Source organism: Microcaecilia unicolor, chromosome 7, assembly GCF_901765095.1.
Source record: "Microcaecilia unicolor chromosome 7, aMicUni1.1, whole genome shotgun sequence".
NCBI lineage: Eukaryota > Metazoa > Chordata > Amphibia > Gymnophiona > Siphonopidae > Microcaecilia > Microcaecilia unicolor.
The window spans coordinates 66,833,300-66,894,247 of NC_044037.1; the positions used below are offsets into that span (position 1 = coordinate 66,833,300).

At 42.1% G+C, this 60,948-nt stretch overlaps 1 protein-coding gene across 6 annotated transcripts; it reads left to right on the plus strand.

The window, feature by feature from the left end:
• Positions 1-14,419: 14,419 nt before the first annotated feature.
• TMLHE (trimethyllysine hydroxylase, epsilon) lies at positions 14,420-56,921 on the plus strand. 6 transcript variants are annotated; one of them, XM_030209444.1, is made up of 9 exons: positions 14,477-14,557; positions 23,638-23,644; positions 27,373-27,553; positions 31,197-31,373; positions 32,392-32,671; positions 36,155-36,274; positions 45,982-46,218; positions 54,719-54,857; positions 55,514-56,921. In XM_030209444.1, the coding sequence occupies exons 3-9, from the start codon at positions 27,379-27,381 to the stop codon at positions 55,643-55,645; spliced, it is 1,260 nt and encodes a 419-aa protein (XP_030065304.1). In that variant the 5' UTR covers positions 14,477-14,557; positions 23,638-23,644; positions 27,373-27,378; the 3' UTR covers positions 55,646-56,921. The 6 variants fall into 6 exon arrangements, with proteins under 6 accessions (XP_030065307.1, XP_030065308.1, XP_030065304.1 ...); XM_030209447.1 differs by lacking the exon at positions 23,638-23,644 and having other exon boundaries at positions 14,420-14,487; XM_030209448.1 differs by lacking the exon at positions 23,638-23,644 and having other exon boundaries at positions 14,472-14,494.
• The last annotated feature ends 4,027 nt before the right edge of the window (positions 56,922-60,948 follow it).

A 60,948-nucleotide genomic window follows, 5' to 3' on the forward strand; every position in this document is an offset into this window, starting at 1 on the left:
TCACAAATTCTAGTAGCTCCACACCTGAATAGTTAGGCGCATTGATTCTGTCGCTCCCTCTTGTAATGTGCTCTCAACCAGCCAATCGTCTAGATAGGGAAACACATATACTCCCAATCTGCACAAACATACTGCAACTACCGCTAGACATTTGGTGAATACCCCAGGAGCTGACAAATGGTAGAACATGATACTGGTAGTGCTGTTTCCCTATTTGGAATCTGAGAAATTTCCTGTGACCGGGAAGTATCAAAATGTGGGTACAGGCAACCTTTAAGTCCAGAGAGCATAGTCAATCTTTTTCCTGAATCATGGGAAGGTCCTTCATACCTAAACTGGCCGCCCAAAACCTCCCCTCCTTTTTCTTGCATCTCTCTCTCCCTCTCCTCCACTCCCAGATCCGGCATCTGCCTCCCACCCATGGCCCTACAACTCCCTCCTTTCTGAACCCCACCTTCCACACTCTACCTCAGAATCCTTGCCACCAGCAGCAGCAGCAATGTATATCTGCTGCCTACACCGGCCCTGCAGGCATTCCTCTATGGTGTCCCACCAGAAGAAACAAGAAGTGATGTCAGCAAGGGAAGGATGCAACAGAGGGAAGCCTGTGGGGCCAGCCCATTGTCCTCATAAATGAACAAAAATTCCTATCACTTTTAACACAAAAGCCCATCTGTATATGGGTCAGATAACTGAGTGTGTCCAATCCAGGCTAAGTTATCTTCAAAGAACCCATTAATAAGCAGAGCCAGATACAATGGGACGTGTACGAATACTGGTAACAAGTGGTTTGTTTTTCTGAGTGAAGAGAAACAGAGATCCACAGCAAAGTATTACAATTACATAATTTGGTAATGATGTGATCATTACATGGATGACTCTGCTATCAGTGTATGGCAAACTTTCTCTGTGAGGTATAACAGACCAAGTAACAGATAAACAGAGGCTTTATTTAGATTTGATCTTCCAATATCTGGCAGTGGAAGTGCTTTTGTTTCCTGTTTGTTTTTTTCTCCCTGATTTTTACCATTTATCAGGTAGCTGATGTGGTATGAAGGGGAGACATTTGATGAAAAGTAGGGCTGTTCACTGATTAAAATTTTTAATCGCATGACTAGTAGTGACTGAAATGTTTAATCTCACGATTAATCGCATGTGGAGGGGCATAATCGAACGGGGCGCCCATGTTTTCCTGAGGGCATCCTCGCAGGACATCCCCGGAAGGGCCAGGAGAAACCCATATTATTGAAACAAGATGGGTGTCCATCTTTTGTTTCGATAATACAGTCGGGGACGCCCAAATCTCAACATTTAGGTCGACCTTAGAGATGGTCGGCCCCAGTTTTCGGCAATAATGGAAACCAGGACGCCCATCTCAAAACGACCAAATCCAAGTCATTTGGTTGTGGGAGGAGCCAGCATTCATAGTGCACTGGTCCCCCTGACATGCCAGGACACCAACCGGGCACCCTAGGGGGCACTGCAGTGGACTGATGCACTAACTGAACGGAAAAAGGCATGCAGTGGTCACTAACCACCTCCCACCCCGAAAAAAAAACAACTTTAAAAGCTTTTGTCTTTTTTTTTTTAGAGTATGGGTGAAGGATGTCCTTCGCTATGCCTCTGTCCTGGCAGTTGAGGATGTCCTTTGCTATGCCTCCATTCTGGCAGTTGAGGATGTCCAAAATGTGGCTGGTTGTGAGAAGGATGTCCATGCCTGCTATGCCTGTGACACCCCCTTTATTGGATTTTGGATCCTCCACTCCCTTGAAATTTGGCTGTCCCTGTGGGGGGGGGGGGGGGGCAGTTGAGGACGTCCAAAATGTTTGAAAGAAAGACATCCACTCCTTCAGCCAAATTTCAAGAGCGTGGAGGAGTGGCCTAGTGGCTTGAGCACTGGTCTTGCAATCCAGAGGTGGCTGGTTCAAATCCCACTGCTACTACTTGTGATCCAAAATCCAAATAAATAAATAAAGGGTGTCAGAGGCATAGCAAAGGCATGGACATCCTTCTCACAGAAACATCCACATTTTGGACGTCCTCAACTGCAGTCACAGGGATGGAGGCATAGCAAAGGACATCCTTCATCCATACTCTTAAAAAAAAGACAAAAGTTGTTTTTTTTCGGGGTGGGAGGTGGTTAGTGACCACTGGGGGAGTCAGGGGAGATCATCTCCAATTCCCTTCGGTGGTCATCTGGTCATTTAGGGCACATTTTTGTGGCTTGGTTGTAAAAAACTAAAGGACCAAGTCAGCCAAGTGTTCGTCAGGGACGCCCTTCTTTTTTCCATTATCGCTTGAGGACGCCCATCTGTTAGGCACACCCCAGTTTCACCTTTGCTACGCCTCCAACACATCCCTGGGAACTTTGGTCATCCCCGCGACGGGAAGCAATTGGGGACGCCCAAAATTGGCTTTCAATTATGCCGATTTGGGCGACCCTGAGAGAAGGACGCCTATCTCCCGATTTGTGTCAAAAGATGGGCGCCCTTCTCTTTCGAAAATAAGCCTGGAAGTGTCCTCCTCACATTTTCACCTGTATAGTGCAAAATATAGATTAACTGACATATTGTACTTCAGTTACTAAACTTAAATAAAATAATTTCTCTTACCTTTATTGTGATTTTATTTTTCTAATCATCTTATTCCTCATCTCTGGTTCTGTTCCTTTGTCTGTGCTCTGAACTCTATTTTCAGGGCCTCCTCTCTCCTATTTCTTTTCTCTCTTCCTCTCTTCACTTCTTCCCCTATAACATCTTTCACATTCAACTTTCTGCCATTTTTCTTCCTCCTTATATCTGTCTGGTTTCTATCCCTTCCCTTCCCCTTCATCCATAGGCATCATCTCCTCTCTCCTTCTGTCTGTCCTGTCCTCCCCTCTATGGGCACCATCTCCTCCGGTCTCTCCTCCTACCCTGTGGGCACCATTCTCCTCTCTTTCCCTTCCTCTCTGTGGGCACCATCTCATCCATCTCTCTTCTCTTCCAATGGGCACCATCTCTCTTCTCTTCAGGCAGCATCTCATCTCATTCCTTCCTTTCTTCTCCTGTGGCACAATCTCATTCCCCCCCTCCCCGGGGAGCTCCTGCAGCTTTTTCTCTCCAGCTGCCCCGCATTGTCTCCTACCCCCCCCCCCCCCAACACACACACACCGACAGCCTTTTCTTTTCTTTCCTACCACTCCATGACTCTCTGACTCTTCCTCTGCCCTCGCGCATATTTTCTCTCCTACCGCTGTCCCCCTCCCTCCCTGATGTTCCTGCACCTTGTTCACTCCTGTCTGCTGCACACCCACCCACCGGCAGCCTTTTCTCTGCTGCCACTGCACTCTCTGGCATCTCATACCATCCCCACTGCACATGGCCCTCCAAACTTGCCTTGTACACATGGCGGCATTAACCACACACAGCTCCACTCCTTTCTGTAACCAGAGCCCTCCTTCTCTAGTGTCCGACTCCTGCAGCAGGAAACAGGAAGTTCCATCGGAGAAGGCGGGACACTAGAGAGGGAGGACTCCAGTTACATAGAGAAGTGGAGCAGTGTGTTCTTAATGCTGCCGTATGTACTAGGCAAGTTCAGAGGGTGGCAGGCAGGATGAGATTCCAGAAAGCGGGGTGGCAGGAGAGGAAAGGCTGCCAGTGTACAGAAACAGGTAGGAGAGAACAAGCTTCAGGAGCACCGGGAAGGGTGGGGGCAGCGGTAGGAAAGAGCAGCATGATGCAATTAATCACATTAAAATTATTAGCGCAAGTTTAAAATTTTAATGAATTGCGTTAAATGAATAGCCCTAATCAAAAGCCTTTGAACACAGAGGGTAAGGGGTAATGCATTTAATATACCACTTTTCTGTGGTACAACTGAAGTGGTTTATGTGAGATGTGCATAATTTGCTTGAAAATACCTACCCTCCCTATGGGTAAAAAGAATACGAGTGGTTCTTTGGTGTGAATAGTAGGACCTATTGCTTTACTGTAACAGCTTGAAAACAGAGACTGATAAACACATATTACCCATATGGTTTCAAATGAGCAATGTACTTCTTTTAGATGTCCTTGCAGGGATTTCAATCACTCATTTGCAAGAATTATTGTCTGGTGCTCTGGAAGAAAAGGATGTAGCAGGTTTTCCCACCGTGGCATTGGCCTTCCCATAAAGCCTTCATAGGGTGCAAAACCTGTGGATTTACAGATATTAGCTCTGATATGCATAAGGATGAAGGGAAGCACCTGATCCCAGTTTTTCCCAGTCAGATTCAGCAAAGGGCTGATATAGGCTTTGATCATCTGATTCATTCTTTCTACCTGCCCTACCGCCTATGGATGGTAAGAAATGTGCCATTTGCTGTTCTATGCCTAGAAAAGCAAACAATTCCTTGATCAGCTGAGAAATAAAAACAGGACCATTGTCAGAATCAATAGTCTTAGGAATTCCCCAACGTGTAAAAAATTGCATAGTTAGGACTTGTGGGTCTGGCAGCTTGATCTGCTACCGGAAACGCTTCTACCCAATGAAAAAAGAAATCCACAACAGTGAGCAAAAATCTAGTTTCTCTAGCTGTGAAAGGAAGAAGGTCCACATGATCTATCTGTAATCTCTCAAATGGGCCATGTGGAGGTGCTCTCATTAACTGTCCCCTTCCCTTTCTAAGTTGTCTCCCAAATGAGACACATGATTACACAGGAGGAAACATGATCCTGTATGTCATGTTTCATTTCTGTCCACCATACCAACACCTTTAGATTGTAAGCTCCTTAGAGCAGGGACTGTCCTTCTTTGTTAAACTGTACAGCGCTGCATAACCCTAGTAGCACTTTAGAAATTTTAAGTAGTAGTATATTCAGGATAGACATCATTTAATCGGTTTTAGGGTGTCCCATAGGGCCTGCACCATGAATTCAATGCATCCAATCTTTACCTTGAGATCTGGGAATAGCTATAACTAAGCCTTCCTCCCTCTTTACAAACAGCATGTCTTTCTGTATAGAGAGTGTCAGAAAGGGTGTGTGCTGGTATATATGTTGGTATATGTTATCTGGGGTGTCTTGCAATAGTTGCCTCAGATTGGAAAGCTCAGGGTCATTTTTCTGCAGTGTGATGAAGCAGTCTGGTGGTACCACATGATCATAATCTGTGGAACATGTGGCAATGGCCACTAACTATGCTATGGCTGTGTTCATTTGTGCACATATGAGCTCACAGAAACTGTTTTGGTAATCCACTTGGATACCATACACCACCATATGAGTCTGCTCATACCAGGGCCATATAGGGCCTGCATGGCATGCCTCTTTGACTAGTGAGTCAGCTAATGTGTTTCCTTTTACTAAAAGGGCCTTTCTGTGCACTTTCACTTTAACTAAGTGCACTCTCTGAAACTGCTCACTTCATTCTTGTGCCATAGCCCACAGTGATGAATTTTTCACAGTGGAACCATCTGTGGATTTAAAATTATTGTCTAACCACCAGGACAGTAATGCAATGGAACCTCTAAACACATAATCAGAATCTAAAATTATCTGTATCTCGGGGTGAGAATTCTGATATTGCTGCACACAGGCCACAAATGCAGACAGCTCACAGTACTGTACTGAATCTGATCCACAGGAGCATCGTCACTGCAGAATCACCTGGTTATCTGAGTCTAGTTGTACAATTGCAAAACCTGCTAATCGCCTGCCTCCCTTCACACCAGTGGCGTAGCTACGTGGGGCCTGAGGGGGCCTGGGCCCCCCATAGATTTCAGCCTGGACCCCCCTCCCCGCAAACCCATCCCCACCTACCTTCGCTTTTGCTGGCAGGGGACCCCCAATCCCCGCCAGCCGACGTCCTCTCCGTCCTGCTGCAGTCAAAAAAGTCTTCTTCCTTCTGTTGCATACTGACGTAACGTGCAGGATGTCAGCATGCAACAGAAGGAAGAAGACTTTTTTGGCTGCAGCAGGATGGAGAGGACGTCGGCTGGCTGGGATTGGGGTCCCCCGCCAGCAAAAGCAAAGGTAGGCAGCGGCGGGAGAGGGTTCGCGGTGGGAGGGGGGGTCGGCAAAGACGGGGGGCTAAAATGTGCCCCCTCCCCTCGGGCTGTGGACCCCCCTCCCACCGAAGTCTGGCTACGCCCCTGCTTCACACAGGCTACTGCCATCAATATATATTGTAGGAAAAAAAAGGGGATATTTTGTCCAGTGCCAGTTCTTTAAAGATGATGTGATCGGGGGCACTGGGTGGTTGCCCCTCCAGTAAGATTCCTGCAACCTATACTTTAGGCTCTTTTAGTAATTCAAACTTTACATTCTGTGCCTGCAACATCAGGGTCCAGTGGACTTTTTTCTCAGTCCTAATCTTACTACAGGCCAGCCCTCCACAATGAATTTAAGTGGGGTGTGGTGAATGCATATGGATATGGTTTGCACCCCGATGATGTATGCAAATTTTTGCATAGCCGCATAAGCAGCCAGTACATGTTTTTCACAGGTTCCCATTTTCAGTTCAGGAGAAGTGAGAACTCTGGAAAAGAAAGCAATTGGGCAATCTGCACCTCCTAGACGCTGTGTCAGGGCTGCACCTACACTGTTCTTCCCAAATACTCGGTATACGAAAAAATTCTGTGTGTGATCTGGGGGGGTCAGGACAGGGGCAGAAATCAAAGTGTGTTTTAGTTTAGTCACAGCCTCTGTGTGTTCCTGCTCCCAATCATAACCTTTACTTTTCAGCAGGGAGTACAGTGGAGCTGCCACTTCAGCATAATTGTGCATAAATTCCCTGCAGATCCTGGAGAGTCCTAAGGATTGGCATGATTTCTGATCTGTAGGAAGTGGTAGTTTTTGTATCAGCTCTACTTTCTGAGAATCTACAAACTTACCATTCTGGCCAATGGTTACCCCTAAAAAGGAAACTTGTGGCTTACACGGCTGGGCTTTGGCAGGATTCACTTTAAGACCAGCTTCTAAGAGAGCTTTTAAAATCTTTCTTACATGAGCCCAGTGTGCAGCTTCATTCTCGGAGTAATGCTGACAAGATGGTCTCACAGATAAAGGACCACTGCTTACTAGCCTTCTTCTCTCTGCTGGCCCCCAACAATTACTTTACAGGAAGCAGTACAATCACAGTACTTTCAGCAGCCCTACCCCTCACAAGCAGTACTACACCCACCTGCCTTCCCAACAACAGCCAATTCACTCCTTTTCACAAAGACTGCAGAGACCATGAGAAAGAAATAAACGGATGGGATTAACCACCACCAGTATCATATCAATGTCTAGTTTTAGATGATCTGCCAGTTAGTGAGAGGTTCCTCTTCAGAGAAGCCTTGCGATTCACACAATAATGGCGTAACTCTGTTAAATCTGTTTGCTCCATAAATTAAGTGTGCGGCTGTATTTTGGACAATTCAAAGCTTCCTAATTGTCTTTTTTAAACATCCAGTGAAAAGAGAATTGCAATAATCTAGCTGTGATATAAACTATTTGGAATTGAATCCTGTTAAAGTAATTTTGAATTTGCTTCAGTCTGCACAATTTCCAAAAACCACTTTGAACTATAACATAACGGTCCATAGTTAGTGAAGAATCAAATATAATGCCTTTATTCCCCTTCTGTCCACAAACAACCCCCTCATTGGTAAGCAAATCTGCTATTCTTGCTACTGTGGTGGCTGAAAAAAAAAGGATAATTGTAAGTTAAAATCTGAAAGAAAAAAATGGAACACACAATAATATGTGAGAACTATTTAATATAATGATAGATGTTCATCAGTGGTTAAAAATGTTGGGCCTGATTTCCCAAAACTTCTCTCATATTGCATCAATGGAAAAAAAGGCTAAGTAAATCCAGACCTATATGAGCTAAAACAAACAATGATGATTTCAATTATTTCAGATTCTTTTGAATTAATTAGATTAGGACACTCATGGAGGATGGACACCCTGGAGGGAGTAGACATGAAAAGAGACCTATAAAAATGAGAAGAATGATCTAATGTTTGGCGGTTAAAATTTAATGCAAAAAAAGTGCAGAGTGGTGCACTTGGGGAGTAGAAATCTAAAGGAGCTGTATGTGCTATGGGGCAAGAGGCTGATAAGCACAGAACGAGAGAGGGACCTTGAGGTTTTTGGAGGATCTTAACACAACAAAACAATGTGACAAGGCAATGGCTATTGCCAGAAGGATGCTGGGCTGCACAGAGGCATAACCAACAGAAGCAAGGAGGTGTTATGCCCCTGAACAAGTAGTTGTTGAGGCCCCATTTGTAGCATAAGAAACAAGATGGCAAGCGATCCGCAAAATCCAACGTGGAGACAAACAAAGCAGATCAGTGATATGGTTCAAAACTTTATTTTCAGAGATTCGCCCGACACAGACTGTGTTTCGCCCACAAGGGCTGTGTCAGGGGCTCTACAAAAGCAAATAAAATCAAATACAATTAAAAACATATATATTTGTATAATACTATATCATAAAACATTAATAATGAAAAAGAAACCATATCAGATATATAAAATCAATCAAACACTTGGAAGGAGAAATCAAATATCGTCGAGGAAATAAACATAAATACTTGCATAAACCTATGTTTACAAACATACAAATTTAAATAACAAAAATAAGACATAACCTTAAATTCTCTGTTATGCATATGATAATAATCTGAAATAGAGATAACTGATTTAGATAGCATAAAAACAATAGTCCAAACAATAATTAGCATAATGAAATATCATTTATACTTACATATATAAAGAATCAGACTCACAACAATTATAACAAAATACCTCATACAATTTTATCACTCAATAAAACTCACAAAAAAAAATATATATATATGGCGATATATATTTATAATATATTTAAAATGTCAATTATAATTATATATATACAAAAAAGGTAAAATAAAATATTAAAAGGACCAAAATAAATCATATGATTCAACAAGACAACGGCCACACAGAAAAGATTCTATGGCAGTACTTATTTAAAATGTCATTTGTTATCAGTTATCTCTTTCAGAAAGGAATGGCATATATGTTGGATGAATACCTTAATATGAGAAGTCTATTACTATAATGTTACTTGAAAACATACATAATCAAAATAATAAAAACACAGATAATAAATAACGGAGGAGTTAAGATGGCGCCGACACGCCGAGTGTAGCAAGACGCTCGAAGAGATCTTCTGCTGCCGTTTCTCCTTTTTCCTTTACTAGAGATGCCACATTCATAAAGAAAGGGGATTGTTAAAGCCTCGCTCTCCCAGGCTCGTACATCGTCCCCTGGGCAGCGAACAATCGACAGTTTTGCAACTCGGCGCCTACCTGAACAAACCGGAGGAGGAGTTCCACTAGACACAGGTGCAGGGAACCTGGCGTCGCTGGAGTTTGAGATCTCGTTATCCCCTCCGGATTCTGGTAATCCGCCCTGCCCTGCTCAAACACGCGAGGGGAGTGCTGCACCATACAACCCGGAAGTCGGGGAAGTTGCGGGCAGTAGAGAGGGCCCCCCCTCGGAGATGAAGACGGCAGTGGAAGGTGATTTAACATCGGAAAGAGGGTCTGTCCCGCCCAGGGTAGTAACCCTTGACACTCTTTGGACTGCGATGGAAAAGATGCAAGCCCTGATTATAAATTCAACGCAAGAAACTAAAAATCTAGTAACTATTGTTGACCAACTTTCTAAATCAGTTGATAAGCTGAAACAGGACTTTAAAGATCAAGAGAAGAAGTCTCAAGATGAGATCCAAAGGATTAAAGAAAATGTTACAGTAATAATGAAAGATAACACAAATATTCATCAGAAGATAGAACAATTTGAAAATTATAATAGAAGATTAAATATGCGAATCCTGAATTTTCCAAAGCCAATAGGAGTCTCGCCATTGGACATGTTTAAAAATTTCTTGTTGAAAATCTAAAATTCTCCAATCAAAATATACCTCCAATAAATAAGATTTTTTTTCTTCCGGTTAAGAAAACCCAAGAAGAGATTCCTGGACCTTTAGATCAAGAAAATTCTGGGGAACTGAAAGACATCTCATTTATTTTAGAGGACTCATTGACTGAGGTAACTAATAGAGCTACTCTATTAATCTCGTTTGTATTCGAGCAAGACTTTAACTCTGTATTAAGATTATACTTTAAAAATACTCAACAAAAGTTCTGTGGTCAGAAATTGTGGATCTTTCCAGATGTTACAAGAACAACACAGGAAAGAAGGAAACAATTCCTGGTATTGAGGGAAGAAACGAGGTCATTGGGTGCAACCTTTTTGCTTGCATACCCATGTAAATGTATAGTAAAATACTTGGGCGTAAAATATGTTTTCTTTGTACCGAATCATTTAAGAGAATTCATAGGTATGAAAAAGATTGTCAAGTCTTGATACCAGATTTAAAGGAAGAAGGTGAATGTTAGGGCCAATGCCTTTCTATGTTTATCATTATTCAATTATTAGATTCCCTGAATCTGTATTTCCTCCTCCTCCAGAATTCAAATTGAGGTCTAAGGTAGTGACATTGTGATTTATTTTGAATTCCTTGTATTTTGCTTTAAGTATATATATACTATATGTTTCACAAATGTACCTAATGTTACATGTAACAAGATACTTTCTTGTGAAATTTAAAATTGCATAAATAAAAAAAAAAAAAAAAACACAGATAACTCACAATAGTCCAAGCAGGACATGAGATTGAAACCCTGCTGTTTTTTTACGTTTCAATCTCATGTCCTGCTTGGAATATTAAGGTATTCATCCAACATATATGCCATTCCTTTCTGAAAGAGATAACTGATAACAAATGACATTTTAAATAAGTACTGCCATAGAATCTTTTCTGTGTGGCCATTGTCTTGTTGAATCATATGATTTATTTTGGTCCTTTTAATATTTTATTTTACCTTTTTTGTATATATATAATTATAATTGACATTTTAAATATATTATAAATATATATCGCCATATATATATATATATTTTTTTTTTTGTGAGTTTTATTGAGCGATAAAATTGTATGAGGTATTTTGTTATAATTGTTGTGAGTCTGATTCTTTATATATGTAAGTATAAATGATATTTCATTATGCTAATTATTGTTTGGACTATTGTTTTTATGCTATCTAAATCAGTTATCTCTATTTCAGATTATTATCATATGCATAACAGAGAATTTATGGTTATGTCTTATTTGTGTTACTCAAATTTGTATGTTTGTAAACATAGGTTTATGCAAGTATTTATGTTTATTTCCTCGACGATATTTGATTTCTCCTTCCAAGTGTTTGATTGATTTTATATATCTGATATGGTTTCTTTTTCATTATCAACGTTTTATGATATAGTATTATACAAATATATATGTTTTTAATTGTATTTGATTTTATTTGCTTTTGTAGAGCCCCTGACGCAGCCCTTGTGGGCGAAACACAGTCTGTGTCGGTCGAATCTCTGAAAATAAAGTTTTGAACCATATCACTGATTGATCTGCTTTGTTTGTCTCCCCATTTGTAGCATTACACTGTTTTGGACACCGTATCATGCTAAAGACATAAAAATACTTGAAGCAGTTCAGAGGAAGATGACAAAAATGGTATGACATGTACACCTTAAAAAGGAAGGAGGGATAGGGGAGATATGATACAGATGTTTAAATACTTGAAAGGTGTTAATATTGTAAAAGGGGGGGGGGGGTCCGCTTCCTCTTCTTGGGTGGAGCAAGCAAGTTTGCGGGGCTCCCAGGGTTCCAGGACAGAATGCTGCTGATACTGGGACTCAGGGCCAAAGTATTTTATTATCAAGGCAATTTCATACCAAAATTCATAATATATTCTTCAAAACAAAAAGGTACAGCCCTCTTAATATTAATATAGTCTTCAAAAGAAAAAGGTACAGTCCTCAAAAGATAATCTTCAAAAGAAAAAAAATGTACAGTTCAGGTCCCAAAATCCCTCAGCAAACGTTCAGCTCATCAAGACCTCAGGTCTTCTATTAGGGCATTAGCTTTCCTTTCCCCCTCCCTCAGAAAGGTTTAGTAAGAGTTCAGCACACTTCCAATATAGCACAACAGTTCAGAACAAATCTTCATGGACAGTCTTTGCACACCAAACCAATACCACAAATCACCTGCCTTTTCACAGCACAGAGGAAACCCTGTAAGGAGCAGGGTTGGCAGTTTCTCCCACCTCTCAGCACCACACCCTGTGTAGCCTCCTCCACTGCCTTCAAGTTGCTGGGCAGAGCAACCTTCAAATTCTTCCACTCCATGGTAGCTGGCTCCTCTCCATTAGGCAGCTCTAGTGGCAGGCTACTTCCTACCTCCACATACTCCATGGAATCTCTCTCTCCATTCATTTCCCCTCTCTCCTAGTGACTGAGAGCCTACAGGAAATCTGCTCTCCCCTTCTCACAGCTGGGGGGAATTATATACTGAATGATGAAGCCAGGGAAACTGAGCTTCATCCTTCCCTCGCCCTCTAGTGGGGAAGGGAGTAGCAGGCTCACCCTGCCTCGAGCCATTGCTCCCCCTGCTGGGACTGGGAATCCATTCCATCTTTTTAGGACTACTCTCCTCACTCATTCTTGCAATACCTATTCTTGATACCTATTTTCTTCCTTCTCATGTACAGCATCTTGCCTGTCTCTCTACTGCCACCCCATCATTGCCTCTCTTTCTACTCCCCCACAGGGTCCAGCATCCCCCTTGGTGTCCCTATTCACATCTTCTCCATCCAACATCTCCTCTATTTCCCTCCCTCCCTCCCCATTATCTCCCTTCTGTCACCCTACTGCCAGGGCCTTGTCCAGCATCCAAGTGGAGGAGTAACCTAATGGTTAGTGCAGTGGACTTTAATCCTGGGGGACTGGGTTTGATTCCCACTGCAGCTCCTTGTGACTGTGGGTAAGTCACTTAACCCTCCATTGCCCCAGGTACAAAATAAGTACCTGTATATATGTAAACCACTTTGAATGTAGTTGCAAAAAAACTCAGAACAGCAGTATATCAAGTCCCCTTTCCCTTTCCCCAACCCTACAAAACAAGCATATCTGATTTCTCTCTTCTCTCCCCTAATCCAGCATCACCATCTTTCTCCCCTGGACCCCAACCCCCCACCCAAATCCAATTATCCCACCTCCCTTCTCTCCACTGCCTCCTGCGGTGTGCAACAGCAATATTAAAGGAGAGAGAAGCCATGGGGCTTTCTGCACACTCTGCCATCCAGCCCCATGGATGCCATCATGCCCCCTCCCTAAAGTCACTTCCTCTTTTGATGGGCAGGGCCCAAGGAGGTTAGAGAAAGAACAGGAGACAGTGTGATGTCACAAATCTGTAGCTGGTCCACCCATGGAGGTTTTCATTCTCCCCAATGTACTATCTTGGTACACCCAAAACAATGTAATTGTTAGATGACAAGCTTGGTGGAACCGGAACCGGCAGAGCATGCAGCAGCGCATATGAGGTGGAAAGGCCCTGTGGCTTCACTCTCCTTTAATATCGTGTTGCACATCGCAGAACGCAGAAACAGCAGAGGAACCATAATCCATATAAGCAGTAACTTTGTCACCACTCATGCATATTTATTAGCATTTATTTATATAAGGTCCACCTGTTATTTAGCTGGCCTAAATTATACTCATAGCAGCTTAATTTCATACTTTACCTATAACCTATGCTGGCCCCCAGTCTGCCCTTAACTCTGCCCCCAAGTCTATGCATATGTTTTATGCACAGAATTATTATTTGTAGAACCAGCATGAATTAAAAAAAAATAAAGATGAAGAAGACAACTTATACAATTAGCATCGGGTACCGATGTTATAACTCCTGTGTATTATTTAACACTTCCCGCTTTGGTGGTAAACCACGGCTAAATAGCACTGTGGAACAAGTCCTCCGAGTCTTAGCTCTCTGCCGTGGCTGCAGCTGACACATGCACGGGCAAGCGACATCAAAAACCATTGCCTGATCTGCCGGCGTGTGGGTGTGGCAGCCTCCACGTGTGAGGAGGTCGCAAGATGGCCCGTGCATGTGTCAGTGTGAACGTTGCTGCATCAACCTGAAAAGCGAGCAAGTGCAGGTGCACGGAATTATTCAAGGAGGCTTGATGAACAGGAGATGGCAAGCCGGTCCATCCAAGGAGGTTGTCATTCCTCAGTGCAGCCACAGCCATTTTAGTACACCCAAAACAATTTTGACAGGGCGACAAGCTCCGCTTACTAGCTTCACAAGCACGCTCCTGCCGTCTCCTGTTCATCAAACCTCTTTAGAATTAATAAAGGGAGCAGTCGGCGGCATTTGGGCGTCTTGGAGAACCCTAGGTAGGTAGATAGTCAGCTCGTACACTCCCGCGGGAATTATTTCTACCCCCTCCCCCATTCCCTCCGTGCTCCAGCGTCCCGCCTTTCTCAGACGCAACTTCCTGTTTCCGGCAAAGGCGGGACGGACCGCCGGCAATCAGCTGCGCTGCCGATTTGCCCAGGAAGGACTCATAAGGGGGACGGAGAGGTAAGGAGTAAGTGGTGGAGTAGACGGAGTGCTGGAAAAAAAGGAAAGCTGTGAGATTGGTGGTGGGTAATTTCAGGTATGAGTTGGATGGTAGGCTGTGATGGGTTTGAGGGTGATGATGTGCCGGAGTGTGGACAAGAAGGGGTGGAAGACAGAGGTAGCAGATCACTGTAAGGGGAAACCGGTCCCCTTATGCTTGTGAAGAGGGGTGCTTGCAGTGTGAGAGTAGCCGAACGCGTGCGACTTGGTATTTCTGAGAACGTAATGTTTTATGTTGGAGTGATTATTTTTGTACACTAGCATAATCGAAAGCAAAAAAAAAAAAAAAAAAAACTACGAGACTACTAACTTTTGAATCAATTTAGTGGGTTTGCCCTTTCTCTGCTTTAACTAGCATAATCTACATCTTTTAGTTTTAATACCTTTATTGGGAAATATAGGCCTTACAAGGTGGAGGAGAAAATACATAATTGCATATCATCACTAAAAAGCTTCCAAAATTATTGCAACTGGTAGACTATAACCAAAAAAAGTACCGTGTCCCTGATCAGTAAGGGTAAATGAAGATGAGTCAAACGTAGTTAATATTTGTCTTGTAATCCTAAAACTAACTGGTGTCTTGTTGTACTTTAAACAGTACTTCTCAGGTTTTGCTTCTTAGTAGATTAAATCAGACTTGGCATGATCTGTGCTCCTCCTACCACTTGGAGAACAGCGCATTTTTGACCTCTGTGCACCTCATTCTGAGTTCTGAATATGCAGGTCTGGTGAAATTACAGGGCTAAAAGCCAAAGCATTTGGCCATCAAACTGAAACCTGCAGAAAACTTGCAAGAAGGTAGGAAGTGCTGTTTTCCTTCTGTCAGTGGGAAAGAGGGAAAGTGAATTTGGAACTCTTCTTTTCAATGCTACTGCTAACTGAGTAGGGCTTTTTTTGAGGGAAGATGTGATCTATTTCTTCAGCCATTCTTTAAATTACCACTCCTTTATTTAAATTACCACAAACTATTTATTTTTGGACCAAATATAAAAGTGGCAGTGCTGCACACAATGGAATTATGCACCAGAATATATTTGGATTTGGCTTGAACCTTTTTTAGTTGCAGCTTTAAGGGAGTTTGAGGTAAAGGTTTGTCCCTGGAGGGCTCACATTCTAGCTATGCAACTGAGGTAATGGAGGGTTAAATGACTTGCATAAGTCCCCAAGGTGCCATAGTGGAATTTGAACTGGGCTTTCCTAGTTCTCAGCCTTTTACTGTAATCATGAGGTTACTCTTCCACTCCAACAAATCACAAATTAATAAACAAAATCCAAGTATTAGTAATCTAAATTTTGTGTGAGCTGTTGAACAGGATCCTAAGATATTTTATTGGGCTGTAGGGATATATGTTTAAACCTTTGGTATATCTGACTTGGCATCTTCTTTGTTTTGTTTTTGTTTTTTTTTAATTCTGTTTTGTTCCTTTTCTCTGTATTGTATCTCTAGGCTAGACACTTTTCAGAACTGCCAAGTTATGTGGTTCTAGGAGGTCTTTTCTCCTTCCTCATACACCAGCATTTACCAACATTCTTAGAGGCATAATTAGCTAGTCAGGTTTTCAAAACTTCTAGTGAATATGCATGAGATCTACATACAGTGGAGATGGTGTATGAACAGATCTTCTTATGCATATTCAATGTGGAATGGGTTGTAGCCCTGAAGCACAGTTTAGACCTGCTAAGTTAAGGTCTGGGGCAGTGTAGGAATTCTAAATTAGGTCTCACCCAAGATCACCACCTTTTTTCCTGCTTCCTGGTTGTTGTATGGGGAGGACAGGCAGTAGATCTTGACTACAGCTTCAGTAGTCTGGGCATGGGCCTTGAGTGGATCAACTCGTGCTAGGGCTGCTAGCACTGCATCACAGGATTCTTCCAGGGCACCACTTGAGATCATCACAGCTCAGCTCTATCAGTAATGATTTCATGGAGACTTATTTAAAATTTGATTTTTGCTGATGTAAATCACTTTTGCAGTAGAAGTCGCTTTTTATGATCCTTGATTAGTTTATAGAGATTATCAAAATATAGTGCCTTGCAAGAGTTCTCACACCATTGTACACTTTTTCAATATTCTGTCTAAAGTACAAAAGCCTTAAAAGTAGATGTTTAACTGATCTACAAAACATACCTTGCTTTCAAGATGAAAGACTTGGACATATTCAATGAGTGGGGAAAGCATGTGGAGCATGGCTTAGAATTTTTTCTAACCACTCCATGAGCATCTGTGTGTAGCCCTGTTCTCTGTGGTTTTGCTTGCAGGAATTGGGAATTGGTCCCTCGCCAGTCTCCATTGTCAGATCCTCCTGTACTTCTCCCATAATTCATTGGACCATTTTGTGGGGGAGCTTATTTCAGTAGAACAGTCTGATGTGGCCCAAATTTGATCCCATTCAACTATATTTTCAGTTATTTTTGCTGACACACATATCTATTACAATTATACTCTTGTGCTATTTATCAATTTTATTATCTAATTGTTTTTTACTGTACTGGTTGTGTATATTTTTGTATATTTCTGATACTATCTGGGATTTAGTTTTTCATTGGTTGTATACATGGTTTTTAAAAATATATATTTTAAATTTTAAATGTGGAATACAACAAACATCTATAAATGTGACTATCATAATGTTAAAGTGTAAGCAGTACAGAAACAACCATGTAATACCATTCGTGCTGGGCAAACTTCTACGCTCTGTGCCCTGAAAATGGCAGATACAAATCAAGGTCAGGTATACACAAGTAGCACACAAGTAGCACACAAGTTTATCTTGTTGGGCAGACTGGATGGACTGTGCAGGTCTTTTTCTGCCGTCATCCTCTGTTATGATGTATCTGCAAGTTAGTTATTAAGGCTGAATATTTCTCTATTGAGTGCTTTAAAGATCATGGCTCATGAAGTTTAAAGATTTGAGTTACTACTACTACAAATCAATTCCAAATGCATGACCAAAATAAATTGAGATAGTTATGGTTCCAATTGTTGATTTGTAGAACTAGAGTAGATGTAAAGAGGTGGATCCATGAAGTTTAGTTTCTGGGTGATGGATGAAAACAGTGAGGCCTGTGGGCCTTCTGACTAAACCATTTTTCAAAGGTCATGAGACAAATTATCTCAAATATCAGTTTCCCATAGTTTTTGCATGTGACTAGTATAGCTCTTTTTCATACATAAGGATTTATAAAATACCTGATGCATTGTAACTAAATGTTTGGAAATAAAATAAATTTATTGCAGTAATTTGAGCAAATCTTATTAAAGTTCCATGTGATAATTGAGCCAATTGAAGAAATTGGGATTTGGGAAAACGAGTCTTTCTGCAATTGAATGAGAAGTTTTAAGAGCACCATTATGAATGAGTTGGTTTAGAGACCAAATACGTTACTGCCATTTCAGCCAGTTTATTGGGTGTGCTGTTTTTGTTTTTCTTTTAATCTAGTTGGAATATCAAGATTATTCCAGAGTATTTCATCAAAACACATTCCTCCTAATTTGTTGGAAGTTTGTTTAAAGGAGGAAATTGTGGCTGAAATAACTGGGATATATGATACTATTGGTATTTGATAAGAGTCGTATAAGGTTCCTTTTCAATCAAAAACTTGTAGAATTGTGAGTGGAAGAATTTGAAGTAAACCAATTAACTTTTTTAAGATAAAAGGCTGAGTGATGTATGAAGTCCAGGAAGTTAAACACCTCCAGAAGCTTTTAAGTAATTTGAGAATTTGTAAAGCAATATGAGGTGATTTAGATTTCCATAATTGTGATAATGTTCTGTCAATGCGTTTGATCAAAGACTGAAGGAAAGCAATAGGAAGCATACTAAGCATGTAACTAAGAGTTAATCTGTTTCTAGTCTTCCTCACCAACTTGAGACAAACCAGAAATTCTTAATATTTTCTATAGTGTGATTTATAGATAAAAATACCAGTTTCTTGAATGGTGGTTCTATGTTTATTCCCAGATATTTAATAAATTTGTATTTTGAAAGGAAGAAAATTGGGTAGTTCTTGTTGTTTGATGCCCTTGATGTGAAGGGGGTATTCTGTTTTATAACACAAATGTTTAAGAAGGACTCAATAGTAGAAAAAACATGAGGGATTGAGGAGGTGGAAATTGTAAAGCAGAAGGTCGTTTTTTTTTTGTTTTTTTTTTTGTTACATTTGTACCCCGCGCTTTCCCACTCATGGCAGGCTCAATGCGGCTTACATGGGGCAATGGAGGGTTAAGTGACTTGCCCAGAGTCACGAGGAACTGCCTGTGCCTGAAGTGGGAATTGAACTCAGTTCCCCAGGACCAAAGTCCACCACCCTAACCACTAGGCCACTCCTCAATTTCAAGATCATGAATTTTCAGACCAGTAATTGTTTTCTTCGATGGACATGGCTAAAGGTTCAATAGCTAGATTAAAAGGGGCGAGAGGGCATCCCTGTCTGATGTCATGAGAAACAGAAAATAAAATTGACAGATTTTAGCTTTGAGATTGAGATATTCATTTCAGGTTCTAACTTGGTTTGGTTTCTGCCCCAATTTCGTACAAATGAAAATACTATTTCCATTCCACCCACCCTGTCGATTGTATGCATGTTTATTCTGTGGTTCACATACATATTGGGTTTTTGCTCGTGGAGGAGGAGGAAGTAACCTGAGAACAGCAATTCAAGTCTGCTCCTCCTCCTGTCATGTGATGGAGGGGGAGCAAATAGCTAAAGCTGAGTGTACCTGTGAGAATAATAGCTGGGGAGAGGAGGAGAAAGATTGAGAGGTAGTATTCCTGGGGGGGGGGGGGAAGGAAAAATGAGGTGGGGATAGTGCATGCATGAGACTTTGTGGGCACAATTGGGGGTTTTGGTGGGAGTTAGAGAACTGCAGTTGGGGTGACAAATGGAACTAGGGAGACTGGAGCCAGGTGAGGGAGCTTCAGGCCTTTGATGGGAACATTGTGCAAAAACACTTCCAAAAATAATGCAGAATGTTGCAGAACTTTTGAAAACTTTGCACAGAATTTCCTCCAGGTTTAAATGTTTTAAAAAGAAGCAATAATAACAAACCTGACAGTGCCCTCCCTCTTCCCCATTATAATTAACCTGCATCTGGTTCCTGAACTGCACCACTAAGATTGGTGAAGACAACTTTATAATCAAAGTAAGGACCAGGACAAGAGTACATGTGTACATACAGCAGTAATCATTTTATTTATTTATTTAGTTGCATTTGTATCCCACATTTTCCCACCTATTTGCGGGCTCAGTGTGGCTTACAATACATTGTAAATGATGGAAATACAGTTTCTTACATTACATTGCATTACGATTATGGGTTACATTGTGAACAGATAAAGGAAGACAAGGTCAGATCAGTCGCCTTTGGGGCGTGGAAACTAAAGGATACGGTGTAAGGGATTTAATACGCTGATCGAATAATAGCAAGTGAGCGATGGGGTAGACAGTTTTTATCTGTGGGTAGATATTGAATGGGAGAGTATCATCCCTAGGCAGCCTTCTTTCTCCACCCCCCACCCCCCCTTCACTTGGGCCCTGCCAGCTTTTTCTTTTTTTAAGGGATTTCTGTGTGTTTTGCCTGTATGTAGATAAACTGGAATCAAGCTGATGGAGCTTACCTGGTGTAGGAAACCATTGTTCTTTTTAACACACTATCCAGTCAAAGAAAAAACATTTTTGGGTTTTTTTTCCACATTCCAAGCTACACAAATAGAGCCAAACTGCTAGTTTCTGGTCTTCAGCAGCATAGAAGATGAGTGCCTGATTATCTGCTGTGGACCTTAATCCATCCAATATAAGTGAGTTCAAAGTAAGGTTTGGTTTCTTTTTTTTTTTAAATCCTAAAGTTACTTTCAATTTGTAAGATTGAGGTAGAGCTGAAAGTTACCAAAGTCAGCTAGAGCATGGGTGGGCACTAGGTAATTTGAGATTCCATGGGAAAACCATAAATTTTCTTTTCAAAGCAGTTGTCAATCTGTTGTAAACACTACCACAGGGCACAACATCAAAAGGCAACAAAACAACTATAAAGCTACTTCATTTCAGATGGAATCAGCTTGAGAGAGGAAGCAATAACATTTTCCCAGGGTACTTAACATACACCAGGGAGTCTCATGAGTACTAATACTAAATGTTAGCAAAGGGGTTTCTTTGCTACTGTGGTGGAGGTTATCAATCCTCTGCTCATCCTAAGGGATAACAATCGCAGCTAGATGTCAAGTTGTCTTCATTCCCGTTTTGAGACAAGCATAGAGGCTCACTTTCAAAAGCACATAGACCTACAAAGTTACATAGAGGCATATTGTCAAAGCACTTAGACTTGCATGTTACATAGTAACCTATGGAACTCTAAGTCTATATGATTTAGAAAATGAGCACCATAATGTAACAAACAGGTTCTGGCTTGATAGGTTTGATGGGTCTCTGGTTTTTCACACCTAAATCAGATAGATGCGGTCAAGTTCTCAGATATCGGAGAATCAAGTACACAAATGATGGCAAAAACAAACAAATCTTTTGTACTAACCTTTTAGCTTCATTTTGGTAAGAATGTTTTGGATCTAAAACACATTGTTTCCTATTAATTTTGCAGCAGGAGGTTTGCCGTATCATGCAAGTGTAATTGCTAATCATGCAAAGACTTTTAGGTGGTGGTAGCTCAAACTTACTCTAGGTCTCTGAATGGGAGACATTACAAAGCAATACATTCTGAAGAACCTCACTAATACATATACAAGTTTTGGGTTTAAAAAAAGGTTTAGATAATTTTCCTAAAAGAAAAATCTGTAAGCCATTAAGATGAACTTGGGGAAAATCCACTGCTTATTTGTAGGATAGCCAATGTGTTTTACTGCTGGGATCTTGCCAGGTACTTGTGACCTGGATTGGCCACTGTTGGAAACAGGATATTGGGCTTGATGCTCGTATTTTTATATACATGTAGGATTTTACTGTAACAAGGCTTCTCTGCTTGATGTGGTTCTTAACTTCAGTGTAGGGTAATACTGCTGTGGCTGACGGTACCTCTTGCTATTCCCCACATTCATCCTTCTGTGCTCACAACTTGCAGAAGTTTGTTTGCTACCAGACACCGGTACCTGGAGATCCTGGCCCTATTTTGATTCTTTCGATGCAGGCTACAGACAAGACTTGCTGTGGTACTGAATAGGCACAGTATATAATATAATTTTTTGTTGCACTTTTCCTTCACCCCTTGGCCCACTGCAGACTGCTGCTTGGGATTCCATAAACTCTTTGGGGACACATCTTGTATAGTGGGGAAAAAATCTGGAAGCTTCTGGTCCAAATGCTTAAAACATTCAATTATACTACTATCATGCTTTATCATTATAATGTTACCCCAAATCCTTCTGTAATACTAAATGTTTATTCTCTTATATAATTCCACTATTCATGATGTATTGTAAGCCACATTGAGCCTGCAAAGAGGTGGGAAAATGTGGGATACAAATGCAATAAATAAAATTGACTGCTTTAGTCAGGTGTGCGTTCTCATGAGGGACTGTTACTAGGGCTTTGAAGTCTGTATACCAAAACTTAAACTTTGACTCCAACACCTAGTTTTCTTCTGCCTGATCCTGACTCTGCCTTTTATTGCATATAACACATCTAAGAAATTGGGCTAATTACAGAAACATAAGGGATTTCTTTATATACAAAATTAGGATTAATTGACAAGTTATATATAGCTGAAGCTTGAACAAAAAATGCTTCTGCTTTTTTTTACTTTGAAGCCGGAGAGGATCCCCCCCCCCCCCCCCCCACATCCCTGGTACATTCTTGGAATATTGTGCTGGTTTCTCCTGCAGAGGCTCACAGGAGGAGCTTTCAGCAGCTGTACATCCCCCATTCACCTTGAGTAAACAAAGGTGGAAGAAATACATGCAACAAGTGCATCAGGAGCAAGTGTGTCAGTTAACACTTGTGGGAAGTAGGGCTGTGGAGTCAGTTGATAAAAATGTACGGACTCCAGCTTCAAAATAGAAAAACCCTTTGATATAGGGTATACTTATTGTTGAGCTTTTTTTTTTTTTTTTTTTTTTTTTCTGTAAGAAAGCAGAAGCAGGACACCCTATGTAAAATGTCAGAGGAACAACACGGGAGCAGAGGGTGACAAACTGACTTTCAGCCTAGCAGGAAATGTTCAGAAGGTCTTTATTTGAAAAGAACCAGTGTGTGTTAAGAGCTGTTTCAGAAGACTGTATATCCAGTACAGTCTGTTAACTTGAAGCTTCTGTTCAAACAGTGTTGTAACCCCTGAGGCAGGCAGCTGTTCTGCTGAAACAGGACCTGTCTAGCCATTCCACTGGTGCTTTTCTAGTTAAGAACTTATAAACATCTCCTACTAGGCTGGAAGTCGGTTTGTCACCCTCTGCTCCTGTGTTCTCCTTACTTTTTTTTTTTTTTGGTGTTTTTTGTTCAAACTTATTTTGTGGTTTTTGTACATTAAAAAAAAAAAACACCCCTATGTCTAATCAAATTTCTTAGATTTACTAGACATAGGAGTCGGGGGTGGATAGTAGAAAAATAGAGGAGTTGGAGTCGAAGGCTTGGTTTACTGAAGAAACTCTTCTAGCCTGGATTTGTATCAGTTAAGAGGCCTACCATGGTAAAATTGGAGTTGCTCTGTAACACTATCCCAAGGTTTGAATTCTTCTTTTCTCAGTGGTTGGCAGTGTTACTGAGACAGTTAACATGCAGATGCAGGACGTGTAGCAGCGTGGTTTTTTCCAAGTATGTCTGTAAACTATGTGCTAAGAATTTCATGAAGCTTTAACATGAACATGAAGTTCCATGGCATCCCACAGGTCAATCCAGGGACTTGTGGGTTGTCCCTCTACCAGCAGGTGGAGAGAGAGAGAATCTCCGAGGTTTGCTATATGTGGACCTGTGCAGCCAACTGAACCTCAGTATTCTCTATCTAGCAGGTGGAGGGACATCTCTGTGCAGCTCTGGTTTGATCTGGCTACTGGTGTCCTTTGGGCCTAGTTTAGTACAGACGGGGGGGGGGGGGCGGAGAGCAGCATCGGGGGACTGTGAGTCCTGCTGCCGTCAGCCCATAGCGGGTGTTCAGCGCGACAGAGGGGTTCCCCCTCAGGTGTCTGGTGAGTCGGAAGTGCAGGGGATAGTTTCAGCGGTTTCCTCAGGGCAGTTAGTGCAGCGTGCATTGGTGGGCGCCACTTTTTCCCCTCAGACACGACCCGATCCACACATGGCGGTTGAGAGACGAGAGGCGCAGCAAGTTTCTGTGGCATAGGCTCCGATGGAGGGAAGCGCTGTATAGGGAGCAGAGGAGTCCCTTGCAGTTCCTTTTTTCCCCGGATTTTGTTTTATTAATGCACAATGCCTTTCTTTTGAAGAAGTCAGGAGCTTCTCTTCAGGCAGCCCTGTCTCTTCCTCAGCAAACTTCGGTTGCTGCAGCCTCTGTCTTTCCTGCCAAGACATCCCCGGGTGATACAGATGGCCTGGTTTTGTCTCTGGGCTCTCCCTCAATCTTTGGATTTGGCAGATGAGGTCACCCTGCCCTCTGAGGAGGGGGATGATCTGATGGCTGCCCACCTTTCTTCGCAGGGAAGAGCTTCCCTCCCTGATTGCCAACTACCAGCAGGTGGCAATGGAGAACACTGAACTTGGGGGCAGCATGGAAGTTTTTGAGGAGAATGCTTCTTTGTTTTTCACATTGGATCTTCCGTTTTGCCAAGAGGAAGGAGGCTCCTGTAAGTTACAAAGATAAGCAGGAAGGAACAAAACATTTTGCACATGTCAAGCAAAATCAAAACTGTTTAGACGTCTGTCTCAGCCAATCACAGCGCGTTTAGCTGATACCAGTGACAGCTAAACATGCTGTGATTGGCTGAGAGAGACCTGGAGGGATGGGCATCCTCGCACGTCCTGATCCTGTGGGGGGGAGGGGGGCACAAGCTGAAAACAACCTTGGAGGGGACGAGGATAATGTTGAGAGAACTTCCATGGCTGTGGTCATTTCAGGCACGTAAGAAAAGGACGCCCATCACAAAAGCTGAAGGAAAACATCCAAGTGCTCGTCAGGGATGTCCCTTTTTTTATTTTTATTTTTTTCCCCTGACAACCACTTGGATGTTTTTCCTTCAGCTTTTGTGATGGGTGTCCTCTGCATGAGTCCCGCTCAGCAGCCCCAAAGAGAGGTGCAGACCTCCAGTTAGGTTTTCCACGGTGCATGGAGTCGGAAAATGGCTGTGCATCTGCTAATTAGCTCATTATAATAACCTGTAGATCATTTGCATTCCATTTTTGTTAGCTGCTACCTTGACAGGAAAATGGCTCGGGGAACCGGTTTGTGCATGTCCTGGTTTACTACTTGCATGCTAAACTGGCTAGAACAAGTTTAAAAACCACATTGCTGGCTCATGAAGTTTAGTGCATCTGGCCCTAAGTAGCCAATTCTCACACGCGTTACTGTTTCTCTGGTCATTTATTCCTCCTCCCCACCCCCCCCCAAAACTTGGCTCTCTCAAAAAATGCCTAGTTTTAACACTCAACTCCTGTATCCTCACTTGAAACCTGCACTGATTTTTGGTCATCTGCAGCCAATGAGAACATAGCAGTCAGTGCCTCCATTTTTACTAACTGTCTTCAGGGTAAATTTTTGACTGCACAAATTTTCTACTCCTCTAAAGTGAGCTTTATCTCTTGTTTTAAGATACCCTCAGCATTTTTAACTGTTTACCTGCAACTTTTAGTTGGGGGGGGGGGGGCAGATGCTTATTTGGGACAAAGTATTGTAGTAAAAAAAAAAAGCACTAAGCATTGTCCTATAAATGGTGCTCCAAGTTGTGTGCTGTTTACAGAACAGCGCTTAGTGTGGAATATGCTACCAGTTTTGGGCTCAAGAGTTTGTCAACTGAACCCTGCTGTAAATCCTAGTGCTAAATTAGTCCTGGATCCCCCATATTGTATAACACGGGGCACAAATTCTAGGAACGCCCCTGACCTGCCAATGCCCCTTTCAGATCATGCTTAAAAATGTACACACACACCTGTGTAGAATACTAACTAGGAAGATGAGCGTGTAAATTCAAATTTGTGCCAGTTAGTGACAATTGTTTGTACCCTGTTGGTGCTAATTGGCTTGTTCAATTTGGGCACATGAACAATGTTGTGCCATATGTAGAATGTGTCCTAATTAACTAGAAACTATTGTATATAACTTTAAATTTGAAGGTAAATCTGAACAGTGCATTTTTTTCCTAAAGATTCCAGTACTCTAATACCAGGCCATCTTTCAGGGGTGAGGTGATCATCACTGAGGGACCCACCCCACAGTAGCCAGGCCCCCCTGCAACCAGTCACAGAATCTATGATAAGGCAGAATTGGTGTGTAGAGCCTGAGCGCTTTCATTAAAACTTGGGGACCATCTGTCAATTTTAGCAAACAATGGAAAAAGTGCCAGTACTCGGTATCCCCCTCAAAAAAAAAAAAAAAGCCCTCATCTTAACTCTTTGCTTTTGTGTTACACTTTGAATCAACAATTATATTTTAGTATTGGAATATTTTGTGCATTAGTCTGTAGGCATTGGAATTCCCAGCCTGATAACTAGTGTGCATCTGTGGCATAAGATGCATACTTAAAAGCCACAGACAGAATCCCCCTTATAGGGACATACAACCCAGAGCTGAAAAAATTTTAAGAAAAATCATAAAAGATCTGCAGCCTCTACTCCAGGAGGATGAATTACTGAAAGATATTCCCATCCCCCCGCCAGTGCTGGCCTTCCAACAGCCACCCAACTTAAAACACAAGCTAATTAGAAGTAAGCTCCGAACACAAACTCAAAAAGAAGAGAATGGCACACATCCTTGCAATATATCCAGCTACAAACTATGCCAAAACATTTCACAGGACCCCACGGTCATTCACAAAGGAAAAATATTCAACATTAAGGAATCTTTCACATGCTCATCTTTCAATGTGGTATATATCATTCAGTATAAAAAATGCAACAAGGCTGCTACATTGGAGAAACAAGTCAGATGCTAAGTAAGAGATTTACTTTACATACCATATGAAAAATGCTAGTACCAATAAGGATGTCACCTCTGTGGGGCAGCACTTTACAAAACCAGAACACTGTACCAGTGATTTCATGGTAAGAATCCTGAAAAGGAACTTTAAAACAATACAGGAACGTACGACCTTTGAAGTCAGAATGATTAAATATTTTGACACCCACCAGACAGGAGATAGATATATAGATATATAATTCTCATTTAAATTTCAGTCTTCCATGTGCCTCAACTGAAAATTAAAAATGCATTTTAATCTAAGGCTTCGGGAATGGTACGGTCTGCTTGTCACATAGTGCTGGTTGTTTTGCCTAACTCCTGTAAACAAAAAAAGTGGATGACTTGATTACAGAAGGAAGACTGATGCTATCTAATCAGCTGACGAGGTTAAGATTGTTAATCTGTTTTCATGTCCATTGAATTAAGACCACGTTATCCATTGTAACATAACTTTTTATTGGTATGGGTTAGCATTGTCTTATTAAAAAAAAAAAAAAAACATTTTAAGCCAATTGCTGATCCTACCATGGCTTTTACTTAACAGAACGTGAGAAAATAATTATCCATGTGTGTTAGAAGATCTTTGCTCTTATACAGTCACTTCACAGCAGATGTTCCAGCCTGAATTTGCTCCATTTATGTACCGAAGGGGTGGAGAACTATTTACGTAATACTCTTTTTCCAGGAGTTTTGTATATGGTACACGGGATTGTAGAGGAGAAATCATAAGAGCCTCATCGTTATGCATTAACGGGTGGTAACACTTTCCTCTTGTTTCCCAGATCAAGATGTTGTGTCGTAGGTTGGCACGTCTCTACGCCGGCAGCCGTTGCCTTCTGAACAGACCTGTTGGCCATCACGGCTCATGGCAACGCAGCTTAAAGGAGGCTCTCCCCATAGTAACACACAGGCACCACACAGCTCAAGCATCAAGGACATGGCACTTGCATGATGATCACCTGGGTAAGGGGCACATATATGCACAGACGTCTTCATTGTGCAAAACTAAAAAGCTGCTCTTGTGGTTATAACCCCTAATAATGTAATCTTCAGTGCCCATTTCTGTGCTCTTAGGGGCAGATGCATCAACAAAAATGTTAAAGCCCTTTCCTTACTGATTCCTTAGCGAATTGGTAAACGGGCATGCATCAAGGAAATCGCATGCAAATGAGCTGGTCGCTGCTAGTTCATTTGCATGGGATTTCCTTCCAAGCCAGTCGGCCAGCTGAGCATGCGCAGAGCAGCCAAGCATTATGCTGGCTGCTCTGTGTATGCCAAGGACTAAGGGACGTCCTTCACTCAAAAAAAAAAAAAAAAAACCCCGTCCCTGACAACCAGGAAACTTGTCAGCAGCCTGAAAACTCAGAGTGCTGAAAAGAGCCCCAGTTAATTTCAGTGCTGCTGCTCTTCGCTTTCCATTGTTTACTGCTTTGTATGTTAAAGGCAGGCTTATAACATGCAATTAGGAAGGACTCTCTGAAGAAAAAAGACCTCCCTGTTTGTCTTAACCTGCTTGAACTGACCACAACCACAGTTCCCTCCAAAGTTGTTTTCAGCTTGCCCTCCCCTCCCCCACAGGATCGGGACGTGCGAGGACGTCCAGATCAAACCTCTTTGGACGTCCCTCCCTCCAGGTCTCTCTCAGCCAATCACTTGGATGTTTTTTTTGCAGAAGCCACGCTCCCCCCCCCCCCCCCCCCTTCCTCCCTCCCTCCACCCGGCTGCTCCCTACCTTCCGTGTGGCAGCTGGAAGCAGGGAGCCACATAACGATTAATCTGACTTCTCTAAATTGACTGCAACTTCGAGGAGATGTACCCCTTTTAAAGCATGTAGCCCTTCCCTTGGAGAAAGCTAAAAACGTCCAAGTGCTCGTCAGGGACGTCCTTTTTTTTTTTTGTTTTGTTTCAGTGAAGGACGTCCATGTTACGCACTTTAGAAGGACGTCCCTGATGAGCACCGGACTTTTTTCCAGATTGTTGTCCATTTTTGGAGCTTGTTAAGCTCTGCAAGAATTTTTTTTTTTCCTTCTGATTCCCTCACAGCAGCCCCAACGAGAGGTGCAGACCTCCTGTTAGGTTTTCCACGGTAAGGGGATCAGAAAACGGTAGTGCCATCTCATTACAATATGAATTTTACTCATTATAATACTAATTTGCTCATCTGCATTCCGTTTTCGTTAGCTGCTACTGTGATAGAACAATGCCCTTTTGTGCATGTCCTGGTTTACTACTTGCATGTTAAACTGGCTAGAACCAGTTTAAAACCCACGTTGCTGGCTCATTAACTTTAGTGCATCTGGCCCTAAGTGTGCAAAATTGCATGGCTAAATTATAGAATACTGGCAACTTGAGTATTGGCACTAAGTGGCAGCAATTTTGTAGTTGTATGTACTGCATTTAGTTGGTGTTCTGTAAATGCCAACTAAGTAGGTCAGAGGCTTACCAAATTGTTAAGCTGCTAGAATCAGTTCATGTTTGTAACTGTAATGTTTAGTTTCGTCCATCGATGCAGCCGTACCTAAATGGTATGAACCTGATGCGCATAATTGTCAAAATAGAACCGCGCTTAGTGTGCAGCATCACAGCGCTTAGCTTTAGGTGATCTGTGGAAAATTTACCCCTTTATCCTTTTAGAAGTCCTAAATGCAGCAATGAAGTATAGGGAGGCTTGTATTGAATCCACAGTGCCCATTTAGTGAATACAACTAGTGACTTCCTTTTACTTCCATGTTTTGTTTTTTTACAGTTACCCTGCCCCCCCCCCCCCCTTTAAAATTAAATTTGATGTCTGCAAAAAATTGACCGTAAGAGATAGCAGGCACACTGTTCTCGGCACTGCATGGGATGGAATCATCAGCTGCAGTCAGTTTGGGAGCAGGGTTGCATATTTGGTCAGTTAACTGATTATTTTGTTGAAGTATTTGTATCATACCCATCCGTATACACAAATGCTCACTTTTGAAAAGTTGTCAATTGCTTGAATACAATAGCACAAATGGTGACTGGTCTGGAGGATTATGGTAGAAAATTCATGGAAAGAGCAACAATGTATCTGTCAAGGAAGCACAAATGTAACGTTATCTCATTCTGACAAAGTTCTTAGGGTTGAAAGGCTAGGAACTGCACAAATGGATTCAAAGTATCTTTTGGATGAGAAATGAATCTCTTTGGAGCGTTTAATAAAAATCTAGGCAATACAGATTTTAAAAGGTTTAGCTCTCCAGTCTATCTTCTGCCATTTTCAGGTTTTTTTTTTTTTTTTTTTTAGAAACTTGCTTTGTACTTGTGGAGGACCCAGGTTCAATTCTGAGGTCAGGACCTTCACACCTCAGGCTAGCTGGGGCTGGTGGAGACCGTATTAGTCTTGAGGTGAGGGAGTCTCAGCTGTCACACATTGGTAACAGCTAATGGCCTGATTCAGAGCCCATGAGTGCTGGGTTCTGGAAAGATTGATACTAAAGATTAGGCTCAGTTGCAAGAGGATACACACGAGGATTCCCCCATCCCCTACCCTAATATCTAATATAATTTGCTCTGACATCACTCCTACAACGTTCTCCGTCCCCCCTCCCTCCCAGTTCCATGGGACCCTGGAGCTGGGAGGGAGGGGGGCCTGGAACTCTGAGGGAGGTGGAGGGGGCAGGGGAGAGATGCTGCACATGGATGGATGGAGGGGGCAGGGCACAGAGGGCGTTGCCTGCATATGGATGAATGCAGGGGAGGGAGGGGACCCCAAAACCCGGAGGGAGGCAGGGAGGGGGGACCCTGGAACTGGGAGGGAGGGGGGGCCCTGGCACTCTCTCTCACTCTCACTCACTCTCACATACACACCGAGGAAAACCTTGCTAGCGCCCGTTTCATTTGTGTCAGAAATGGGCCTTTTTTACTAGTTTGTGAATAAAAAGCTCATTCCGATCCCTGCTGTGGTTTTGAATTAAGCTGGGTAGCCCAAAGAAGCAGGAGGCAACTGCTGGGCATTTCCACTTTTTTCTACCAGCTTCCCCAGCCACTTTGGCTTGCAGAGTTCAAAATGAAATGCTTATTTATTTTTGTTGTTGTGGAACACTATAAGCTCTCCATTTTATTATTTTCCCTGATTTTGGTGTGAATCTCTAGATGCTGAGGAGAGTTGCTGTGGGAGGACACAGCTCCCGCAGAACAGATTTTTTTTTTTTCAAAAGTTTATTTTCTCAAAGTTTCAAGGCTTTTCAAGTGCAATTTCCACCACTGCAGATGTATAGTAGGAATTCAAAAATATTCAGTAGAGTCTGATTTTTGAAGTGTGTGTGGTTTTTGTCTTTTCTTTTAAAATCGGAATACTTTATTTGAAAATAGCATTGCAACAATATTTTGGTTTTGATAGAGGGACTAAAGTGTGTTGTACTTTGCCTGTGGAAGCAGAAGAAGATTAACTATTGGAACAAGTATTCAATTTCTAGAATTCTTTAAAATGTGGCAAGGGCAAGAGGTGCTCTCTGTCCTTCGAAGGAAGTATTGGCTGTTGGCATCTGGACTCTTAGTGTAATCAGTCTAAAATCATCTGGTAGTTCCTTCTAATCAAGTCCTGTAGCAGTTTACATCTTTACTTCTTTTTTTGATTTGCCAGAGGTGCATTACGCAGATACCTGTATGCGATTTGATTACATCTGGCTGCGGGATCACTGCCGCTCAGCTTCCTGCTATAATACTAAGACCAATCAGCGCAGCTTAGACACAGCCAGCGTGGACCTTGGCATCAGACCAAAGTTGGTGCGAAACGATGAAACCACACTCTATATCACTTGTAAGTAGACCATGTTACAAGTAACGTATTCACCCTATTCTGAATAATAAAGATATAAAAATGTATCCTTTTAAACCAAGTTTAAGTGTGCATGTTCTACTGGTAAATCGCCTGGCATTCTTCTAAGATGAAATCTGCTTGTCTGCGCCATCTGGCTTTATAGGATTTAAAAGTAACCATTCTCTGCTTACACCAGGGCCGCCAAGAGGGGAGGGGGGGGGGACAAAATTGCCTCTGGGGTGGGGCCCGGTGCCACCGCAGTCCGGCCCACCCGCCCTCCATCGCTCCCTGGCATTGAACTTAAAGCGCCTCACCTTCAAAAGCACAGCGGCAGACCACTCTTTCCTTCCATGTCCCGCCCTCGCCTGACATAACTTCCGCGAGGGCAGAACACGGAAAGAAGGAGTGGTCTGCCGCTGCTTGCTGCGCTTAAAGTCAGTGCAGAGGGCCCGGCCTGGTGACCTCGAGTGGGGGGGCCCCAGGGGCGGCCTTGTCCCAGGCCTGGCCAGTCTGTCAGCGGCCCTGGCCTACACATCTGAAAACTACTGTCTGTAATCAAAATCTAATCTGTTTTGCTTTTTTAAACTAAGTCAAAATTTGGGTTTGGGGAAGGAAGTTTTGATGTGGGGAAACTCTTTTTAAAGGAAAGGGGTAGTTTTCGGAGTCAATTGAAATTGCTGATATTGGGTTTTGGTTAGTTTATACTGAGATATGTTTGTGTCTATATGAAACCTCACTGTGAACTTACTGATTTTTGCTTTTAATGATTTGTACCTGACTGGATGTGAAACACATGTACTAGTTAACATGCTAACATAGATTTAGTAAGTATAAAGATCATATCATGAAGGATCTATTTAAGTTTAAGTGGCTTTCATAGAAGTATAGAATTGGGGGGGGGGAGGGTGGAAAAATGCTTGGCAAGCATGGTGAAAGAAACCTTTATCCCCCACCCCTGCTTTGTTGTGCATTCCATTATTGTATGGGTAATGTATTTTATTGGTGACTACCATATTAGGGCCAGATGATCACATAACAAGATATGGTTTTGAGTGGCTCCAGAAGAACAGTTTTGAAGGGCAGGCACATCAGACTGTTCAGCCACGGATTCTCTGGAATGCAGAAACCTACAAGCAAGCCCAGATGCCATCTGTCACCCTCAAGAGTTTCTTAGAGACAGAGGATGGTCTGAGGGACTTCCTAAAGACTTTCTTACTCTACGGCCTTGCCTTTGTAGAAGACGTCCCTGCTACCAGAGAGGACACAGAGAGAGTGGCACGGAGAGTCAGTCTGATCAGGTAAACTGCTTGGAAAGGAACCGTGGCGAGAAGTCTAGGTGCTGCTCGAGTCGTAGTTACATGAATATGTGCACTAGGTGCTATTTTATAAGGTAGCGTCAAAGTGCTATATTACGTGTTTGCTAGGGAGTGTGTGTGGGCGGACCATGGACACGTTTCCAAGTGACTTGTAGAATGCCATCAGTTGGGTCTCTAACGAATATTCGTATTTGGCCCTGACTACATTTGTATTCAGCCACATAGCGATTTTAAATTCAAATATAAATAATTCTACTGTGCTAAATCCTACTGAAATACACTTAAGGCCAGATTCTATATAAGGTACCGAAAAAAAATCTGTGCAGTAAACATTTCCACCTAAGAGCATTCCAGAAGTGTTGCCTACATTTAGGCACGGTATATAGAATATGCTTAGCTGATATCCCAGCGCTTAAAACTGTGCGCCTCCATTTACACCAGCGAAAACATGGCGTAAATCCCTGTGTATAGACTTAGGCACACTGGGCCATATTCTATAACTTATGTGCAGAAATTTTGGGAATGCCCATAGCCATGCCCCTTTTGAAACTGTGCACATTAGACTTTAGGCACAGTTCATTACAGAATATGCTTAGCAAGTTGTGTGTGTAAATTCTAATTGCCAATTGCTAATTTAAGTGCTGTTGTGATTAACTGTTAAACTAAAGTTATGCTTGTGTTAGAGTACGCCTGGGTTTTGGTATGGATGTCTAAGTGTACCATATAGAATGCAGCAGTTAATCTGATTTCATGTTGCTTTTATTTGTTAAAGCTCAATCTCCGTCATCATTCGTATTTGGCTGAATAGTAAAATGTGCTGTTTGCAGCTGTATCAGTTACTCATGTCACTTGGTGCATGTAGGTGCACCCGTTTACACCCGCCATAAGATGTAACTGGTGTGCCTAAACCTAGTCACATCAATACTTTACACTAATATCCTATAATGGTATTTTAGCATACTGATGCCATTATAGAATTGGCACCCAGTGCATGTTAGCATGTGAAAAGGAAGTGCTAATTTGCATAATTGCCTCCTGGTATGCAGAGCTAGTAATGGGGGAAAAGTCTTGGCCGAAGATATAATGGATGTGCTTTGTTAGGGGAATTTTGGTGTAAACAGGAAATGTGTTCCTGTTTAGAACTTAAAAATTATAGAAAGCTATTCCCTCCCCGCCCACCCCCCCTTGGAAAGGCTGCAAAACAATTGCCACTGGTTTTCAGTTGGACCACAAACAACTTGTAAAACAGCAGTGATTTCCTGCAAAATGAAGGGTACATTTTCCATGTGAGTTTTGAAAGTGTTGGTGTTCTTTTCTCCCATCGCATCTGTGGTTTTATTTGGCACCTTGGCCAGGACTCTACATAGATATTAGTACAAGACTGTTTGTTTTGCTTTTTTTGGCCACTGCATTTTTGCGCAGCAAACAATGTTGGGAATTATTGGGAAAGGGATAGAAAATAAGACGGATTATTGTAATGCTTCAGCACTTCATGGTGCAACCTCACTGAGAATTTTATGTGCAATTCTGGTCGCATATAGCAGAATTAGAAAAGGTTCAAAGAAGGGCAACCAAAATGATTTGAGGATGGAACTGCTCTCATACAAGCAAAGGCTTAAGAGGGTTTGGAGAAGACTTCTGAGCAGGGGATATGATGGAGGACTACAAAACACTGAGTGGAGTAGAATAGGTAAACTTAAGTAGATTGTAGAGTTGCACGGGGTTTGCAGGGTTCCCGTGGGGATGGAAGCAGTTCTGTGGGGTTCCCGTGGAAGTGTATGCTGCATTTGGGCCAGCCTCTCACCTACAGAGTACCAAGTTCTTTGAGTGCTGTCTCCTCCTCCTCCTCCTTGCTTTAACAGATGTGGAAAGTTATAAAAAACCTAAACTTAAATGGCTGCATGTGTGTGGATGTGTTGCATAACACTTACATGGTGACTCTGGCTGTGATGAACTAGGGCGGATACTGGGAGACCTGTACGGTCTGTCTCATAAATGGCAATCTGGTTTTGGATGGGCTGGAAAGGGTTTAGACAGCAACTTTAGTGGCTGGAACATGAGGACAGTTCTGGACAGACTTTTACGGTCTGTCCCGCAAATGAGAAGATGGAATAGGCTGGAGTGGGCTTTGAGGGCAACTCCAGCAGTGGGAACATAAGGATAGGGCCAGGTGGACTTCTATGGTCTATGTCCCAGAAAGACCATAATCAAGTATATAATATCACATTCGTCGTTGATTTAATCATGAATTGATAATGATTGTGACTATTGGGCGCAGACTGGATGGACCGATCCGGTTTTTATCTGCTGTCATTTACTATTACTATTTAATCTCTGCTTCCAGGCTGATGTGCAGACCTCAGCTCTGACATAAGCATGAGCATCAGATGTCACCTGACCTACTGGCGCGTGCATGTGGTAATCTCATAGCACACAGTGCCAGTGAATCAGAGAAGTCTTATATGTGCGCACCAGAGTGTTCCAGCTTCCGTTCCTTCCTTGCCTGCAGTGCTGCGGCTCAAACCGAGACAAAGAGCTGACAGGAAATTTTTTTTTTAATGTACCATTAAATTCTTGTGGGTGAAGACAGGTTAAATTCTTGCGGAAACGGGTAAGATTCCCCGTGGGAACAGGTTGGATTTCTGTCCCCGTGCAACTCTAGTAGATTGTTTACTCTTTCAAAAAGTATAGACTAGGAAACACTCCATGAAATTGTGGTAATATTTTAAAATGAATAGCAGAAAACCATGTTTTCACTCTGAGTAGTTACCTCTGGAACTTGTTGCCAGCGGATGTGGTAACGGTAATTAGTGTATCTAGGTTTTGGACAAGGTCCTGGAGGTAAAGTCCATCATCTGCTATTGAGAGAGACATGGGGGAAAGCCACCACATATCCTCTGGGATTGATTGGAAGTAAAGAGCAAGAGGTGCAGGCAGAGTCCTAGCATACTGGATATTTGTCAGAATTTCAGGCAAAGGCAAATTTGCTCATGCTGTGATCTGGAAGTGGTAGGAACAGATATCCTCCTATTCTAGGTACCAGGTTCACTGAGCCTAGTGGACAGCCATTCATGGGGTAGATAGTCATGTAATAGGAAAGTAAAAACGCATAGTACACTGGGTAAAAGCACAAAGGCACTCTGGTCTTAGGCTAATTCTTCCAGTGATGGAAGTTCACAAGCATTTTTATGCCAATGATAAATGTTTAGCCATAATTTGGTGTTATAGCTTCTTAGGTTTTTATCCCTAAAAGCTTTGAGGCTTTTTCCTTCCTGACCCAGGTATTTGTGACACTTTTTTTGAGAACTATATTTAGTAGTTTTAATCTTTATGTACTAGCTTCTGATTTTCCTATATGTAGTAGAAAAATCTAATGAATCAAATATGAGTAGCTAGCAACTAACTGCTACCCAGTCAAACCTAAGCCCTCAGACAAATCTTAGAGGCCATTTTGTGTCTTTACAGAGAGACCATCTATGGTAGAATGTGGGATTTCACATCTGACTTCTCCCGTGGAGACACTGCATATACTAAGCTGGCCCTGGACTGCCACACTGACACAACATATTTCCAGGAGCCCTGTGGGTAAGTATATGTGAATGATTGGTCTTAAATCCCCTGCCAGGGGAAAAGCAACAGATTATTCCATAAATTGAGAACAGGTATGATACTCCTGAGGGAATTCTGTGCCCGGTGTTTAAATTCTACATACTCTGGTGAAATACGGTACAAGCACCGAGTAGAATTCTAAACTCATAAATGAAAACATAAAGAGAACTTATTTGACTAACTTAATACATCTTAACCCCCCCCCCCCCCCCCACCCCTTCAGATTGGAAATAAGCAAATGTTGACAATATCAGAACATAAAGTGAAAGAGGCATTCCAATGATGAGTCTCACAGGAAAAGGAGAAGGGGGTGGGTTAGGTGGAGCTGGGTGGATGAGGCACAAAGATGTATGGCAGATAAGAGTATGACAGTAGAATTTTATGGTTTATAGTGGGATGGGAAGCCCAGATCTTTAAGCCCTGTCTGGTGGGTGTCAATATTTCATCAATTTGACTTCAAAGGTCTTGCGTTCCTGGATTGTCTTAAAATTTTCTTTTGTGTTCTTACCATAAGATCATTGCAGTGTTCTGGTTTTGTAAAGTGCTGTCCCACAGAGGTGGCATCCTGGTTGGCACTGGAGTATTGGTTGTGTAAATTTGATTTAACAAGAAGTCTTTATTGAAAAAATGAAAAAACAAACCCCATACAACAGTAGACGACAATACCAAGAGAAAAATATCATTCTCTACTGTTCACATCAGGTAATATTCAACTAACAGGGTTTACAGCTAAAAACAGCTTATATCTAGACTTCACTTTTTGTTCCCATTTTTCCCCAAAGAAACCTCAAAGAAAAGATAAAAGGAAAAGAAAAAAAAAAAAAAAAAAGGAAGCCCACCCTAATAATCCGGTACATTACCCAGCATGCAAACTAAAGAGAGAACGGTGTCATTCACATTCAACAATCAAATTAACACCAACCCCATCTATGGTCCCAAACCCAAGGGGGCCCATATTCTTTCCCATTTTGCCATTTGTTTGCGTTCCTTCGCTAATAGTCTCTCTTTTTCTGCAATATTTCCAAGCAAAGTTTTCCATCTAATTATGGAGGGACAATTTCGCTGTTTCCAAGCTTGTGCAATTATCAATCTGCCTGCACACAAACAATGCTTAGTTAGAATCTTACCCTCCTCTTTGAGGCCTAGAATATGTTTATGAAATAAATACACGGCAGGGTCCCATGGTATAGCAACTCCTACCCACTGTTGCATCCTCACTTGAATAGCTCTCCAAAAGGCCCCTACCTTTCTGCAGGTCCACCATATATGGCCCATGGTGCCCAATTGACCACATTCTCTCCAACATTTCTGGGATACTGTTTTAAACATGTGATGCAATCTTACTGGAGTTAGATACCATCGATATATTATTTTTGTGGCATTCTCTTGAATATTGATGGCTGGGGAAATCTTAGTAGATCCTCTTTCAAATCCCTGCCATTCCGCCTCTGTGTAAGTTACTCCTAATTCCTTTTCCCACTGATCTCGATGTCTAGAGTTCTGTGGAAGTGCATCCCTCAAATATCCATACAGCAAGGAAATTAGACCCCTTGTTCCCTGTTCTCTTACACAAAGTTCCTCTAGGAACGTGACCTCTCCAAATAGACTAGCTCTGAACCCCGGGGAGTGCAAAAAGTGGATTAATTGTGTGTATGCATATTGATCCTTCTGAGGGAGATGGTAAGTTTCAGCCAACTCCGAGAACGTGACAAAGCTCTCTCTCTCCATTTAGTAACTGTCCCCAAAGCTCAAGACCACTCCGTGCCCATTTAGTGAACGTCGAGGATTCACATCCCAGAGGGAAAGTCAAATTGTATGCTATAGGAGACAGCTTAGAGTTGTAAATTTTCCTTTTACGTTCCATTTTATCCCAACATAAAAGTGTATAACGGATAACAGGGCTCACCCATGTACCCAGCTTTCTATGTTTGGGTGCTAGCCACAGCAAGTGGCCTAATTTTAGTGGGCTGCGAAGTAAATGCTGTTCCGCCTTTATCCAAAGTTTGAGAGGTCTCCTGGAACCATTCTATCGCCGCTTTGACCTGGGATGCCCTATGATAAAATTCCAAATGAGGAACTCCCAGGCCCCCCTTAGATTTACGGGCCATATATGCCACATTAGAGTGAATCCTCGGCGTTTTCCCTTGCCAAATAAACTTTGTTAAACGGCTCTGCACTCGTTGAAGCAAGTGCTCTTCTATTGGCAGTGGTATCGATTGAAAAAGATATAATAGTCGCGGCAAAATGTTCATTTTTACCGTGGCTATCCTGCCAAACCAGGACAGTCCAAGCGGTTCCCATCTATCCAAATCTGATTTGAGTTCAGTCACTAAGGGATTATAATTCACCTCACTTAGGCGTTGCAAATTACTAATGAGAGAGACTCCCAGATATCTAATGCCATCAGTCACCCACCTCAAGGGGAATAACCTTTGACAGGTCTGATATATTTGCGTTTCCATTCCCTGTGCTAATGCTTCCGTCTTAGTATAATTAATTTTAAAACCAGAAACCTTGCTATAGTCCTCCATAGTCTGAAATAGCTTTGGGAGGGAATCCAAAGGAGATGTGATTGTCAACAAAACATCGTCGGCAAAAAGCGCAACTTTGGACTCCCAATCTCCTACCTTCACACCCGTAATTCCCGGATTATTTCTAATGACCCACGCCAGGGGTTCCATCACCATAGCAAACAAAAGGGGCGACAATGGACATCCCTGGCGTGTTCCTCTTTGTAAATCAAAAAGGGGGGAGACCTGTCCATTTATCTTTAAACAGGCTTTAGGTCTGGTATAAAATTCCCTTATCCAACCCATAAAATGAGCGCCAATACCAAAACGCTGCATTGTCTGATAGAGAAAAGGCCAATGAACCCTATCAAATGCCTTCTCGGCATCAATACTTAACAGACAATAGGGTGTATTTCTCTGTTTTGCAGCATACATAACATCTATTGTTCGCCTTATGTTATCAGAGGCTTGTCTATTAGCAATGAATCCCACTTGATCTGGGTGAATGATAGATGGTAAAACTATGGATAACCTAGTGGCCAGCACCTTTGCCAGGATACGAACATCAACATTTAAAATTGATTGGTTGTGTAAATTTGAGCCATGTCTTTAGCCTCTGGCTTGTTTCTCCAATATAGCATCCTTCACATTTGAATGATTTATACCACATTAGAGGATGAGCATGTGAATGATCCCCTTATTCTGAATGCTTTTCCCATGTGAGTGACTGTAGGATACTGTGAAATGTGTTGGCACAGTTTGCAGCTGGGAATATTGCAGGGGCATATGCCATTTTCGAGCTTCTATTGGAAGCTTGCTTTTCACTAATTTCGGTTTCAAATTAGGTGGCAGTTGGAAGGCCAGCACTGGTGGGGCAGTGAATATTTTTCAGTACGTCAACCTCCTGGAGTAGTGGCTGTAGATCTTTTGATTTGTAATTTTTCTAGCTCTGGATTGTATGTCACTACAAGAGGGGATTATCTCTGGTTTTCATTTGTACTGCAGTAGGTTTACTCAAGTATTTTAAGGGAAGAAGCAGTATACTTGGAAATTATTTTGGGGTTGTAGCCTTTTTGTTCGAAGGAATCGGTCACTAAACACCACTAAACTTTAAAACAAATTAGCTTTTACTCGGGTACAAATTTTAGAGATTTTTGTTGCATATTTTTACTGAGGGTCTATAACGATGCTCCATAGCTAAGCCTACTGGGGTTTTTCTATTTCTGGGATAAGCAGCATAAAATGTGTTGTACTTCTTTGGGATTTTGCCAGGTATTTGTGACCTGGATTGGCCACTGTTGGAAACAGGATGCTGGGCTTGATGGACCTTTGGTCTGTCCCAGTGTGGCAATACTTTTTAGCGGTCCAGAGTCCTAGGAGGAGTTATGAGCTGCAGGTAGCACTGACTTGTTGCTGCTCCTAATAATGGCAGCGGCACAGTGGTGATTGTGAATTGTTAAAATGTGAGCAGTTGGAAAAGTCAGTGCTGCCTGCAGCTGCTATTGGATGTTGCAAACTGCCAAATGAAAATCTCTGAAACCTTAAAAAAAAAAAAGCCATAACTGAGACATCAGATCCCTTTCCCACCCATGCACGCACACTGTGTCTCTCCCCTAGTTTACTCTGCTCATGTTCTTACTCTCTCTCTCCCAGCTTATCTCCTACTAACAATGTTCCATTTCTATCTCCCAGAAGTCTCTTCATTCTGCCTCTCCAACTCTTCCCAACACAGTAGATGTTTCTCGGTGTAGGCATCCTCTTGCACACTACAGCTCAAGTGTGAACTTTGCAGGTGCCCAAATTCCTGCAATGCTCTGTTGCACAAGAACTTAGGACTGTGTGGTGCTGAGAGAGAAGCACTGACTGCTCTGCCCGGAGGCAGTAAGGGATGGGATCCTCCAGGAAATGGCAGTGTGGAAAGTTTGTACTTAACTACACAGCCATTTCCTTTTAAATTTAAAAAAAAAAAAAAAGTGCTGCAGTAAAAGGGGCCTTGGTGCATGACGAATCCACGTGCTGACTCCACCACAGGGCCCCTCTACTGTAGCTTGGTAAAAGGGCCCCTAAATATGGTCACTAACTAGATCACATCCAGCTCCGCTCATAGACCACCCTGACACCGTCTGGATAGTACCAATGTGCCACTGAATTTATCTGATCACTTTCTGGTTAGTGTCGCTGAATATTTCTCTTGCTGGCCCTTATCCGGTTTGCTGCACCTGTTAAATGCATAGGCTGATATTCAAAAGGCACTTAACATTTATGCAAGCCTTAATGCATATCAGTTTTTATTTCAACAGATATAAAATAAAACACATATGGAAGGTGCAAAAGTTTGTACAGAAGTCGGTGCTTTTGTAAGAACCTCCTCTAGCTAGAAATAATTTGCACGTTTCCTGTAGCCAGTTCAGTGACTATTTTTGCTTGTTTTTACCCATTTCTTGCAGAACTCTTCTAACGCCAATATTAAATCTGTCGTGAAATGCCTGGCACCCCCTGGAGTTAACCCTTTGGCCACATGGAAGGTCTGTCCCCAGCCCTGCTCAAGCCTGCCTGCATCTGGGCATGTGCTCTACACTGCACCCTCCTCCCACTGACTGGATCCCATTTGCCTCTGGGCTAGTCTCCCACTCAAGATATTCCCTGGTAATTTCTAGGACACTGGGGCCACATTCCCAGGGGGTCCCATGGTTCCTAGAAAGCACTCATGGACCTAAAACACACAACCACCAGGATTGTTTGTCCAAGATATCAGATCTAATAAACAGGTTTTGTATCGCAGAAAAAACAGTGGGATGATGGGTGGAAAAACCAGATAACAGGTAGTTTTAATATTGATTCTTCAATTATCCGAACACTTTGTCACTACCTGGGGAGTTTCAGGAAAGTAAAGTTCTTGAACAGGGCCTCACGGCAGATAGTTTACCCTCTGTACTCCGTATCCAAGACAGAGGAAAATCCAGTATATCCTTATCCTTATCTCCTGACTGGATTTGAACTCCAGGGCCAATTACAGCCCAGAGCACCAACTTTGAAAGCATCTATCCAATGGCACTGCAGGTTGCCTTCCCACAGGGCTTAAACTGAAAAAGATAACTGTCTTTTCAGCAGCAGCTTTATAACAGAAATAAACACCACCTGCTGTCCAAACAAGAGAAATTCACAGGCTGAAAACCTTCAATTACTGCATGTTTGAGATCTCTCAACAGCATCAAGTATGTGTAGACTATTCCAAAAACCTTCCATTTTTCCTGTATTCCTTCATGGTTGGTTGAGGTATTTTTCAGCTTAAACTTCTCAAACTATAGTACACTATATCTTTACTAATATTATTTGAATCCATTCTTCCTTCTACCTGCCCAGTGTCTCATATGCTACTGGCTAACAACCCCATGCTTAATGATAAGTGTTTGTTTTCTTCAAATGCTTCACTGTTTCTCCAAAGAGTTGATAAATTAATCCAAAGCACATTAGTTTTCTTTTGAATAATTTATAGGTTTTTGTGATGAGGTCTAAGAAGGTAAAGGTTCTTTCTGATTATTTTGTGCAGATCCTTGTTTAAATCAACAGTTTACTCCAACGTCTGAAACTTTTCAGCCAGTTGTTTGCTGTTGAAGGGAAGGTGGAGTTGGTGATTCTGCAGGCTCTGATATGTGTCCAGTCATTCTCTTTCAGCACTGCTTCTTGACCCCTGATTTCTCATTTTCAGATGTCTAAGCCTCACGTGTCAACTGTTCCTTCACATGTTTCTTGTGGGATTCAACCTGAATACATATTGCCCATGAAAACAGTCCCTCATCTTGGATCATGCTTTCCATCTGGATGGAGGCAGAAGCTATAACAGGAGTAACAGCTTTGGTGACATATTTCCCAGGCGTACTTCAGTTGTAGGAGCATATTCAGAGAGACCCACTAAAGACCCCATCTTTCCTCTGCTGTCATAAGTTTAAAAAAAAAAAAGTGTTAATGTGTAGCCACCCTTGTTCTGTGGGTTTTCTACACACAATGTGGCGTCTTTACAGAGATGTCAAAATACAAACTAGCTTCTGTTTTCTTGCTCCCACATCTAATGCACCACTTATCACCCTCTGGCTCTACTTCTTTGGAAAACTAACTGTAAGCACTGCCATGGCCTGAGCCAGGCTTGCCTAAAATCAGTCACTGGCTCCAATAGACCCCGCGTAACAAAAACCTTTATTCTGCAGAATGAGCTCAGACATACAGGAGTACCAGTCGTAACAGGTTGATTGGGTGGGGAGAAAATCCGCTTATACATGAGCTTTCTGGCCCCTTATAAAAGGGATGGTAAAACAAAATCTGTTTCTAAAGAGACCTCTAAGCTCAGCCATGGCTTTCCTAGAGGGAGTTGACCCTATGCCTAACAAATCTGCCGTGCCACTCCTGACTTGGTCTGGCAGGATGGTTAGGAAACTAAGATTCATTCTTATAAAGTGGATGAAATCTTATGTATATTTAGTTCATTTCAGTGATTTGTTATATATATATATATATATATATATATATATATATATATATATATATATATATAAAAACAACCATTGTATTAAATCTTTATTCAAATATTGCACTTTATACATTTCACATTATTATTCATTAACTCATCATAAAAATCAGCTTACAAACTAGCACTTCTTCAAACTCACTCCATTCACCCTACCAAACAGCCCAGAACACAGCAGCCAGACTCGTATTCGGAAAATCAAAATACGAAAGTGCAAAACCCCTACGAGAGAAGCTACACTGGCTCCCATTCAAAGAACACATCACGTTCAAACTGTGTACCCTAGTTCACAAAATCATCCATGGTGATGCCCCAGCCTACATGTCAGACCTGAGACCTACCACCCACAGGAATGCTAAAAAATCATCTCGCACATTCCTTAATCTCCATTTCCCCAACTGTAAAGGTCTAAAATACAAATTAATGCACGCATCAACCTTTTCCTATATGAGCACGCAATTCTGGAACGTGTTGCCATGCAACCTAAAAGCGATTTATGAACTGACCAACTTCCGAAAACAACTGAAAACCCATCTCTTTGACAAGATATACCACAGAGATCAACACATGTGAAACTCCCCACATATATCCAGAAATGTTTAATATCTTCTGTTATATTACTATCATGTATTTTGTTTTTTGTTACATTTGTACCCCGCGCTTTCCCACTCATGGCAGGCTCAATGTGGCTTACATGGGGCAATGGAGGGTTAAGTGACTTGCCCAGAGTCACAAGGAGCTGCCTGTGCCTGAAGTGGGAATCGAACTCGGTTCCCCAGGACCAAAGTCCACCACCCTAACCACTAGGCCACTCCTCCACTCCATTCCATTACCATATAACCCAAAATCATCTGTAATACCATATATCTATTCTCTTCTTATTTCCACTATCCATGATGTATTGTAAGCCACATTGAGCCTGCAAAGAGGTGGGAAAATGTGGGATACAAATGCAATAAATATCATTCATACACAATCACTCTTCGGTAAATGAAAACCCAAATTACATAATTCTAATTGTATCATCCCCTTTCTCACAAACCGCCATCAAGGATAAAGACAGCTAAACATGACCGTACTTATATATAGAATTTTAATCATTATATTTGCATCTTTATATCAAAAGTTCATATTCTTTAAATAGCCAAGTATAAGCCAGTATGTTCCGGGAACTGAATCTCTAAAGTTTTGAGGACAACGTTCCTCTCTTTATAATGAAGTGTATAAATTCAAACAGCTGTATTAAATTCAAATTACTTCACTCGATAGACGGTACTCTTTCTTTATGTATCTTCAAGATAAGGGATCCAATTCTTCATCAGTAGGTCGGTCATCTATTATACAATCCTTCAAAAAAAAACCTTCTGTTGTGTATAAATTCCAACCACCAGGCTAAATTGCACTGTTCTCAGCAGAAGTCATTACTGGTTTTAAATATTAGCGATGCATTTTCTTCATCAGCAAGACCCTACACGCACGTGTTTCGTTCCTTAGAGCGTCCTCAGGGGTTGAATTCTAAATGAACAACAATGTAATATGAATTTCTATTCCAATATGCATCCTTACATTACAAACAAATAAAACCATGCTTACCAGCAATCGCAGGCTGTTGGCTACTCGAGCACCAGTAGCTCGCAGGGTCGTCAAAAAAAGACGCCCACACATGCGTACGAGCTAAGTCAGGACCCCAGTATTTAACCACCACCACCACCTAAATGCTAAGCCACTCAATTTCTTTAAGGCTATAGGAGTGACCATATCCCACCTGAAGATCAAACGTTGCTCTTTACGTAGCAGCGTTAAAGGAATATTACCTCCTCTATTAGACTTAACCTGACCTAATACCACGAAACGCAGATTTGTATCGCATGTCCTTTTAATTGTCAATGAGACACTATAGACGCCTCTCTACGGCCAGTACGTAAGCTACTGAGGTGTTGGGCTATACGTGTGTTAATTTTCTGTGTAGTTTGCCCAATATACCATAGGTTACATGGGCATTGGATGCCATAAATAGTTTTTTGTATTGCAGTCAGAAAATTCCTTTAATATATATTTTTTTCCTTTAGTGTGAGGAATATCAATTGATTGAACTTGCATCACAAACTTACAGTATATACAATGACTGCATATTTTATGACCTCAAATGTTCATTTCACTTTCCTGTATTCTATTTCTATTAGGATTCAGCTGATCACCCAAGTTTGCTCCTCTTGAAAAGGCAAATCGTGGACTATTTTTAAACGATTCATGAATACTGAGCATGGGCCAATGTCTTTTAATAATTTGAATAACTATATTAGACATCTGAGTATATGGAAGGACACAGGTTAAGGGAGATGGTTCAGCTCTCTGCCTTTTAGGTTGGCACCATTCATTTTGAAAATTAAACACTCTTAGTAGCTTTTCTCAATACTTTACGAGGATACCCTCGCTGAACAAACCTACTGACCCATCTGTGCTGCCTGACATGTGAACTCTTCATGAGCTACACAGTCATCGAATACACAACAATTGGCTGACCGGAATACTATTTTTTTAACATCTGTGGATGGTGACTACGATAGTGTGTATATGTATATAATCTGCTAGCCATTTGTGCGTTTTCAAGTTTAAACTTTTTCAGTGTATGGTTTCATTTTCTCTTTCAGCATGCAACTGTTTCATTGTCTGAGGCATGACGGTACCGGTGGCCGGACATTACTAGTGGATGGATTTTATGCAGCCCAAGAGGTGTTACACAAATATCCTGAAGACTTTGAGATGCTTTGCAAGGTGCCTCTGAGACACGAATACATTGAGCATGTCCGAGAATGTCATAACCATATGGTTGGGATTGGACCCATCCTAAACATTTACCCCTGGAACAATGAGCTCTATTTGATTAGGTAAAGATCAAAGATTATGTAGCTAATTCTGACATGCCAGTGTAAAGTGCTAAGGAAGGGCTTCTCGACTCCAGTTCTCGAGAGCAGCAAAGCAAGGTTTCCATATTTCAGTTAATATGGTTTTTGGAATGGGTATTTATAAATGTGTCTTGTTGGGGTAATTTTAAAGGCTCTTTATGTTCATAACAAAGCATGAAGTAGCTTATAAAATACAAGTATGTGTAGGTAAGCATGAATATTTCATTAATACAATCAGCAGAGGCATTGTGGGGTAGGCTTTTGACTTTTGTACATGTATTTTCATTTTGAATATACTAATTTGGGTGTAAACGTATAGTTTAGGTGGGGTAACAACTTAAAATTACAAAGTATATGAATAGGACTGTTGACCTTCAAGGACTGAATTTGAGAAGTCTGATGTTTGTGTAAATGGCACATGTTAATTTTGATATGGACACTGATAAGGTAGAGACCTATATGGTGATCTCAAATTAGGGTTTATAAGTTTGGTAAGAGAAGCACTATTTGATTATGGTAAGTAATACTACTAGAGAATTATGAAGGACCGTTCTCATAATTCATTGAAGCAAGATGATAGCTGCCTCCCAATGGAAGACCTTGCTTGCAGGAGAATATTAGCAGCCATATTTTATTGGAGTAGAAATGATTAGTGAAAACCTAGAATGTTTTCAGTTAATACATTTGGTGATTTGTTGCTAGAACTTTTGTCCAATTTTAAATCTAAACTTCTTTTGTTAAATTTGTGAAAGGCTGTCCAACTAGATTAAAGGCAATTCCAGTTAGTTTGAACTTAGGACAAATCTTGTTAAAATCTTTGAAAGGTATAGGCATGGGTGAAACACAATGTTCTAATTATCCAGTGTCAAAACGTTTTCACTAAAGTTGTGGAAGTCTAGCATTTCAGTTGCAGCAGCTTTTTATCAGGTTTTGATTTACTAGATCTGCTTAGCTGGTATTTAAAAGTCTACATGGTACAGAAACTGTATAGACTTCTCTATTGACTGAATCATGCCTCCTTCTGGATAAATGCAACTGGATTTTAGCTGATGTGAGTTTTGGTGTTCTATTATATATTACTTTTGGGTGGGGTGGTATCTACAGATTTCTTCTGAGTTTTTCAAGGTTGTGGTGTTTTTTTTTGTTTTTTTTTTTAGTAGTAGGTTTTTAAAAATGAGTTGGTAAGGATGGTTGTGTGAACATTGACAAATGACACACAGGGTTCCTCAGGGTTAGTCTTTGGTTAGTCCTGCAATCTTTTGGTGTTACTACTTTTATGCAGATAATATACTCTTACAATTTCAATTGATACGTACTTTCCAAAAGATGTACAACTTTAATGACGAGCATTTGGAAATACTGTTATCTACTCTCCCTTTTTCTTGCTCAGCAGTTCAGTGTCTGTCCGTACTGAATCAGCTAGCTGTGCCTTTTTTTTTTTTTTTTTTTTTTTTGCACGTGATAGGCATTGGTGGCAGTAGCCCTGCCCACTCACTTATCAGGCACTTAAACATGCTGAGTTTGAAGTTTCCTTGTCACTTGCAGCAGATGAATCCAGGAACTAGTGGGTTAAGTCAGCCTATCAGCAGGTGGAGGTAGAGATAAACAAACTAAAGGCAGTGATGTCAGACCGCCAGCTCCTTCCTCAGTCAGTATGTCTCTATCTCAGCAGGTGGTGGAAGGCTTTTTCTCCAGCTCCTGGGCCAGTAGCCAGTTTGAGCCTGTGGTGTCCCCTTTGACAGCATACGCAGTTGCTGGGTCCCTGCTGCACTTCAAATTCCCTCTGAACAGGCTTTTGCTGTTCCTTTCCTTCCCTGTTTTTCTGCCTCATCACAAAAAACATAGAATTTATTTAAAAGAGAAACAGAGAAGCACAGGGAAGTGTGTTTTTTGCTGAGAGCAGGTTTGTGTTACTGCTGTCAGAGTCCTGTTTTTTTCTGTTGCCTGCTTGTCTGAGCCTGCCTCTAAGTGGAGTCAGTTTGTGGTTCGTTTTTTGGTTTGTTTTTTTTTTTCTCTTCGGCTCAGCTGTCAGTTCCTGTGCTTTCCCGGTGCTGGGTTCCTGTTCGGGAGCAGGTGATGGCAGTGGAGGTGGGAAATGGCGTTTGGTGGCGGGCCTTTGCACCACGGGGTGCTTTCCCGCCCAGAGCCTGGCGATTCTTGCGCCATTTTGTGAACAGTTGCAGAGCCAGCTCCGGTAGCAGTTTTGGGCAAAGCTGCTTCTCCGCTGGTAGGGGAGTTGGGGGGGGGGGGGCGTCAGGCACTGTGGGGAGTGGTGCAGGTGCTATGGCTGCGACCTCTGTTGTGGGGGAGGTTTTTTTGCCAGAGTTTATTTTGCTACTCATCAGGCGTTTTTGTTGAAAGGGCCTTGCCCCCCCCCCCCCCCCCCCACATGGCTGCGACAGCTTCGGCCTTTGATTCTCTCAGGGAGTCTGGGGGTAACCAAGAGATTTTGGGTTTTCCCCCAGAGGATTTCTCCTCCCTTAAAATTCCTAGGCTTTCTTTGGGGTCTGAGGAGGGGTCCTGCATATGGTCGCCTGCAGCTTCCTCCGTGGTGGCTCTTTCGGAACAGACGGGGGTGGAGGACGGTGTCCTCACTGACCAACCGGAGGACTCTTCCGCCGTGAGTATTTTCCATAAGGAGGAGTTGTCCTCTTATCTCGCAGGCGCTGGAAGTCCTGAATATAGAGGACCCTGAGGTTGCGGCATTCTCAGGCGGTCAACCCCAAGATGGCTAGTAAGACGACCTTCTAAGGCCTTTCAGGTACATGAAGCTATTGAAGAGTTGATTTCGGCCCAGTGGGTGGATCCGGATGGGGAGCTGCAAGTAGCCAGGGCTATGGCCAGGCTGTATCCGGTTTCAGTGGACAGTTTACAGCAGTTTGCTCTACCTAGGGTGGATGCCGTGGTGACGGCGGTCACTAAGAAGACTTCTTCCAGTGGAAGGTGGTGTGGCACTTAAGGATATGCTAGAAGACGGCTAGAGGCCTCTTTAAAACGTGCCTTTGAGGTGGCTGCTTTGACACTTCAAGCTTCTGTTTGTAGTTCTTATGCGGATAGAGCTTGTCTCAGTTGACTTAATTCTGTCATGGTTTCGATTTCAGAGTCTGATATGCCGGGAACTCCTCAGATGTCGCTGATAGATATTTGGCTGGTGTACTTGGCGGATGCCTTGTATGACTTGGTCCGTGCTTCAGCCAAACTCATGGCCTTGACAGTTTCTTCTGTGGCTCCGTCATTGGGCCGCAGATATGGCCTCTAAGCAATGGCTCATTAAATTGCCTTTCCAAGGGAAATTGCTTTTTGGGGAAGACCTAGAAAAGATTTAGATTTGAGGGAATCCAAATCTCAAAGGCTTCCGGAGGATAGACCCAAGTCTACTTCTCTCCCTTTACATTTTTTTTTCTGGAGTCCTGCTGTGTATCGCGGGCCAAGAGGACAGCGGTTCTGCAGTTTTTGCAAGACCTGCTAAGGATAGGGGCTATCGTGCCTGTCCCGCCTCTCGAAAGGCGCACAGGTTGATACTCCATCTTTGTGGTTCCAAAGAAGGGAGGAGCTTTTCGGCCTATTCTCGATCTCAGAAAAGTAAACCAGTTTTTGCGGGTTCGTCACTTCCACATGAAGACATTAAGGGCAGTTATTGCTGCTGCTCAACCAGGCGAGTGTTTGACGGCTCTCAATTTGAGGAAAGCTTACCTGCACATTCCCATTTGGCAGTCCCATCGGAGATTTCTCAGATTTGCAGTGCTGGTTCAGCACTTCCATTTTCGGGGCCCTTCCTTTTTCCAAGGTCCATGGTGGCGGCATTCCTGCAGAAGGAGGGGATTTGAGTGCATCCATCTCGGACTGGCTGATTTGGGCAACGACAGCAGAGGAGAGTCGAGTGGTCATTGACCGAGTGATTGCTGTGTTGCAATCCTTAGGTTGGGTGGTCAATATGGACGTCGTCTGGTTCCTACTCAGTATCTTGGAGTGCAATTTGATACGAAGCGGGGGAATGTGTTCCTCCCTGAGGGGCAAAGGATCAAACTGCTTTCTCAGGTACGGACCTTATTGAGTCATTGCGCTCCCAGAGTGTGGGACTATGTTCAGCTCCTGGGTTCCATGACAGCAACCTTGGAGGTCATTCCATGGGCAAGGGCTCACATGCAGCCTGTTCAGAATTTCCTTTTGAGCAGATGCTTGCCGATGTCGCTGGATTATCAACGACGCCAGGGACAGTCTCGTGTGGTGGCTCTGGTCAGCCAATTTGCAGAAGGGTATTTTTCTGGCGGCTCCCAATTGGGTGGTAGTCGTGACGGATGCTACCCTTGCGGGCTGGGGAGCCCATTGTCTTCATCGAGTAGCCCAGGGATCGTGGACCCCTCTCGAAGCGACTTAGCTGATAAAATCATCTGGAGTTGCAAGCAGTCGTGAATGCGTTGCGGAGTTTTCAGGACCTTCTGCAGGGGCAGGCGGTTTGTGTATTCTCGGACAACACCATGACAGCCTATATCAATCGGCAAGGCGGCACTCGCAGCCTTCCCTTGGCAGTGGAAGCGTCTCAGAAATGTTCAAGCGGATTTTCTCAGCTGGACTCTTTTGGACACAGCGGAATGGACGCTGTCTGACTCTGCTTTTCGGCTGATCTGTCAGCGTTGGGGAAGACCAGTAATGGATCTCATGGCCATGGCTTGCAATGCCAAAGTACCCCAGTTCTTCAGCCGCAAACGGCTGCCAGGATCCACAGGATTGGACGCTGTTCTCCAGCCATTGCAGGAACAGCTACTGTAGGTTTTTTTTCCTATTAGATTTTTCTCTGAAACCTTAAACAGCTCAAACACTTAAGACAGTGTTTTTGGTAGCCATTGCTTCGGCTAGGAGGATTTCTGAAATTCAGGCTGTCTTTCAGAGATCCATTTTTGCAATTTTCTGAAGCAGAGGTGTCGATCCGGATGGTGCTGTGGTTTTGGCTTTCCATGTCAATCAGGTGGTTTATGTTCCGTCTTTTAGAAGAGAGGATTATCCAGGGGAGTTTGCCTCGCTATGTTTCCATGACATGCGGAGAGCCTTGTTTCGGTACTTGCAGATCTCTGAGTTTTGACGCTCGGATCATCTTTATGTTGTCGGGATCGAAAAGAGGTGAGACTGGATTAGGGAAGCCATTGGAGTGGCGTATCTGCTACATGGGTGGGCGTCTCCAGTGGCCCTGAAGGCGCATTCTACTCGGGCACAGGCGACTTCTTGGGCGGAGGCATCGACCTTATCTCTGGAAGAGATTTGTCGGGCGGCTACTTTAGCGTCCCGTCATACTTTTGCGAAGCATTACAGGTTAGACGTGTCTGCTCGGGAGGGCGGGAGTGTTGGCGCGGGGAGCATCGGATTCCCACCCTACTTAAGGAATGCTTTGGTACATCCCACTAGTTCCTGGATTCATCTGCTGCAAGTGACAAGGAAGGTAAAATTGTCTTGTCTGATAATTTTCTTTAATGCAGCAGATGAATCCAGGATCCCTCCCTAGTTCAGCCGACGTTTTTTTTTTTTTCATTTTCCGCGCAGTGTGGCTATTTTTTCCTTCCGGGTTCTCTTTTGCAGAGTTCAGACAGGGGAACACGGAAAGGATTCCGATTTCTGGATCAAGTTGGTTATTTCGAAGTTCTTATTTCGTTCTGTTTTTCATAGTGAGGATGGTTTTCTGGTTGGTTTCATATTTTTGGCCTTGGCAGATGCTTACAAATCAAATACCCACAGAAGGTGATCTCTCCACAGGAGAACAAAGTCAAAGAAGACTAACAGTGGATCCAAAAAAAGTCCTCTTACAGACCTTGTTTAGGAAACGCTATCTGTGAGGAGACTTTTTTGGATCCACTGTTCGTCCTCAAATGCTTACAAATGACATACTGAGGAAGGAGCTGGCAGTCTGGCATCACTGCCTTTAGTTTGTTTGTTTATCTCTCTCTCCACCTGCTGGTAGGCAGACTTAAACTAGTTCCTGGATTCATCTGCTGCGTTAAGTTAAAGGAAATTATCAGGTAAGACATAATTTTACCACACCACTAAAGGGACATGCCTAAGGGCCTTGTCTTGTTCCGTTGTGGGCAACTTATAGGCTCTTGTGGGACTATTGGGAGACTTTTTGATTCTGTTGCAGTTTAGATGAGAAATAGAGAGGTTTGTCTATCCCTTTTAGACATGGGAAGGGGTGGATGTTTATACTGTCTCATCGTTGGGCTTATGCTAGATGTGAATATGGATTCTAAATGTTTGGCAATAATTAGAGTTCAGTGTTTAGAATTTTTTTCTGGGAGATATTTTGATGATGAAACACAGATTTTAATGCATTTTATTCTAGATCTTAGCCTGATTAGATTAGGATTAAGAATAATACATCACCTACACACATTAAAATTTTAAAATCTTACCAGGAGAATAGATAAGATTTTTCCAAAAGTTAGTCCCTAGGCCAAGGATCCTCCTTGTCCCATATTCATTTTTTTTAAATATTTATCTTGGTGTGTAAAGAGATTAGGGAACTAGGTTGCTCATGATTGCATTTCTATCCCACATTTTCCCACCTTTTGGTAGGTTCAATGTGGCTTACATGGAACAATGAGCGGTTACAATGTAGTGCGTGAGGTTAGCCATTTGATGGAAACAGCTAGTCTGTAATAGGATAACCCTATCTTACTTTGTGACGTCTCAATTGCAAAAATCTATGAGAATTTGAACCTTTGACCAAAATTTCTGCTTGGATGAACCTGCATTCTTTTAAAGTTAAGTATTGATGAGACTTATCTTAGAGCCTCCTACTGATAAAACCTTTTTTGTTGAATACTGTTAAGTCTGGTAGTTATCGATTCTTCTGTGAAATCTACTCTTTTTTGTTTATAGAGTTTACAGCAGATTTAAGACCATTTTTAAGAAATATATCCCCAGAAATTTGTTCTATTATATCTTCCTGAGTATTGCAGTATTGCAATATTCTGTATTTAGGACTTCCAAAAGACTACCTAGACTTCAATTATCACAAAATATAGCAGCTAAAATTATAAGGTGGATTTGAGTATAACCCCACTTCCGAATTCACTCCATTGACTCTCTGCAAGAATCCAGTTTAAATTCTTTTTGTTGCCCCGGAAATATGGAATTCTTTGCCTTTGGAATTTGGGTTAGTGTTTGAGTTGAAACAACCAGGTTTTTAGCATTTTTTTCAAGTATTTCTTGATTATATCCACTGTTTTGTTGGTTTTATGAGAAGTGCATAGGTTGCAGGCTTTACAGAAAAAGGCAACAATTGATATTGGGTGGGACTAAAGTTGATAGGGTTACCCCTTTAAGATATATTGGCTTCCAATTAGAGCGCATGTGGAATTTAAATTTTGTCTTTAAATTTCTGTATGGGTTTAGCACCTGGATATTTTACAATTTCTTTATATTCCCCTATTATACAGCTGACTCTGTTTTGGTTGTGATACCAGGAATATTTTTATTTATTTTATATTTATTTTAGAATAAGGTCCCAACATTTGAAATACTGGGGGTTTTTTTTTAATCTCTTTATTGTACTATAAATATTTTATACCACCTAAATACCTAGGTGGTTTCCAATAAACATAATACCAATAATCAGCACATAACATATACAAACATTCACAATTCTGCATTTAAATTCACATAAACCAAATGGGCACTATCAAAATACTAAGATACAAATAATTGAATCACTTTACTGTATAAGCACAGCTGTCCCTTAAGAGCATTCCATAACTGCGTACCAGCAACAATAAGTGAAGAAAGTCTGGTCTCTACATAATGCACCTGCATCAATGAAATCTAGAGACAGCCACATAATCATTTTACAATCTCTATGATCGCTTTGGGTGATATACATTCAGAACTTCATGAAAACAGAAAGGAGCTACTGCATAAATTGGCTACCAATTGCTCAGTGAATCCAGTATAAAGGTTATTCAGTGTAAACTTTTGGCAGTACATGAGAATTTATTCACACCAGCAATTAATTGCACTACCATGTTTTGGACCACTTGCAATGCTCTGAGCCTTGGAGATGCTACACATAGAAAGCACTGCAGTAATCCAGCCCTGACAATTTTAAACTTTGCACTACAAGTACTGTTTCAGCTTATACAAAAGTTGATGAGAAAACCAGCCTGACTACCTTGCATATCTGCACACTTGTATTAAGAGCAGTATCTTAAAACACCCAACAACCTTATCTCCTTTTGTACAGGAATAATCTCAATCACCAAATCTATCCTTGAAGGCCATACATCCTGCCCACTTCAACTCTTATAAAACATGATGTTAGATTACAGCACATAATCATAGTCATTATACTTCAAGCTAAAATTTGCAGAAGAGCCTTTTTTAAGTAAAAGGATTATATATGTTGCCTGCTGGAATGGTTTTGTTTTTTTTGTGAAAACATCATACAGACAATAGTCATGGTATGTCATAAATACCCATGAATAACTTTCTTTTCTAGGTATAATAACTATGACAGAGCTGTTATTAATACAGTGCCTTATAACATTGTTCGCCGCTGGTATGCTGCACATCGGGCTCTTACAACAGAGCTAAGGAGGCCAGAGAATGAGCTCTGGGTCAAATTGAAACCAGGCAAGGTAAGAGCATAATCCAGGTGGTTAAGGAGGGGGTTGATATGGGAGACTGGGTCAGATACACAAGGGGTGAGGAATAATGAGCATGTGCAAATATTGAAGTATTAATAACTGGGAATCTCCATGTTACTGTGAGCTCAGTGTCCTAAAGACTAGGCTTTTTTTTCCATATAGGGCATAACATTTCTTTCCAGTGTACTAAGAGTTACTGGCAACAACAAAACAAGATGCAGAATTGAGTGTAATGCTTGTTAAGGGTGAGGTTCAGTGCTGTGGTATGAATTGAATTTTATTTTAAACGTTTTTTTGAGTAACACAGATGCAGCACTTAATATAACTTTGAAACACATTGGCCAGGCTCCTTCTGTGTATGCTATAACTGGGAATTATATGAAGACTTCCCCCCCCCCCCCCCCCCCCAAATGAAGGGGTACCTAAACATGTCAGCAGTAAAGTCTGTCAGGGATACTTGCATAATGTTCATTTGTTCATTGTGTGGAATTAATAGGGAAATGGGTCAGAGGCTGCATAATGGCCACCCTTGCAGTGTCGATTTTAGAAACAGGAGAAATAAGCTAAATTCTAATGGACCTTTATACTCCAAAAGGCTAGAGAAAGTTATGGGGTTTTTGCTTATCTTTATTTTTTTTATTTTTAAGGTAATGTTTGTGGATAATTGGCGTGTTCTCCATGGCCGGGAAGCTTTCACTGGATATCGCCAGCTATGTGGATGTTATCTCAACAGAGATGATGTGTTGAATGCTGCTCGTCTCATGGGGCTCCAAGCTTGAAAAATAAGTTTGTAGACTAAACTGCAAAGAGAATCATCCAACCAAAGCATTTCATTCTCAGTGTTCAAATGTTTGCATAGGAGAGCAGTCCTGTGCTCATCAACACTTCAGAACTTCCATAGGTTCAATATTTGTTCAACCTTTCAGCACAGCAGCACTAAGCAGTCTCCCTCGGCCAGTGCAAGAAGGCCAGCTGAACTATACATGTTGAAAATAAGTATTACAGAAGACTTGAATAAGTGCCTTGATTTTCTGGAAAGAACCAAATGCTGGTGTAGTGTTTCATCCTTCTAGGTGTATTTTAGCACATTGACCTCTAGGATGAATCATTCCAGTCAGAAATGGTATAAATCATTGCCAATTGGTAAGGACTGTGGGAGAATTGTACATGGAGGTTATAAGTGAAAATAGAGTGCCTGAAACAGCAAAGTGGAGGAGAATTCAGACTGTGAAACTTTATAACTAGAGATCTTCCCCTTTTTGAGAAATGTATATGCATCTTCAGCCAGTCTTTAAATCCCATTGTACATACCTGGTTGTAGTGTCTTCAGATGTTAAATGTCCTGCAAACTCATCTGCCTAAGCCTTTGTTGTTGCTTGGGCTATTCTCTGCATAGCTTTGTTTTGGCCTATATATCCTCTAATCCAGTGTTTCCCAAATTTGGTCCTGGAGGCACCCCAAGCCAGTCAGGTTTTCAGGATATCCACAATCAATATTGAGAGGTTTGCGTGCACTACATCCTTTACATGTCAGTCTCTCTCATGAATATTGATTGTGGATATCCTGAAAACCTGACTGGTTTGGGAACCACTGCTCTGCTCTAATTTAAGACTTGGAAAATTCACCCAAGATATTCTCCTATCAGTCCAAAGAGCTTAATTTGACAGCATCATCCCAAAGTGATTTTTGTTAGATATTTAACTTCACCTCATGGGCAGTGCAGATACGTCACTATTAAGTTGCTTTGGTTTGTCTTAAAATGCATATGTTTTAGGAATTATAAAAGGACTGTAAGAATTTTTCAGCATCTTGATCTGATTCTGCACAATGGGTATAGGATTTGTTAGGAGCAACTGGCAGGAGGCTTTTTTGTCAGGGAATTAGTCGTTTTGTTCATAGAGTACTTAGTATCTTTTTTACGTGGGTGTCCCAGGACCCAGAGTCATTGATTCACTTCTGCCATGCCATAGGAGTGGCTAGGTAGCTCTTTGTAAGAGAACTTGTGTTAGGGCAACCAATTTTTCTTCACTGAATATTGAAATAAAATGAGCAATGATGAAAGATGACACGTATGCTCTGCTCTTTGATAAAGCACTATTTCATTGCATGGTATTATCCAGTTACACACCTGAAGGCCTAGAGTGCTCTCTAAGAGCTGGTTTTTGTCTTTCTCCCAAAAGGAATTCTTATGGAGTCAAAAATTAGAAAGATGCAATGTCAACATGCCTGATGTTGCCTAATAGTAGCGATATCCTGGTACAGCTGTTGCTGAAGTACCACCAAACTCTCTGCCTACTCTGCAGCTAACTCACCTAGCTTTGTTTCCACTAGTGGCTCTGCTTTTATGCCATAGCCAGATGCAACTGTCATTGTTATGGTGTTGCTGATGGTGCAGCATGGAAGTAGCTGCTGCTGTTCATCACTTTCCATCATAGCCCCATTACATTGTTGCCACACTGCTCTGCCATTTTATGCCAACAAACACCAAACCTGAAAACTGCTATTCTTGCTAGCATCATGCTTTAAAACAGAAGCATGATTGATGATAAAAAAAAAAATACAAGTAACAATGGATAACCATTCTCAATCCTCCTCAAACAAGCATATATTTGCCACCTCCACCAAATTGCCTGCTCACCCTGTCTCCAACATGCATGAGCTTTCACATCTTAAGCTATGCATCTGTAAAAGTAATATATATTCTTGCATGAAGGTGAGCATTTACAAGCTCTAAATATCTTTGAGCACACACAGTGTCCCCACCATGCATGTTAGTGCCCTCCTGTCTGCCACTAGAGCGCAGTATAAAAAAAAAAGTGTGTGTGTGTATGTATATATATATATATATATATATACACTAGACTTTGAGCCCGTAAAAACGGGCTATTATAGGAAGGGGGGGTTGAAAGGCCCGCCCCCCCCCCCCCCACCGAGCAGTCACCACCCACCTTCCACCCGGCCGGGCCCTCGCTCCGCTATTGAAACAGCAAGGGTCCGGGAACGCAGCACTGAGCTCTGCTGAGCTGCCGACGTCGGCCTTCCTTCTTCTCTGCCTGTCCCGCCCTCATGTGACGTAACGTCGTTGAGGGCGGGACAGAGGCAGAGAAGAAGGAAGGGCGATGTCGGCAGCTCAGCAGAGCTCAGTGCTGCGTTCCCGGACCCTCGCTGTTTCAATAGTGGAGCGAGGGCCCGACCGGGTAGAAGGTGGGTGGCGGCGGCGACTCGGGTGGGGGGAGCGTTAGATGGCGGTGTCCCTCCCTCAGCAATGCGCAGTACAGACCCTCTGTGTTCCGCCCCCCGTCATCACGTATTGACGTGGGGGCGGGGCAGAGGTCTCTACTGCGCATTTGCGAGTGAGTACGGTCACTTGCCGTTTATATGTTTGATATATAATTATTTTTTTTTATTTTTTTTTTTTAATCTGCTGTGAGGAGTGGATGTGTTCTGTCACACTCCTCAGTGTCTGGTGCATTAATCTTTTTGAGCAACTTGTGCCTCAACTTTTTTTTTTTTTTTTTTTCTGTTTTGTGAGATTTTGTTTTTCTTAAAAAAAAAAAAAAAAAAAAAAAAATCCCTACTTCTGTTTGGTAGCTTCAGCTCTGAATTGAAAGGATTTAGTGCTTGTTTTATTTTGGCACCATAGGGTTTTTTATTTTTTAGCCATTGGGTGATTTTTCTGTACTGTCAGCGGTGCAACCAAATTGTTTCAGGCAACAATACATGTTCTTTGAAGACAAGAACTCAAACTGGCCTGAGCCATACAGAGGCAAAAATGTTTGCAAGTGTAATTCACACATTAATTTTCTATTTCAGTGGTGGAATTGCAGTCGGGTGTTGTACCGGCATTGTGTCTGTATGGCTGCTTCCTCTGTTTTAGATATGGGAGGTGACCGGCATTGGCCTGCTTTGCAGGACCCCAGCTTCAGAGCCGGCCCAAGGACATGTGCAGATTCCACATCGTCCTTGTCAGCACCGTGTCTCTCGATGCAGGGGTACTGCAGGATTACTTGGTTCCCAGCAAATATCGGTGCCAGGAGGTCGTCTCCCCCCTCCATTTAACGCTGCTGACACATGGGTCTGTGTGCAGCCAAGACCAGCCGTCTGTATTGAGCCCAGCAGTTAAGCAGCCTGTCTCTGAACCAATTCCCCAGCCTTTCCCAATGGCTTCTCTCAGAGCACATCCTGATATTGCTGGCGTGGATGTTATGCTGGTGTCCACAGGCTTCTAAGGTGCTTGCACTTATCATGACAGTGCCTACTGCCCGCATGACTCCCAGTCTGCAGCAAGACCTCCGATGCCGCTTGCGGCCCACGTGTCCGCTGCCACTCCTTTTGACATCAGTTGAGAAGGAGTTGCCACATTTGGGGGTGCAGCATTCTCAATGTGCTGGGTCTGCTTTTGGCCTTCCCATGAGGATGTTTTTTGCCAACACCAATAGAGACTTTATGGCAGTCTGAGGATCCTTGATACTTAAGATGTTCCTTCTAACTCCTCCCTGTCTATGGAAAAGTGACAGCCTCTGTAGGATGCTAGTGAGGCAAATAAAAATTAATTGCATTTGTATCCCACATTTTCCCACCTATTTGCCTCACTAGCATCTTGTTTCCAACAGTGGCCTGGCATAAGTACCATAGTGGGATAGACTGAAGCTCCATCAAGCCCAGCGTCCTGTTTCCAACAGTGGCCTGGCATAAGTACCATAGTGGGATAGACTGAAGCTCCATCAAGCCCAGCGTCCTGTTTCTAACAGTGGCCTGGCAAAACTCCAAACTAGTACAATACATTTTATGACTTATGGACTTTCCTTTTAGGAAGCTATCCAAACATTTTTTAAATTCCACTAAGCTAACTGATTTTACCACATTCCCTGGCAACAAATTCTAAAGTTTAATTACATGTAGAGTGAAGAAATATTTTCTCCAATTTGTTTTAAATGTACTAATTTGTAGCTTCATTGTGTGCCCCCTAGTCTTAATATTTTTGGAAAAAGTAAACAAGCGATTCACATCTACCCATTCCACTCTATTCATTATTTTATAGACCTCTATCATATTTCCCCTCAGCTGCCTTTTCTCCAAGCTGAAGAGCCCTAGCTGCTTTAGCCTTTCCTCATAGGGCAGTCATCCCATCCCCTTTATCATTTTTGTCACCCTTCTCTGTACCTTTTCGAATTGCACACAATATTAGAGGTGCGATTGCACCATGGAGCGGTAAAAAAGGCATTTTTGTTTTCCAGTCCTTAATACCTAAAGTTCTATTTGCTTTCTTATCCACCACTGCACACTGAGCAGAGGGTTTCAATGTATCAACGATGACACCTAGATACCTTTCCTGATTGGTGACTCCTAATATGGAACCTTGCATTACAGAGGTATAGTTTGGGTTCCTCTTTCCCATATTCATCATTTGCCATTTGGATGCCCAGTTTTGTAAGGTCCTCTTGTAATTTTTCACAGTCCTCTTGCAATTTAACTAGCATGTGTTATATTCTGCAGAGATTTTTGTTATCCTGGTCAAGGGCTACTAGAACAGGCATCATGTTATGGTAATCAGGTGCTCAATGTTCAAAGTTTCTATCGATTTCTTAATTTATGACACATCCTACATTAAACACAAATTAGACTGAAAGCTGGGACCATTTAACATCTTTCTTTCCTGTGCTTAGATTAAAAGAAAAAGATGGCATGTGGGAACATGCTCATTTTTTGTTTTGTGGACTGTTGTGGTATATTATAAAAATGCATTTTATTACTACTATTTAATAGACATATTGAATAATGAGGGTAGAGCTACCTTCATGCAGGCCAGAGTTAAGTCTCAATGTGCCAACATTGTCCAGTTCGTATCAAACTTCAACAAACAAATTAGCTGTTATGTGATTAACTACAATCTGCACTTTGAGACTTTCCCCTCGCACTTAACATAGGACATTAAGTACAGTGACATTATCACTCATCTGGACATACTTTAGCATCCGTGACTTGTATAATCACTGATATTTATTGGAAGTTCAAGCCATTCTTTCTTTGAAGTAATAAACATTGTCCAATTCAGCACACTATTAGCAGCCAAGGTCATACT

Coding starts and splice junctions, on each gene's coding strand:
- TMLHE (XM_030209447.1), top strand. CDS start 27,379: ATGTTGTGTCGTAGGTTGGCACGTCTCTACGCCGGCAGCCGTTGCCTT. Junction 27,554..31,196: donor CTTGCATGATGATCACCTGG/GTAAGGGGCACA, acceptor TTGATTTGCCAG/AGGTGCATTACGCAGATACC. Junction 31,374..32,391: donor AACCACACTCTATATCACTT/GTAAGTAGACCA, acceptor CTACCATATTAG/GGCCAGATGATCACATAACA.